Source organism: Solanum stenotomum, chromosome 6 (assembly GCF_019186545.1).
Source record: "Solanum stenotomum isolate F172 chromosome 6, ASM1918654v1, whole genome shotgun sequence".
NCBI classification, from domain to species: Eukaryota; Viridiplantae; Streptophyta; class Magnoliopsida; order Solanales; family Solanaceae; genus Solanum; species Solanum stenotomum.
This window is the reverse complement of record NC_064287.1, coordinates 60,550,360-60,621,787: the sequence shown is the minus strand read 5'-3', so window position 1 is coordinate 60,621,787 and position 71,428 is coordinate 60,550,360. Positions and strand designations below refer to the sequence as shown.

General features: G+C 33.4%; 6 protein-coding genes across 8 annotated transcripts in view; 2 read left to right on the top strand and 4 right to left on the bottom strand.

Moving 5' to 3' along the window:
* Nucleotides 1-8,456, top strand: part of LOC125866664 (glycine-rich RNA-binding protein 4, mitochondrial-like) — a 469,856-nt gene extending 461,400 nt beyond the window's left edge. For 2 of the 3 annotated variants that reach the window (XM_049546976.1, XM_049546975.1), the window contains exons 2-6: nucleotides 5,289-5,329; nucleotides 6,598-6,752; nucleotides 6,856-6,924; nucleotides 7,778-7,884; nucleotides 8,013-8,456. In XM_049546976.1, coding sequence (XP_049402933.1) covers nucleotides 6,620-6,752; nucleotides 6,856-6,924; nucleotides 7,778-7,884; nucleotides 8,013-8,147 — 444 coding nt within the window. In that variant the 5' untranslated portion in view covers nucleotides 5,289-5,329; nucleotides 6,598-6,619 and the 3' untranslated portion in view covers nucleotides 8,148-8,456. Of the gene's footprint in view, nucleotides 1-5,193; nucleotides 5,330-6,597; nucleotides 6,753-6,855; nucleotides 6,925-7,777; nucleotides 7,885-8,012 lie in introns of those variants that run through there. The other variant, XM_049546974.1, reaches the window with a different exon arrangement.
* Nucleotides 8,457-9,833: 1,377 nt separating this feature from the next.
* LOC125866638 (UDP-glucuronate 4-epimerase 6-like) lies at nucleotides 9,834-11,138 on the bottom strand. The gene has a single exon (XM_049546935.1). It carries the CDS (start codon nucleotides 11,136-11,138, stop codon nucleotides 9,834-9,836), a length of 1,305 nt encoding a protein of 434 aa, XP_049402892.1.
* Nucleotides 11,139-19,996: 8,858 nt separating this feature from the next.
* Nucleotides 19,997-47,725, top strand: LOC125866612 (DNA repair protein RAD50). Its single transcript, XM_049546894.1, has 27 exons — nucleotides 19,997-20,229; nucleotides 21,309-21,395; nucleotides 21,793-21,960; nucleotides 26,209-26,384; nucleotides 27,976-28,090; nucleotides 29,007-29,235; nucleotides 29,448-29,626; nucleotides 29,729-29,899; nucleotides 32,325-32,429; nucleotides 32,512-32,619; nucleotides 32,699-32,910; nucleotides 33,025-33,117; nucleotides 36,642-36,769; nucleotides 37,342-37,456; nucleotides 37,676-37,805; nucleotides 37,896-38,105; nucleotides 40,936-41,144; nucleotides 41,334-41,535; nucleotides 43,186-43,355; nucleotides 43,426-43,750; nucleotides 44,454-44,579; nucleotides 44,671-44,723; nucleotides 46,377-46,527; nucleotides 46,777-46,839; nucleotides 47,066-47,199; nucleotides 47,284-47,412; nucleotides 47,500-47,725. The coding sequence occupies exons 1-27, from the start codon at nucleotides 20,107-20,109 to the stop codon at nucleotides 47,537-47,539; spliced, it is 3,951 nt and encodes a 1,316-aa protein (XP_049402851.1). The 5' UTR covers nucleotides 19,997-20,106; the 3' UTR covers nucleotides 47,540-47,725.
* Nucleotides 47,726-48,507: 782 nt separating this feature from the next.
* On the bottom strand, nucleotides 48,508-52,136 carry LOC125866631 (serine hydroxymethyltransferase 4). Its single transcript, XM_049546927.1, has 4 exons — nucleotides 51,353-52,136; nucleotides 49,478-49,868; nucleotides 49,285-49,386; nucleotides 48,508-49,019 (listed from the first exon to the last, which is right to left on the bottom strand). Exons 1-4 carry the CDS (start codon nucleotides 52,028-52,030, stop codon nucleotides 48,775-48,777), a joined length of 1,416 nt encoding a protein of 471 aa, XP_049402884.1. The 5' UTR covers nucleotides 52,031-52,136; the 3' UTR covers nucleotides 48,508-48,774.
* A 5,029-nt stretch (nucleotides 52,137-57,165) lies between these two features.
* Nucleotides 57,166-59,261, bottom strand: LOC125866633 (phloretin 4'-O-glucosyltransferase-like). The gene is made up of 2 exons (XM_049546929.1): nucleotides 58,199-59,261; nucleotides 57,166-57,798 (listed from the first exon to the last, which is right to left on the bottom strand). Exons 1-2 carry the CDS (start codon nucleotides 59,216-59,218, stop codon nucleotides 57,439-57,441), a joined length of 1,380 nt encoding a protein of 459 aa, XP_049402886.1. The 5' UTR covers nucleotides 59,219-59,261; the 3' UTR covers nucleotides 57,166-57,438.
* A 1,230-nt stretch (nucleotides 59,262-60,491) lies between these two features.
* LOC125866618 (protein transport protein SEC23-like) lies at nucleotides 60,492-68,428 on the bottom strand. Its single transcript, XM_049546901.1, has 12 exons — nucleotides 67,443-68,428; nucleotides 67,175-67,348; nucleotides 65,804-65,965; nucleotides 65,279-65,421; nucleotides 63,545-63,620; nucleotides 63,213-63,385; nucleotides 62,943-63,024; nucleotides 62,353-62,430; nucleotides 61,943-62,104; nucleotides 61,579-61,842; nucleotides 61,262-61,366; nucleotides 60,492-61,141 (listed from the first exon to the last, which is right to left on the bottom strand). The coding sequence occupies exons 1-12, from the start codon at nucleotides 68,226-68,228 to the stop codon at nucleotides 60,992-60,994; spliced, it is 2,355 nt and encodes a 784-aa protein (XP_049402858.1). The 5' UTR covers nucleotides 68,229-68,428; the 3' UTR covers nucleotides 60,492-60,991.
* Nucleotides 68,429-71,428: the final 3,000 nt, after the last annotated feature.

Sequence of the window (71,428 nt, the reverse complement as noted above, 5' to 3'; positions counted from 1 at the left end):
AATTCTGATATATGTGGGCGCTCTTTGTACTTTGTAAGGTATGTATCTCAACTTCAATCTCTTTTTTGTTTGTGTACTATCAAAAGTTATATTTACAACGATGTTTCTGAATAGTCTCTGATTCTTAACTTATCACGTGAAGTAGATTATTGCTCTCCATAATAGGATGAGAATTTTCTTTGAGATTTATCGCTAATGCCTTGTTTTGATCCATTATATGCTTTGTTTAAATCCTTTATGTTGGAGTTTAATTTCTAATTGCGTGGATAATACGGGCATAGTGTCATCTCCATTTTCTTTCAGTATATTATTAGTTGTTTTTTATGAGTGTGGCACACATCTTTTTATTTGTTTCGAAGTTATTGTACTACTTAGATATCTCGTGTTTTCTTGAAAAAGTAATTCTATGATGGATTTTGGTATGATCTCGATGAGATTGATATTCCAATTCTTCTTCTTAGAACGTATTGATTTGACCCCATACGTAGGATCAAACATGTTGCTGTCAAAAGCAAAATTTCGAATAGAATCTCTTTGTTGTTTCGAAGCTATTAGAAATGAATTCTTTAATTAGAAAAAAATCAATTTTGATGGAAGATACATATCAAAAAGTTTTTGTAACTTAATAATTCATTTTTTACTTTTATGAATAGGATTTCAATTCTCCATTCTCCATTACTCACGCGCGTAGGCCACGATCGATGTCGCCTGAACTCAGCTGACAGAGCGCAGGCCACGGCCGATGTGCACAGGCCATGGTCGATGTCGCGTGGCTGATGCGCGCATTTAATGTGTTACCTTCCACTAGAATATGCATTTAATTTGAAAAGCCATTTTTTTGGTTTTTTTTTTTTAACCCCAGAATAACCCGTAGCTGCTACCTGCAAACCACACAGGGGATATAAGCCGCACTAGGCAAGTCCTATGCGACAGACTTGACTCAAAAGGCATTGAGGGGGAATCGATCTCGGGTCATCCGTGTGGATAACCATTCTCCAAACCAACTGAGCCATCCCGATTTGATTAGTTAATTGGATTGTACTTTTTGTTTTGATCGTAGTACTCTTTTTCATATTAGATTCTCATTTAATCTTAATAGCTCTCCTAGCAATGCATTATAACTTTTTGTTATCGGGTAAGCACCATTTGGAGTGAGTTGATATTGTTTATCTTTGACCAAATAGGCAACGGAAAATGATAAGACGATAATTAAAAGATTGACAATATAATTTAGGGATAAGGGTCTGAAAAATACTTCAACTTTGGTTGGATTTGTTGTTGCGATATTAAACTTTCATGAGAACCTATTACCTCCCTATACTATTTAATACCGTATTTTAAACATATATATTTGCCCATGTAGACATAAAAAATAATGCAAAATTATAAATAGTAATGTGTCCATGTGGGCACATATATACCTTTAAAATACACTATTAAATAGTTCAGAGAGTAAAAAATACGGTATTAAATAGTCTAGAGAGGTAATAGGTCCTTATGAAAGTTTAGTATCGCAACAGCAAATCCGACCAAAGTTGAGGTATTTTTCAGACCCTTATCCCTATAATTTATCGTGCTAACCAAAGATAATTCAGATTTTTTGTGTTTTAATTTATTGTAAGCTTGATTGAATTTAGCTTCTTTCAATGGCAACATAATCAATTAGGCGAAATATGATTCCAATATGTTTACTTTGATTTTTATATATACTTTACTTTGGGCTTGTTGGACACTACTGCTAAAAATTGCTTATTTTTAAAAGCATATTTTTAAAAGGGAAAATCATGTGTATAAGCAAACATATATTAATTAATTACTTAACATAGCTATAGTTTGTCTAAATTACAATTCGCAACCTATTTTTAGCTATAATTACGCGACTCAACTTTTTTGTTTTGTATAATTTGCATGTATGTATAATATAATTTGTATAACTTTTGTATAATTCAAAATTTGTACGATTGTTTACCCTTCTTATGTTCGTAATTGTATAAATTCGTTATTTCGAGTTTATGCAAAAATAATTGAATTATACAAATGTACCCGCGAATTACACAAACCTGAGAATTATACGAATTCATGAATTATACAAACGAGACAACTTAAACTGTAGTTACAACCGGTAAATATGCAAACTATAGTTATGGATCATAATTAAGTTTATTATAGTGGTTATTTGCGAAAGTTCCTCTTTTTAAAATAGTTTTTTTTTTATAAAAGTGTTTTTCAAAATAAACAATGTGTGTTTTGACTAATTTATTTGAAATGTGTTTTTATAAGCAAATTGTGTTTGACTAATCTTTTTTTTTAAATGCTTTTGAGAGTCAAATTACAATAAATGACAAGCATTAATGTACTTTTAATATTAAGATTGTTTTATAGAGAGAAGCTAGTTTAAATATCTATTGCAAAAAATAAATTAAAATATTCATATTTGAATTTTCAATCAATACTATAGATTTTTTTGGAGGGTTGAAATCTTTAAAAAAAAATATTTTTTCTAATCTTGCAAAAATATCGTTGTTACCTTTTTTTTTTCAATTATGAAAAATAATACGTAAAATAATACTCCCTCTGTCCCAATTTATGTGAATTACTTTCTTTTTTAGTCAGTCCCAAAAAGAATGACACATTTCTATATAAAGTAACAAAAAAAAGTAATAATTTAACTATAAAATGTCTATTTTACCCTTAATAAAATAATTTACAGTCACACGAATTTCTATCATTCATTTTGGACCACAAGTTTTAAAAATCTTCATTTCTTTCTTAAACTCTATGCCCAATCAAACTACCTCATATAAAATGGGACGGAGGGAGTGATACATAAATGCAAAATAAAATATAAATTTATTATATAAAAATAAAAATAAAATTATTAAATGAAACTTACCCAAACATATGAGATATGTTATATAATAAATAAGAGATATATTGATATATTTATATATGTGTGTGTTACAAAAAATTTTAGCTTCTTCCCAACAACAGAAACAATGTTTCTGCTTCCATTTAAAAGCAGTTTTACAGTTTTGCCAAACACATTTTTTCTTTTAAAAGTGCTTCTGGTTCCCAACAGCAATGCCAAGCAGGCTCTTCTTACACTTATTAAGAGCTTGTTTGACATTGATACTAAAAACTACTTATTTTAGAAGCATTTTTTAAAAAAAAATTTGAAAAAAATGCTTTTGAAGAAATAATAATTTGTCTTTGACTAATTCATTTGAAAAGTGCTTTTGATAAGCAATTGTGTTTGACAAATATTTGTTAAAAGTGTTTTTGAGAGTCAAATTACAAAAAATGACAAGTATGAATGTACTTATTATTTTGTAGAGAAAAATTATTTTTAATATTTATTATAAAAAAATAATTAAATTTTTATTTTTATTAAACTAATATGTACACATTCAAATTTTCAATCAATATTATACCTTTTTCGGAGGGATGAAATCTTTAATTATTTTTTTTTCTTTTTTCTAATCTTGCAAAAATATTGTTATCTTTTTTCTAATTATGCAAAACAATACGTAATATAATAAATAAAATAATAATGCATAAATATAAAATAAAATATAAAATTCTGAAATGAAACTTAGCCAAACTTATGAAATATTTTAATTAATTAATAAAAAATATATTGGTAAATATGTATATATGGAAGAAAAAAAAATAGTCTTGAGAAAACTATTTTTTTGTTATTGTGAATAAGCTGAAAATTGTGCTTTCTTAAAAAAGCAGAAGCAGAAACAAAAAAAAATATTTTATATTATAAAGTAAAATTAAAATGTTGAATTACCATCTGCATACAAGGCAGCCTGCGCGATAAATTTGTGTTCTAAAGTGAAACTCAAATCAAGTGAAGGTTTGTGTAGGTAAATTCTTAGTTGTGTGGTGTACCCCTATTGGTCGTAGATTCTTTAACAATGTAAATACTTTAAAAATTCAAATTAATGAACTTTAAAAAAAGATTTAGTATAACTCTTTCAAAAATAGAAAAAAAAATTAATAAATTTTTTATCAAATCATATGTATATATATCACTTAAATAATGAGTGAAATAAGTTACAAAACTTCAAAATTTGAATGTGTAGTGCTCCACAAACGGTAATGATGTTCAATAAATGAAAGGAAAATATGAGAGAGATATTTGAGGGAATTTGAATTGTTGGACATGATTTATATAGAAGGTAGATATATGAGACTATTTTTGGCTATTTTGAAAGAGGGTGTATACATCTAGACGCCTCAATTCTATTCTAATCGACAACTAAACACTTTAATTTATTTTTATTGTGTATCGTTGACACTCAACACTGACGTAACACATAAATTTGATATATCTCTAGGTGGTCATTTTATAAGTTACATTATTCAACTGACACGTGAAAAACAAATAATATGTCTAGAAGTACATTTATATAATTGAAATATTTACTTGTTAGCTAAGACCCAATTTAAATAGAGAAAATTTCATAAATAGCAAAGATACAAGACATAATGAGGCTATATAGTTATAGTTTCGATAATTGCACTTCATAACAATAGTTTTATTTGCTATGGAGGATGCAATTTATAATTCGCTTGCCCATTTGTATATTTCGCTTACGTATATACAAATGGTGGTTGCGGTTTGCATATTTTGCTTGCGAAAATACAAATAAGGTAAGCATGCATACACAAAAATTGTATTTATACATTTATGATTCTTTTTCAGAACTCCGTTTGTCAATATACAAACAATGTACTTTATTGGCAATATACAAACAAGGTACTTTATCATGTTTCATAAACCGTATACAAATAACTAGGGTAAATATATATAAATTCTGGATTTATATACAATCAGGAATTGAATTTGTACAAATTCTGGATTTATATAATCACAAACCAAATTATACAAATAGAAAACCAAATCACAACATTTTGCGAAACTATAGCCACAAATTAAAAATAATTGAAACTATATTTATATTACATAATGTACTCTAGATGTTTGTCATTTCACATAATTTTTCCATTTAAATACTTATTTGTATATATTAATCCTAATAATTTAGATATCAAAATAAATGAATCAACACTAATTTAGAGTCCTAATAGCTCTATCGTTAATAATTTGATCCAAAAATTACCTTAGCTCTCTCGATTCTAAAAGTACAACACCTCGAAGCAGCCATATTTGGCTATAAATAAGCCAAGGATATTTTTTCCTCATAAGCACCGCTTTTATAAACTCCCTTCTCCATATCTGAGTAGTGGCTTAAACCCTAGCCGCTCCTCATTTTGTTTCTTTCTCTCTCCTTAAACCCTGAAACTTCCTCTCTCTCAGGTAACCTTTTTGCTGTAAAAATGGTGGATCAAAGCTTTGTTTTCAGTTTCATGATTCAATTTTTTGTTGTTTTTGTTTTTTGATCTAGTATTTTGGTTGTGTTTTTTATCTGCGTAGCCTAGTGTAATAGTATTAGTTTGTATATGCTTTGATTACATGTGTTTTGAGCCGAGTTTCTATTGGAAACTGTCTATTTGGTGAAGTTTGTGTACAATCTAACCTACACAGAGTCGACTTGTGTGATTACACTTGTTATGTCGTTGTTTAATCTGTGTTTGTTGATGTAGTTTATTTGATAACTTGTGATGATTTGATTACATTTGTTTTGAGCTGAGTTTCTATTGGAAACAGCCCCGGTTAAACGTGTAGTGGTAAGGTCTGCGTATATTCTAACCTTCCTAGACTCCACTTGTGTGATTACCTTGTTGGATCTATGTTCCTTGATGTGGTTTGTTTGATAACCTGTGAGGCTTGCTGTGTCTCATGGAGTATTTGTTGAATTTGTTACTCTTACTAATCATTTATGTTTCTTTGTTGTGATCAAACTTTTATTTGAAGGTTTGACAACATGTTATGATTTGCTTATGACTGGTGTATTTACTTTTAAATATTGATGTTTAACCTTCACAAGGTTGTGGGGGCCTAGATCCACTTGTTGAGTTACACTGAGTATGTTGCTGCCGTTGTAATATTGATGTCTGTTTGGTGTGATTTCTATTGTAATATTTGTCCAGAAGACTTTTGGATGCTAGGGTGCCAGATATTTTGTAAATACTCTTTATGTTTAATTTAAACTTTTCATTTTAACCGAGAAGCTTTTATAGTCACTCAGATGTTTTGACATGTTTATAGTTGCAAATTTCAGATGTTAGTTCTTTCGTAAATTCCACGGTTCATATAAATTGAAATTGAAAGAGTAGAATAAAAATTAGATATTCAAGGTTTGTAGATTCACATGCTTTGAGTTTCAGTGACTTTGAATTAATACTTTGGGACAGATATGTAGAGGTTTGGTTTTCTAATGGTTCCCTATTGCTGTCATTGCATATGAGTTCATTTACCAAATTTCTGAATTATTGTTCATGGTTCTATTTTTCGTATGGTTGATGATCTTGTGCTCTTTAAGTCAAGTGGATTGATTATCTCTTAAATCTGTAAACATGATTTCTAGATATCTTATTTGGCATTTCTAAAATGACTTTTATCTTTCAATTAGTTTTACCTTGACAGCTGGATATGCATGCCTTGACTTGAAACTCTGTGTGCAGATTTGTGAATTTGTCTGCACAAATGGCTTTCTGCAACAAACTCGGTGGTCTGTTGAGGCAGAGCATTTCCACAGGAAATGCAGTAAGTGCAAATTCACCAACTCCAGCAATGCTTAATGCCATCCGGTGCATGTCGTCAAAGCTTTTTGTTGGTGGTACGCTTTGAGTCATCTGTGTATCCTTATTGGTTATATCTACTGATGGGTAAAGTTTTGCAATTTCATAAATATTTGATTTTTTTATTCATATATTTTATAGGTCTTTCATGGGGAACAGATGATCAGTCACTGAAAGAGGCCTTTACTAGCTTTGGTGATGTTGTTGATGGTAAGGTCCAGGAGGCAGATGCCTGCTGCTTTATTCTCAATATTTTTTTGTCCTAATCTCTGGTGACAGTTTGAATAAACATGGCGAAAAGCAAGTTCACATGAATAATGTGGTCTTTTCACAAAGGATGTCAGATCATACTTTGTGCATCTGTTTGTACAGATCATATAATTTATTATGTAAATAGGGTGTTGGTAGCTTATGTATCTAAGAATTGCTGAATGGTTGACTTCCAATGTCTCAATGTCTGTCCAGGTTATGCACTGATTTTCTCCTCAGACGTATTAACGTTCTGTTACTATCATTCTCTGGCCTGCTGCCTGCTTGTTATGGTGCGGTTTTTCTGTATACCTTAAATAGGTTTTGAGTGCTCAATATTGATGTAAATTTGATGGGTTCTCAGCAGCTCTTGAACAGGTGTTTTATATACATATATTAATGTGTGTATATATATGTCTATATATATATTGCACACTGAGCAGGTCACATTTGTGAATCATTAGCTTTAATTTATCGCATACCTAGTGATTGGGTGGGGAACACTGCATTAATGTGGTTTATTTTGTATTTTTTCAGTCTGGTCAGTTGTTACATCTTTTTCTTGATTGATATGGGGTAGATTGCTAAAGGTGGAATTACTCTTTGTAGTTTTGGTCCTCTGAACTGTTTTTCTTAGTTTGCTACGAAGGCTGTTAAGTGCTTCCGTCTCTCATTGTTTGTTACTCAGGCTGTGAATGTGCTTCCGCTTTTTCTTTGTTTGTTGCCCAGGCTGTGAATATGCTTCTGCTTTTTCTTTGTTTGTTGCCCAGGTTGTGAATGTGTTCATGCTGAACTTTGTCTTTTTTTTGTACAGCAAAGGTAATCATTGACAGAGATTCTGGCAGATCAAGGGGATTTGGATTTGTGAACTTCTCAGATGAAGGTTGTGCAAAAGAGGCTATGAACGCAATGGACGGTCAGGTAGAAACATCATATCATAAGACTCTCCTGAGCACAAGTCTAGTGTCCACATTTAAATATTCCAGTTTGCATTACAACTGCTTTACTTGATCTGTCATGGCTGATGATACGTTATTATGTCCTTGCAGCAACTCCATGGAAGGAATATCCGTGTTAATTTAGCCCAGGAGCGTGCCCCTCGAAGTGGTGGATATGGTGGTGGTGGTGGCGACGGATATGGTGGGGGCTATGGTGGTCAAGCTAGAGATAACGATGGATTCTAAGCCACTTTTATCTTTTGCTATTAGCTGTCATGTGTGCATGACAATATTTATCAAAGTAGAGAGGACCTGGTGTGATAGCTTTGTTGAATTTATCTTTTAAAACTTCTTTTTCTGCAAGGTTTTTAGTATCAATAATTTTTCCAGATTTCATCACCAAGTCATCTGTGTCCTAGATGCTGTTTATTGTAATCAATATTCAACTATGCGGCACGGTGCAATTTTTGTTCTTTTATTTTATTTATAGTGAAGACGATAATATGAAATGAGTTTAAATGGAGATGGTGAGATTCATATAATTTACCTCAACTTAGTTTGATAGTGAGACGTACACTTTGTTTGGATAACTGTTACGTATTGTTTTAAGATATATTATATTTTTTTGTTTGATGAATGTAATGTAATTGTTATATGATGTTGCACATTGAAAATAAATTTGTAAGAAAAGAAAGGCTGGGTTTTGTAAGTATAGTAAAAAGATAGGGTAAATAATAAAATATAATTATTAGATAATGGAGGAAATATAAGTAAAATGAGAAAGAAAAGGTAATGCAATGATAATACTTATTTTGAAGTCTAATATTCTTGTTGATCAATGAAGTGAGTTGAAAATTGTGGTATTTCAAGTTTAGATACTAGTGAAGGTGAAAATATAAGGTGAGTTCTGTCAATTTGTCCAAATTTGTGTTGATCAATGAAGTGAGTTGAAAATCGTGATATTTCAAGTTTAGTGACCAGTGAAGGTGAAAATATAAGGTGATTTTTGTCAATTTGTTCAAATTTGTGTTGGTAAGAAGTAACAGATTTCTCATAAAATTAACCGAGATGTGTATAAGTTGATCCGAATGAAATAACTTAATACATGAGTCGGCAAAAAATAACATATATCTCATAAAATTAATCAAGATGCGATAAGGGGTAATAAAGTACACTTTGCTTGATGAAAAACACAATCTTATTTATTTACTTGTAGAGAAAACAAGTGTTCAGCAAAGAAAAGATACAGGTAAACATTTAATAGCTTTATAAGACAAAAATAGTCGTTTATCATTATTTGACGTATTCTTAAAGTTGCATCTTCATTTTAATCATGATAATCACTTTATTTTTTCTATAAGCTTATAATAAACATAGTATGAATTAAAAATTAATATTTGAATATATAACTACGTTATGATGGTGTTGAGTGTATATATAAATAAATCTATTCCTAGCTTGTATGATTGTATCCATAAATTAAATGTAATAATACTTACTCATTTGTTAATATTTTGTGGGACCCAATTTTGATTTCGAGAGTTAAATATTTTAATTTGATTGTGAATTTCAAAATAGATCATTAACTTTTTAAAATAAAATTTACATATTTTGAAACTATGTAAAGTACCATTATAACTTATACTTAATAAATAACAATTCAAAATATTTTAAAAATTATGACAAAAGAAATTGTTCAAAACTCAAAATTCAGAAAATGTCAAATAAATTAAGATATGGGAGCAATATAATTCCAAACAAGACTTACCCTTGACGTTCCCCTATATAATTCTATTCCTATGCTAAATAAAAACAAAAATAACATGATATAATTAAAATGCATTAAAACAAAAATAAAAATATAAAGTGTAAATAAATTTTAAAAAATGTGGGACCGACACTATTTGATTGGGAGTATGTGTAACTTAATTCCTATTTTGTCCTTGCTTGCATCCCATAATAACTTAAATACCACTTAACAAATTTCCTTAATCCACTTGATAAATTTGTAGTCGGCTTATATCCAAAATCCCTATACGCCAGGCTCACGTTAGCATGAGTAAACGGAACGTCGCCGTTTCGGGGCATCTTAATCATATTCTTTTTAGCCTTAATGTTGAGTAAATTTTCCAATATTGCCACTAGCTTCTTCACCGATACCGGCGAAGTGTTCCCCAAATTATACACTCTCAACTGCGCCGGACCTCTCTTCTTTCCTCCGCTACCGGTACTCTTCTCCGCCGTATCAATCGCACCTAAACAACCTTTCACCACATCATCGATATACGTGAAGTCACGCGCCACCTCTTTATCCGATACGTAAACCTTGATCGGCTTTCCTTGAATCATATCCTTTGTGAAGAAGAAATACGCCATGTCTGGTCTTCCCCAAGGTCCATAAACAGTGAAGAAACGTAACCCAGTTAATGACAATCCGTAAATATGGTTATACGTGTGAGCAATTTCTTCACCGGCTTTTTTCGTTGCAGCGTAGAGACTAGCTGGTTGATCAGTCCGGTCATTTTCAGAAAAAGGTACCTTCGTGTTTAACCCATAAACAGAGCTCGAAGAAGCCCAAACAATGGCGGGTTGTGGATTAGCAGATTTAGCAATTTCTAACAAATTAACAAATCCATTCACATTTGAATGAATGTACGAAAGAGGATTCTCCATTGCGTAACGAACGCCGGCCTGGGCAGCTAAATGAAGAACATGAGTAAATGGAACAATATCGAACAATTTATTAACCAAATCAATATCATTGATATCACCTTCCACGATAAAAATCTCATGCTTCGCCAGTAATTCCTGTCGAGCACGTTTCAACGACGGATCATAATACGAATTGAAATTATCAATACCAATAACTCCATCTCCGCGTTTCTTCAACGCTAATGCACAATGAGAACCAACAAATCCAGCTGCACCGGTCACCAGCACCACCTTCCCGTTGGTTTTCTTAGGTATAGAAGAATGCCGGACTTTTTTCTCCCAACCCGCGCCGCCACCAAAGGAGAAGAGGCGGCGGCCGTGTTGATTTGAGTTGTTAGAGATGAACAAAAAGTGATTTACGATGAATGAACAGATCAATAACGCGAAAATTAAAATGGTCATACGATAAAGAAGCTTAGAAGAAGCTACGATAAACTTAGTGCCACTGTTAACTTTGCGGATATAAGTATTGTAACGATCTAATTTTGTTGATTTATTCGTATCGACGGAAAAAAGAGATGCCATTAATGAAAATTGTTACTATATGAAATTGAACTAACTTTATGATTAGTAAGTAGAAGAGAAGAATTGAGTGTGTATTTATAGAGGAGAAAGAAGAAAGTAGTAAAATATAGTTTAACTAGGAGTGAGAAAAATAAAATAAGTTAATACTAATCCTCTTATGTAATGGAAATAATAATAATAATTTATTTCCTAATAACAATCAATTTAACTAAAAAATTTAAAGTGAAATTAGATATTTCATTTCTCTAATTTTAACTTAAATATGGATTCTTAATTATTAGTATTGTTGTTTCTAATTTTTACTTTATATAGGGAACAAAATAATACAGTAGTAAAATTATTCTTAAATTTTAAACAAATCATTTTATAGCTTACTACTCTTCTTACTTATTTTATAGTCGCTATATTAGCTTTAAAATAGACATGCATAATAATTTCAGTCATTTTATTTTAATTTAGTGTTGTTTTTGTTTGTTGTCATCGTATCTTTTTCATTGTTTCTTAATTTAGGATTTTTTCGAATTAATTTTTCTACATTGTCGAGATAGAGGAAACTTTGCGTTTATTTTGCATTTTTCAAATTTTCCGTGTGAAATTACGCTAAATTTATTATTTTTATTATTAAAAAAAAGTCAATTTCTAATGACTAACAACACAAATAATTTGAATAATTAAATTCCTGAGAGCTAATTCAAAACCATTAGTAGAATTGCAAAAAATGTGATTATTCACCAATATCAACGGAATCCAATATACGAATTTTAAGAAATTGAACGTTAATATACTTAGTCAACTATTATAAAAATTAAAATTAAAACTTATCAATAATTTATTTTCTATGGAGGGAGGGGTCACCGGCAAAGTATTTTGAAGCTCTTTTAAAATAATTATGTCACTTCTAATTGGGGGCCATTATTATATTTTAGATCTTAATTTAGTTAAAACAGATTTGGTAGATGCAAAAAGATGACCATTATGTGGAATTTCTATGTTCTTAGCTAAAAAATTCATATTCGAGTCTTATATATGAAAAATAATTTTATTGAAAATATCATCTCAAAAATTAGACTATATAATACGTGAATTCAAACATATTTGAGCATGATGAATCATTTTGTGCCTACCTAGCTATTCCACTCTTGACCTCATATAAGAATGAAAATCTAAAGCATTTTATTCATTGGTGGATAACAATTATGAAAATAGTAATTTCTGATTGATCGTGTTCTCAAAAAAAGAAGAAGATACCTTCGAAAGAGAACAATCTCAACTAAATTAGTCAGATTCCAATATAGATATCATATATTGAAAAGGAAATTAACAAAAAAACACAACTAATATAGTCTAATGATAACCTTCATTTTCAATTATAAATCTCAAATTTTGAACTCCAAATATAATATTGTCTTTGATAAAAAAAAGTCACCCCAAAAATTAAAATTTTCTAATATTCTGATCTAGTCAGACCGTAAAATAAATTTCAAACACATTGGATGGAAAACGAAAAAAATTCTCAATAATAATAACCGCCAGCCATGCTGTGAAACATGCTTATTAGTAGTAATTGGGATGCTTCTTGGCTATTCTGTCTGCGAACGGCACACAAACATCAATAATTATAACATGTATAATTATTATAATAATTGACTAATTATAATATTATATAGTATAGTAATTAACTAATTATAATGATCCATGAATAATTGTGTCTTGTAAAATTTTTAGGCACATGATCTTTGTACGAACTACGACGTAGATATTTTTGCATTACAAAGAATTAATGGAATTAATTCCTCTGTTGTTTAATTATATATCTTCTTCCTTTTCTGTTCTTTTTTTTTAAAAAAATGTACTCCATATTTGTTTTTTATATTAGAGCTCAGATTAATTCTAAATTACGCACTGCAAAATTCATTTGCAGTGAAACTCTTGATAATTTTCCTCCATTCTGAAACTCAACCTCTGATTATTAGTTTTGTTTTTAAACTATTAACAATCTTAAAAATACCAATCTACTTGACTAATTAAACTTAAATACATCTCTAATCTGCCACATGACATAGCAAGTGGTCTCAAACTTTTGTAGGAGCATGAGACTCTTAATAAAGAGCAAGATCAGATTAATTTTGAATTGCACATTGCAAGACTCATTTGGGGTTGTCACTCCCGATAAAATTTTCTCCATACCTGAAACTCGACTTTTCATTAAGGGTAAGCAATCCTTCTGAAATATTTTTGAACTTGACGCAAATTATTAGTTTCATTCTTGAACTGTTGACAACATTAAAAACATTCTTCCTTACTAAGATACCCCCCCCCCCCCTCAATTTGTCATATGACATATTAAGTGGTCTCAAACTCTTGAGGAGCTAGCATGAGATTCTTAATAAAAAGTTGAGAGAATTGTTGAAAACACTCCTAAACTTAGTGAGAATTTAGTGATGTATTATTACTCATGTTATAAGATCGAGGGTCTATTTAAGTTCAATTAATCAAATAAAAAAATATTTTTAAGACTGTTAATAATTTAGAATTCATTCTTTTCTATCGGTCAACATTAACTCAAGCTGCAAAACTCATCATGTTTAAATTTAATGCACTTTACAGTGACAATCACATTGCCTTTCTTCAACTATATACTGTCCAAGTGATGGGGGATTTCAATCTTCACATCCTGTCTGAGCATTTCTTTCCTACATATATTTTATTTTACGTGATACTTTTCGCTTTAAAAAATTAATTTGATCAATTTTTAACATTAAAATTGAGTTAAATCAACTTATGAATATTTTAAAATTAGAGTTTAGGTAGTAAAAAAAACTCTACAAAAATATTATAGTTAATTTGTCATTCTTTTAACGTCAATATGCTAAAAATACATTTTAAATATTGATCAAAATCTATAAAAAAAAATGTCACGTTAGTGTGTGTGTGTGTTCGTTCTTGGTTTTGTTTGTGGTTATAGTTTCTTCTCCCTGTCTGCATGAATGCGGAGATCTTGAGGAGTTTTTTCATACTTACTCCGTTTTAAAAAGAGTGACCTAGTTTGATTTGACATGAAGTTTAAGAAAATAACGAAGATCTTTGAATCTTGTAATCCTAAATTAAAACAATTATGTCAAATGTACAAAATTGTCCTTTAATCTTGTGTTCTTAAACATGTCGTGAAAAACTGAAAATAAAATATTACCAAAAAAGGAAAGAGAACATTCTTTTTGAAACAAACTAAAAAGAAAAGAAGGTTATTCTTTTTGAAACGGAGAGAGTAATTACTTTGACTCTAATTGTTATTGGCTTATTGCACAACTCTAATTTTAAAAAAATCGTATTGTATATCAACCGTGGCGGAGTTATAATTTTTAATTAGGGGGTTCAAAATCTAAAGAAATAGACACACGAAATAGCCTAAGGGGGTTTGACGTCTATTATATATACCTAAAAAATTATTTTAAGCATGTAAAAATAATATAATTTTCCACCAAAGGGGGTTTGAATGAACCCCCTAAAGATATGGTGGCTCCGCCACTGTATATCAACCTGAGTTGTGGTGTAGTGGTGGGACTATTTCACCCTAATCAGAGTTCTCAGATTTGAGCCCTAAATATAAAGAAAATCAGCATGCGATCTGAATTTAATCGGAACTCTAATATGGACTATATTGCATAGGACATGTTAATTAGAAAATGTTTCATACCAAAAAAAAAATCAATTTAAAATTTTGAATTCAACATTTTTAATCAAAAAATAAATACACTCATTTTCATTTTTAAATGTCCTTTAATTGTTTCCCCATCTTCCAACATGTGGACATGTTTTCTCTGTTAGGGTGATTGAATTCTTGATGCCGGTCTAAGGTGGTGGTCCATGTATGGGACCAAGTCAATTAACTACCTCGATCATCAATCGATAAATTAAGAGTTCGAGTTATATGAAAGGGTAAATGGAAATACATTTATTGATCATATTGGGTTGAGATTAAAAAAAAATAATAAATGTAGGACGTCAAATATTACTAGGACACAAATGTTTCTTTGTTTAATTTTACAAAAGTTTAAGTGTTTACTTGTGCACATTTAAAATAGAAAGAAATAAATGTATGTTGATGCCAAGTTAATGATCACATTTATGTATTATGCTTAAAAAAGACTCAACATCTATTATATATTTATAAAAATAATTTTAACCATATATATACCGTATAATTTTCTGCCAGATGAAGGTCGGATGAATCACATAAGTGAAGTTTTCAATTTTGATATTCTACTTTGATTAGTTAAAAAAGTTATATTTACGGCATATTTGTGTAACAGTCGAGTTTGATGCGGAGTAGATTATTTCGATTATTTATTTGAGGATGTTTAGACATTTTCTACGAAATTATGACTTGTTTCAAGCTATTATTACCCCCATTTTGAATACAGTTGAATATTTAGATTTTATTTTGACGATGTTTGAAATTTTAGACTTGATTACACTAAATTTCTAGATTTTATTTTGATGAAATTTTAGATTTGATTACCCTAAGGGCCTGTTTGGATGGACACCCTGGTAATTGGATTTTGTGTAATTACATAGTCTTGTCATGTTTGGAAGGACAGGTAATTACTTGGTCAGTAGGTAATTGATGTAATTGGTAGGGGGTAATTACACTCTACAATTCACTGGCAAAGACTGTGAATTGATGGTAATTACATGGTGTAATTACCACCTGATTACTTTTTAATTTTTTTTTATTTCTATTTTAATTTTTTTTACTTCTATTATTTTAAGTTATTTTTTTAATTTTATTATTCTAAAAATTTGTAAAAGTTTATTTTATATTTTATATTATTATATTTCATTTTCTGCTTATTCTCAACCTTACTTTACGTGATTCTATATAATTTTTTTGTATTATCTATTTCTTTATGCCATGCTTATTTTCTCATTAGCATAATTTTATTATATTCTAATTTTTAAATTAAAATAGAATTTATTGTTAAGTAAGTTATAGACTTACGTTTTCTTTATTAAGAAAAACTTAAACTAAATCATATTTATTGCTATGCTGAAATTTGTTATAAGAGTATTATGTTAAAAATTTTGTTTTGAATTTATAACTTATGTTATATTTTCAGTTTTATTTGTTTTAGTAATATTGAATCTACATTGCACGTCATTTTTTAATTAGAGTTGATAAATTATATTTTTGTCACACATTTAATAATATGACATTTTATTTATATATTATTCTTTTTATCAAACATGCATTTCACGATGTTTGTAGAAACTTCATACTTTTAGTTGTTACGATCAATTCAATTGAAATATATTAATTTGAAAAAAATATAAATCAATTATTTTTTCATAATATTAGTTACATAAAATATGTTTATTAATTAGTATATTTTCAAAAAAGAATATATATCTTAAATATTTAATTTAATGTCATTTATAAAGTTTCTTATTTGTCTAGTTTAAATTTTAAATAATTAATTTTTATTTTTAAAATTTATTATAATTTTATGATTGCAATTGTGCATCCAAACAGAACATTACACTGTGGCATCCAAACATAACATGTGTAATTACAGTGTAATTATGCTGTGACAACCAAACAGGTAAGTGTAATTACTAGACAGTGTAATTATTAGGCTGATAATTACTACCCTAGTAATTACACCAATTCTAATTACCAGGTGACTTTCCAAACAGACTCTAAATGAAATTTGAATATTCTAGAATGTATCGAAAACATACTGTAACTCTTGCGGAAAGTTAAAGATTTCTGACATAGTAATCAAAATAATAATAAAAAAATTATTTAGGTTGACTATTGTTAATTAATTATTTAATTTTTGATTATAATAATCGAAAATTATCTTCAGACATTCTATCTTTTGAAATTGGTGAAAAAAAATAAAAGACTATTTGTCGATTGCATTTCAAGCACTTTGATTATTGAAAAACAGCGAAATACTGATAGTAAATGATATACTAAATATGTTAATGATTGTACAAATTGTGATATTCACGATCGTAAATATGATATAATCTCTTCGTTTCATTTTATGTGACACTTTTCGGATTTCGAGATTCAAACAAGTCTATCTTTGACCGTAAATTTTTCATTGATCTTTTAAATATTTTGTATTATCAATTAATGTGACTTATAGTACTTTTTACGTAGTTTACAAATATATAAATTTCATTTCAAAAAATTGAAGATTTCATGCGCAAATTTCCGGTCAAACTTAAATTGTTTGACTCTCAAAAAATGAAAAATGTCACATAAATTTAGACAGAGGGATTAACATTTATGTGACATAAAAAACATCTTATTAAGAAAACATATAATGTATTGTGTTGTTATTTTTTGTTTTGTTTGTTGATTTGTCATTCTTTTGTTGAGCGTACTATTTTAAGAAAAAAATAAGGAACAATGTCAAAATGAAGGAATATCACATGATACTAAATAGAGCGCCTAGAAGTTTGAACCATTAAAATTAAAAGGGAAAAAAGTTTGATACCCTTCAATTTTGCCATTTAGAGTTGATATATTCTTCGTTATGAGAGTGACTCATATATGCATATTGTTATACAAATGACTCACATATACCCTTTTCCTCTAACGGAAGTGAAAACATTAATTTTAATTTAAAAAAATCGAAAAATATAATTCATATGGGATATATTTGATCCTCCTCATGTGGATTATGTCTTTCTTTTTACTTTTTTCTTTCAGCGACTAATTTAAATTTATTATTTGATGTTCAAATTTCTTTACGTTTCACTAATTTTCTTGTAAAATTTATTATAGATACCCCCCTTTTTTTTTTACAAATTCAAAAATTAAATTACAATAGTACCGAAAAGAATAGTTTTAAATTATAATATAGCCACAAAAAAATTAGTTTTAAATTATTTTCTTTACACTAAAAATGAAAGAAAAATAAAATAAGAATAACTCAACTAATGAGAATTACAGAAGCCAAAAAACATTTTATGTATAAAAAAGATTAAAATATACTGAACTTTGCTAGAAGGATCATATATATCCCTATATGTTTTTTTTTTTAAAAAAAAAAACTCAAAAATATAAATTTAAAACTATTTTTTCACTTCCATTAGATGAAAAGTATATGTGAGCTCCTTTTGAAACGGTAGAGGTATGTGAGTCATTTGTATAACTATAAGAGTATATATAAGTCACTTTCATAGTGAAAGATATATCAATTCTAAATGACAAAATTAAAAGGCATATCGACCCTTTTCCCAAATTAAAATAGTCAACCTCATTTTGTTTGAAATCGAGATACAATAGTCATTTGGTAACAAAAAGAAAGAATTATCTTTACACTCTCAGTCTTAGCCCTACAAATATCATTAAATTTTTTTAAAATTTTGATCCTTATAATATATGCTTACCATATTTTGACATGTAATTAATTGAAATGTGTAGTTTGGTCAAGACATAATAATCGTTGTTATAAAAAAAAATATAAAAAAAAGAAGGATACTTGCACTTTTAAGTTCCTCAAATATCATTTTTTCTTATTTTTTATGATACATGTTTAAACACATTCGATATCTAATTAATCGAATACATAATTTTGATCTATACTTGTAATTTTTTCTAAATTGAATGAATTATCAACCATTACATCATAGGACTAGTCATGTATTTATGTTCTATTAATATATATATATATAATAAAAATTTATCAATGTCACACAATTTATTTAATTAAAAGTCAAATTTGCCTTATCAAAATTCAAATCTCACAAAACTAAATCTAAAAAAATTATATTAATGATTGATGGATAAAAAAATACAATCATGCCACCACAAATCAGAATTCCCCTTTAATTTATTCATTTACAAAATTAGTCTTCTCTTTTATGAAAAGTTGTGACTTTTTGAAAAGTTAAGACTTTAATGAAGAGTTGTGACTTTTATGAAAAGTTGTGATTTTTATGAAAAATTGCGACTTTAATGAAGAGTTGCGACTTTTATGAAAGATTGTGACATTTCCGAAGGGTTGCAACTTTTCCAAATAGTTATAACATTTTTGATAATGCACAATAAATATTTGTTCACACTACTATTTGTTGTCTATAAATAGTGAGATTTTCTCTCATTTTACTCTTCTTCTTTTTTTTTCCAATTAAATTTTTGTATACTTTGCTCATGTTGAGTGACTCACTGACACTATTGCTTATGTTACAGATCCTGATATGTATTTTTACAATCATTAATTTATAATTTATGCTTATGTTATTAAAGCTAAATGATAAGATGTACTCCCTCCGTCTCTAATTACTTGTCCACTTTTGAATTGTCACACCTATTAAGAAAATAATTAATGACATAGTGAGTNAATTTATAATTTATGCTTATGTTATTAAGGCTAAATGATAAGATGTACTCCTTCCGTCTCTAATTACTTGTCCACTTTTGAATTGTCACACCTATTAAGAAAATAATTAATGACATAGTAAGTTTACTATCTTACCCCTATTAATTATGAAGTGGATGAAAAGTTTTACATTTTTCAAAATAATTAGTCATTTAATTGAGGGTATAATAAGTAAAAAGAATTTGTCCTTTCTTGATTTGTCAAAATGGACAAGTAATTTAGATACAACTATAAAAGGAAAAGTGAACTAGTAATTAGGGACGGGATTAATAATTTTCATTTTCCTTTACATTATTAATGTTTGTTACTACGTAATCTTATGTAAGATAATATAGTGTTTTAGTTTTAATGTCTTATAGATTTTAAGTATTATTTTATAAATTTGGTGATATTAAATTCCATTTTACTATTTTATTATATATATAAATAAAAAAAACAAACAAAAAAAGAAGACAAAAAGGAACACAGAGGGCCAAAGCCTGAGATTTTACTAAACCCCAAATGCGAATTTGCCGTCGACGGAGCTCCGGCAGAAGCTGAAAGGAGAAGAAGAAGACGATTAGCAAAAGATGAGCACTGTAGATAAGATGCTCATAAAGGGCATCCGGAGTTTTGACCCGGAGAACAAAAACGTTATCACCTTTTTCCGACCATTAACTCTCATCGTCGGACCTAACGGCGCCGGAAAAACTGTATTCGCTCATCTCTATAACACTATTTACGAACATGAATTGCTATGGAAGTTCAATTTCTGCATAAAATGTTTGTTCATAAGTTATTTTAGTTGTTGCATAAATTTGTTGCTCAACTTCATTCATATATTTACTTTTTCTTATTTTAGTTCTAATTTTATTTGAGTTTGACTTCTATTGTAAATCAGTATAAGATCCATGAACTGACTGTGTAAGTGTCGGAGCCAGGATTTTAGTAAGTGGTTCAAAATATGAAAAGTAAACACACGATGACACGAATAAGTCAAGAGGTTCAATATCTATTATATATACACAAATAGTGTCATATGAACCCCTAGGCCTTACCTAGCTTCCATAGACGGTGTAAAAAGAAATTTACACTAAAATGCAATTGTAGGTAATTCTCTAAGCTCAAGGTGGGCACTTTGTCCTGCTTATGGGCTTTCGTGCAAGGTATTAGTGGTTGCATAAATTTGTTGCTCGACTCCATTCATGTATTTACCTTTTTTTTTAATTTTTTTTTCTTGGCTCTAAACTTTTTTAAGTATAAGATCTATTTTAAAGGAGTATAAGCTCTGTGGACTGGCGGTATAAATCTTTTTAATACTGTCAGGTCACTTATAATGCAACTGCAGGTATTTCTCTAAGCTCAGATTGGTCACTTCGTCTTGCTTAGGTGTTTTAGTGCAAGCTATAGTTTTGACAAAGTGATTAGCTATAAGATATAAAATTTTAGTGTAAAAAACCTGATCATTACAAAATTTAGAAATGTTTCATACTTTATATATTTGGCTTGATTATAGCATTTCAACAAGTTAATCAATATTTTCCCCCAACTTTTTTTGTCCAAATAATTACTGTTTGCGTGTGAAATTATTTATTCTTGCATTGAACATAAAACTTAGTTGTGCTTTGCATCCATGATAATGTTTATTTATTCATGCATAGAACATAAAACTTAGTTGGAGATCTCTGGTTAGAGTCCAGTTAATTAAAAAGATGGCCTTCATGTGATAAAAAGATAGGCCTTTCATTGCCAGAGTATTTTGTATTTTCATTCTTCTTCTTGCTGTGGGCAGACTATAATTGAGTGCTTGAAGGTCGCCTGCACTGGTGAGATGCCGCCAAATTGTCGCTCTGGTCATTGCTTCATCCACGACCCTAAGGTGCTCATCTCTTTGGACTTACTTGTGAAGGAGTAAAGAATTTTTTGGCATCTTTACACAGATAGCTGGCTGGATTCATTGTTTACTTCTGTATCCGTATACATCGATTATGCACTGATTAAATACATATTATACATATATTATACATTCACAGGCTATGTTTAGTTTAATCAGTTGGGTGGGCGGCTATTTAGGTTATTCTTCTAAATTTTTTAGCAACCTCGTCCCAGTATCAGTCACCAAAAGTTTAACATCATGTTTTAAATAGCAGATTATCCAGATCCGATAAATCAGTCAATGATCCCATAACTGATATGAACTGTATAGTTTATTTTAGTTATCTTGTTTTTACACTATTTACAGTTTGTGGTTAAAACTGAACACTATTGTGGTGAAGGTGGCTGGAGAGACGGAGACAAAGGGGCAGATAAAGCTACGGTTCAAAACAGCAGCAGGGAAAGATGTGGTGTGCATTAGGTCTTTTCAGCTAACTCAGAAGGCAACAAAGATGGAATACAAGGCCATTGAGAGCGTTCTGCAGACTATAAATCCTCACACTGGAGAGGTATTACTATAAATCCTCAACAGATTGTGATGTTTTATCTGTTTTGGAGATTCTTTGATAGGATAGTAGAATTAGTATAGGTTATATGGTTGGTGAATAGGTATATTTGATCATCAAGGGTAATTATGTTATGTTTGTATTCATATGGATCACATAAGATTGTTGAGGGTCATATAAGTGTGGATTTACATGGAGGGGTGTGGGATCACATGAACCCATGCACCCCTCCCTAAATTGTGTATAGCAGTGCAACTATTTGGATAGAATGCTTAAATTTATAATGGGAACCAAGGCTCAAGAGTGCCTACTGGTGTTTGGTTAAATAACGATGCTGATCATTTTTGAAGTATGAAAATTTGTTGAGAATGACTGTAAGTTGAATAACATACTTTTGTGATAATTGCATTAATTACGGTTGTATCTACCTTCACAAGGTAGGGCTAAAGCAGCAGATACACCATGCTCCCCTGATACCACTTGTGGGATTATTTTGGATATGTTGTCAATTAAACGGTATTACAATGCAACCATTCTCTTGAAATCCTTGATACGTCTCTGGTCATATGTATACACGTGATAAAGATAAATAATAATTTTTTTTTTTGATGAAGTAAGTAGATTCATTTCAAGGCATCAAGAAGATGCAAGCTTTTCAAGGATAGATCAGTTAAGCTCACAAAAAAAAGGATTTGTAGTCTCTTTCTAAGCTATAGAGCTAACAAAATCCAAGAAGAGTTCTAAATTATTTACAGGGGTCAGTTTGGACCAACTAAAAAGGCTAACTAGACATCTGCCTCGCAAAAGATCTCTAGAAGTTGAAATTCCCTCACAACATCTTTTGTTCCTCTCTGTCCATAAACACCAAAAGATAGCACCAAGGATCATCATCGACATACTCTTGATGGCTTTGTCAACATCCCGTGAACTCCAACTTTCAAGAGCATCCCTAACAGAGAAAGGTATGACCCAGGAAAGACCAAAAAAGCAACAAAACATATTCCAGAGGTCTGAGGCAGTTGGGCAGTGCAGTAGCAAGTGGTTGACACTTTCTGTGTGCTTGTGGCAGAAATAGCATCGGTTAGCAAGCTGGAATTTCCTTTTGGAGAGATTATCCTGTGTGAGGCATGAGTTATGTAGTGCAGTCCAACTGAAACAGATCAATATGTTATAGAAGTAAATAACAATTGAATGCATGATTTGTTAGCGAATATGTTATAGAAGTAAATCATGAGTTAAATATTGATTAAATGGTTGGGTACGCCAATAACACTCCTTATAAATCATATCCGTCAGTTTAATTCGTTGAAGGAAGGACCAGTGTTATCAAAGGCGCGCTTTAAGCGCGCTTAAGCCCTGAAGCAAGGCTCAAAACGTGTTAAGCGCTTCGCCTCGCTTTATGTGCGCTTCAGTGTCGTCATCAAGGTTCTATGACAAACTTTTCCTTGCCAATGAGCCTCTTATGAAGAAGTGACACTAAACAATTGATATTTCACTTTATCATAAAAAAATCCAGTTTCTTTATATTTGTCATTCATGTTTATAATTATTAGTCTTGGACTAAACATATATATATTTGTATTTTTTTCTCCCTTTACACCTTTTTTCATTAAAGCCTGCGCGTTTTATTTGCTGCTTTGCGCTTAAAGCCCCCACGGACCTTAGAGCTTTTTTGCGCTTTTTGCCTTTGATAACACTGGGAAGGACTTGGGCCTGTCAATGTTTGGGTCACAAGGAGGGAAATGTGCTATTACACAGAGAGGAGTTGTAATGATTCACTGAATCTTTGAGTTTGGTTCCGCCGATTTGAACCTTATGTATTATAAATAGATACCAGGGTGGCTTCTTCTTGTCATACCTGGAAATTCAAGTGCAAGGTCAGTATTATGGAAATTTGGAATGAAGAAGTTTGGTTTTTCTTTTTGTGGGGGTTGGGGTTGGGGGAGGGTTGAGTGCACATTAGCCTATCAAGGTTCTGAAAAAGTGTTTATGTGGGGAATGACTAGAGCTAGTCGAGAACTTCTTGTGATTGATGGAGGATTAACTGTTGAGAATATAATAATTAAATAAAGTGTATTTTTTCTAACAACTTCAACTTCTAGATGTGATGATCACACACTTCATATGGTACCTGAGTCAGACCATCCTAATTCATTGTTTCCAATATCACCCCCCTCGTCTTATATTGCCCATGCTCTGGGCATGCAAGCTGTGGGTAAGGGGTGGGGTTGGAGTCCCATTGGTGGGATGGGAAATGGGGTCCTTTGGTCTCTTGTATGGTCTAGGTCAATCCTCCTCTCATGATCTAGCTTTTGGGATTGAGTTAGGCTAAGGGTCATTTCTTTAACATGGTAGCATAATAGGCAGAAGCCTTGGGATCGAATCTCACCGTCACCCATAATCAAAAAGAATTTCCACGTGCCCGTCTTATTGAAAAAATTCAGGCTCACACGTGAGGGAGCGTGTTGAGAATATAATTAAGCAAATAAAGTATGCTCAATCTAACAACTTGAGTTATTAGTTTGGATAGTCACACACTTCAATCATAACCAGAAAACCTCCGTCAATAGGAAATTGGTATGGCAGGATAGAGGTTAGACCTAATTTGTGGAAAACCTCATGTCCAATTTACAAGAAGTGGCTCATTATAGTGCTGCTGTGTATTGGTCAGACCCTCAGTAGATGAGCAAGAGCTGATTCACACCTAACTAAATGTTGCACGACTTGGAGCATTATAGTAAAAATGATAGAATTATAGTGACGTTTTAGATTGATTGGATTTGGTGGAGGACATGATAGCACAACAATAACTGGTTACTGGTGTATGAGGCAAAAAACTTTAGTGTGAAGGCTTGTTAGCTAATGATTAAAAAGAAAGAAAGAAGCCATGGAGTTATTTTCATTGCTAGTCGAACCCATTGCCCAATTCTACCATGCTCTCAAGTCTCAATCATTTTCTTTGCTTTCTCTCTAAATTCATTCTATAAGTGCTGCAGAAGAAAACATAGTTGAATGATGATAAACAGGTTATGCATATTGCGTGTGCACAATTAAAGAAAACATGTGGATGATATGATAACCTGAAGTTTTTCCTCCCATAGAATATTATTACCTCACCTGAACTCTAAAAGAGACAGGGATCAAAGATACCAAATGGAAACTAAAGAAGTTATTAGCACAGAAGGATGCTTTTAAGTTTCCCCTTTTTCGAGGCTCAGAAGTTTCAACTTGCAAGCATTCATACAACCTCTCCTTTCCTTCCTTTCCTAACCTAATTTGACCACTCAAGGAGATAAGGGAAGAATGTATACAACTTAGTTTTCAACCTTTATCTCCTGGAATTATATGTATTTTAGCTACCATTGATCAACTCAGTATGTGCTAAAAAAAGAGAAAATAAAGAAACAATACTACTCCAAGTACAAAATCATGTAACATTTTCATTGCATGTGGATTTGGACTTGGAAATACATTGGCCTTTATTCCTAAAAGTTGCTGCCATGTGACCAGGAGGTTATGGGTTCAAGTTGTGGAAGTAGTATCTTGCAAAATGTAGGGTAAGACTGCGTATAGTAGACCCTTTTGGTCTGTCCCATCCTTGGATTTGCACATAGCGGGAGCTTTAGTGCACCGAGCTGCCCTTAATCATATAACTTTTTAGCTGGCATTGGTACATTTCTGTTGGTTACTGTGTTGGTCTGGGTCAACTTGCGTGCACCACGAGTAATTCCACGGGGTATCTGCTACCTCCCACTAGCACTAATGCCTGGGTAACTCTATCCACCAAGGCATGGACATGTGAGTAGAAACCACCTAGTGTTTCTTGCCTCCACTGGGAATTGAACCTTAGATCTCATGATTCTCAACCCACTCCGTTGGCCACTTGGCCTTACCTTTGGGTGCTTCTTGGCATTAGTACATATTGTTTTTTATCCTTTCACATTCTCACAGGGGTAATTGTAACTTGTATTTTTGGAATGTATATGAGCTAGATAAGAAAAAGAATCTACCTGTGCCAAATTTACTGCTCTGTTTTCGTCTTTGTTAATACTTGTCCAGTTAATTTTAATATCTGTGCGGCTTGTGACATTGTCTATCATTTCCCATAAACGTACTGTATCATATCCCATTGTAGTTCTTAGGATTTTTCTAGGCTGATAGTAGAGGCTTAGACTTATACTTGAGCTGTGGGAACAAATGGTTGGACAGGGAAAAAGTTTCTTTCTGAATTCTTAGCTTATTCACTTGCAGAAAGTTTGCTTAAGTTATAGATGTGCCGATATGGACCGAGAAATCCCTGCTCTCATGGGTGTGTCAAAGGCCATTCTTGAAAATGTGATATTTGTTCACCAAGATGAGGCAAACTGGCCATTACAAGAACCGGGTACCCTGAAAAAGAAGTTTGATGATATCTTCTCCGCTACTAGGTATTCTTGTTATGAATAATGGAATTGTTAATTCATTATTATGGAGTTTGTGTTTGAAAGATGTATTCTTCTGTATTCACCCGAATAATTATATTCTTTCTTGAATATGCTTGAAATTCCAACCTGACTTCATTTTACTCAGTCAAGAACATTAAAAATAAGATTAGTTTCTGCCTCAGCCTTACCACATTCCTCATTTTTTAAAAAAATTTTGTGCATGTATTTCGTGATTGATCAGTAGTGTTTTATCAGGAAAAGGTACCAAAAGGGTGTTCATTTGCAGTGTCAAGAATCATATATGCACCAGTTAGTATGATCTTTTTATGCGAAAATTGCACAAACCTGGAATAGAATATTCAATCTTCCTCTGTTTAAAGCTCTTTAAATCTAATCCATGTGCATCTGTATGATTTTTTTCTGCAAATTGCTAGAGATACTGATGCTTACAATTCTGTGGCTAGGTCCTTTCGGATTTACCGGATTTGACACTATTTAAGCTACATTCTTGGTCCACTAGTTCTCAAGTTAGGGTATCTAAGGTTTAATGGGTTTACGTGGATTCGTGCATGACTTGGTGCTGTCAAACTTACTAGCTTAGTTCTCTAAGAAAGAAGGTTATTTGTTTACCAGTTATTGAGTCATCATCATCAGTGGGTATGAAATTAGTACAAGATATCAAGCTCAAGGTTTAATGGGTTTACGTGGATTTGTGCATGACTTGGTGCTGTCAAACTTTCTAGCTTAGTTCTCTAAGAAAGAAGGTTATTTGTTTACCACTTATTGAGTCATCATTATCAGTGGGTTTGAAATTAGTACGAGATATCAAGCTCAAATGCTCTATACCAAAGAATCATGGTTTGTGGGGGTAGCCTTTTCACCAGATTTGGTGCTTAATCAGCAGGTGTAAATATTATTCCGAGATAATTCAAGCTTTACAGAAATCTTGGAATGGTTGTGCTTTCATGGTTAATTTTTTTATAAATATCTAATTTGTCTTTCTCGCTGCTGAGAGTTTTTCTTTTGATTGTAAAATTAAGGAATATTATTGTAAAAGGGACCTACATTAGGAGAGCGCAGGGAGATATAACATCCGAAAGGAAGAGCTTACAGTATATGTCTAGCTGTTGATTCAGAGCTTAGTTCACCATCCTAGAGTGAAACAACCCATCTTGATCTTCAAACCCATATGTCATTGATCATCTTCCTCAAAGATGTCTTATTCAGTGTTCCCTGAGATGCTGACGTGTGTCAACAGATAGCTAGTTTGGTGCATCTCTCTGTGAGTAAGAGATCTTTCATGATTATGGTCTAAATAGGTAGGTGATATTCATGCAATAGCAGTTTCTGATGTTCAGTTGTTGAGCTGATAGGAACCAAAATGAAAGTGGTTTTCTGGTACACAGGACAAATTGTTTTTGCATTTTTTGCTGATATTTTTGCTTGGTGTATATTGTTTTTGGTTTCTCTCCGAGGGCCCAAAAATGGATAGCTCAAGTCAGTACAGTTTAGTCCAGGGGATATAGAGTTATTGGGCATGATGATTTATTTAATCCACTCTGTGCGTTAACTTCTGCTTTGTTCTACTGTTTAGATACACAAAGGCATTGGAGGTTATCAAAAAGCTTCACAAGGATCAATCTCAAGAAATAAAGACATATAAGTTGAAATTGGAGAATCTTCAGACATTGAAAGATGCTGCTTACAAGGTTTTGAAGTGACCTCTATCGTAACTTGCTTCAGACCCAGAACCATATTTTTCTTCCGTCTCTTCCCCTTTTTAATTACTCAGGCAGTTGTCCAATGTTCTAAAAGCATTTACTTTAATTAGTTCTTTCCTTGTTCCTAGTTCAGTGTAGTCGATCAAACTTATGCTTGTTGATATTTACTCATTAATTTATGATGTCAGATCCTTTTGCTTGAAATGGAGGAACTATGATTTGAATCCCTTGTTTTAGACTAGATTATATAGTAAAACAAAGAGAAGTTTCTATTCTGAACACCGAGGAATTTCAAGAGAAATTTCCTATTCTGAAAACAAAGAGGAACTAATTGTGCATTTTGTTTAGCATGGTGAATAAGTTATCAAGATCAGTCCCCCCCCTTCTGAAAAGATAATTTGACAGATATTTTGTTGAAAGCCCGTTAATGAGCACCACCGTTCAATATTGCCATCCACTCCATCAAAAGATTTCCAATGGACATAAACTCGTTGGCTATGTCAAAACTATTTGCTACCGTCTGTCTTTCAGCTGGTGGCAAGTGGGGCTGTTCCGTCTTCTTCCTTTGTATCTGAAGGGGTCGTCATTGTGTATGTTAATACTTGAAAATAGGGTAACAACGTTTGACTGAAGTATTTGTTAGTGCTCAATCTTGGTTTTGAGATTTCTTGTGATTTCCAAATGTACATACACATTATTTGTTTTACCGTGATCTTCCAGAAAGTAATACTGTGTTGTTTTTATCATGTTTATTTTTCTGACTGTTGAACGATGTGAATATGTAATTGTCAAACATTTTTTTCCCCCCACTTCAGTTGAGGGCTGCACAAGATAAATGAATGCTATATTTAAAACATGTGCTAGAGGCAAACTTGTAGTAATTTGATCTTGTGTTTTGATCTAGTTGAGGGAAAGCATTGCTCAAGACAAAGAGAAAACAGAGGCACTGAAAAGTCAGATGGAGGAGCTTGAAAAAGAGATTCAGACTATAGATAGTAAGATCCACCATGCTGAAGCAACTTTAAAGGACCTTCACCAATTGCAGCGAGACATAGCCACCAAAAATGCTGAAAGGAGCACATTGTTCAAGGAAAAGGAAAAGCAGTATGCAGCACTCGCAGAGGAGAATGAAGGTTTACTGAACTGAATACACTTATATATATTCTTCTTCTTTCAGCGCAGAAGTAATGGCCAAACCATATCTGAAATGCATCAAGCAAACTTAATTCACCTTGTTAATATCCTAAAGTTATATTCTTATTTTGTGTATGTTTGCGTGTTCATCCACTGAAATACTTTTTAGTAAAAATTGAAGAATTCAAATATTTTCATTTTTAATTGTCAGACACTGATGAAGAACTGAGGGAGTGGAAAACAAAGTTTGATGAAAGGATAGCACTTCTGGAATCAAAGATTAGCAAGTTGGAGAGGGAAATGAATGACTCAGAGGCAAAGAGTTCCTTCCTTAAGCAGTCCGTAACAAACTATATCATGGAGATCAGCAAACTTCAAGCTGATGCCGAAGTAATTCCATTCGTCCTATGTTCTATTTGATTTTGTGAAGTTCTCTCACATCTTGCTTCCCGTTCTTAAGATTCTTTTTTCTTTTACTTTTTTGTGCCTTAGGCTCATGTAGAGTTAAAAAATGAAAGAGACTTCACTCTCAGGAAGCTTTTTGACAGACACAACTTAGGGGCTGTTCCAACTGGGTCACTCAGTGATGATGTTGCTTCAAATTTAACAAATCGTATAAAACTACGATTAACACATTTTGATAAGGATTTACAAGATAAAAAGGTGATTCTTCCTTTGTTCTATACTATATATACATATATTTAGCTATGCTATGTTGTTTTAACTTGTCAGTTTATGATTTGTAATTACTTTGATTCAGCTGTATTATGAGCCTTGAATGCCCTTTTCTCTTTGTTCCATTTCTGTTGATTATTCTATCCAATGGCGTATACCTGGGTCTTAAGTGTACAGTCTTGCTGTTAACAATGATTCGAGTCTTCATCGAAATGAAGCTTAGCTTTGGCAACATTTTGTTAAAAATATCTTGTACTTCAACTTAAAGTAGTCTTATTTGGGTCTAAGTTTTAGATATTTGTTTTCACCATATGTTGTTTCATATAGTGCCTTGTCCAACTACAGAAGATATACAACATCATACCTGAAGTCTTAAGCTCTAAGATGCAGTCAATTGATCCTGTAAATGCTTGATGCTAGTGCTCCTACAAAAATTCTATGTTGTCATCTTGAGGGCTCCTCTATGTGGAGTTCAATAATTGGAACTTGGATATCATGTGGGCAAACCATGATATTTCTGGTAAATGGTTGTTTTATTTCGCTTGGGTACAACGGATTATGGTAGTGAACCTTTATAATAATAAAAAAGGATTCTAGTATTGAACCTTGCATTTGTTGATTAGAAGTGTAGGTTCAATCATTCAAGTAATATATGATTAGAAGATGCTTTGATGGAATATCAACTACCTACCAATCTTTAAAAGCTAACTGCCTCATGTTTTTGTACAGTTGGGTTTATTTATCCCCTCTAGATTCCCTTTATTCATTTTCTGAACTTCGTCAGCTCCCTGACTCTTAAGGAGAGCTGACCTTTTGCTACTAAGCTTTTGTTACCATGATGCATCTACTTGATGCCTACAATAGAACTAATTACTTCATCCAAAAAAAATATGATTATTTATATACTTTTTTAACAAATTGAACTTATGCATTACATATTAACCCTGTTTCACCTCTATTTCAAGATTAACAAAACTCATATATGTTTAAGCATTCATTCCATACTTCAACTATCAAATTGTACAAAAGCCATAGTTTGTTCAAAGGTGTGAGTTTTCAATAACAAAATAGGCATCTTCTAATTCTGAAGTTGTTACTGCGTACTGGTTCTGCATTAAGCTATATACTGATTTTTCAATAAAGTAATAATTCATTATGCGAATAAAACTTCCGGTATTAAGTTGTATATAAAAAGTAGAGCATCTGGCAACATATGGTTCTCTACGAAAGACAGCACAATTATCAATTTTCTATTTTGACAGGAACTTCGTTAGTGCACCAAACTTTAATTAGAAAACAAATGATTAGCTCTCAGCAGTATGCAGTGTTATCAAAAGCAAAAAACGCAAAAGAGCTCTGTGATCCTTGGGGCTTTAAGCGCAAAGCACAAATAAAGTGTGGGCTTTAATAAAAAGGCGCAAAGGGAGGAAAAATGGAAATATATGTGTTTAGTAGGGAGGAAAAATAGAAATATATGTGTTTAGTCCAAGTCTGATAATTATAAGCATGAACGATAGATATATGAACAAAAAAATTGAAAAAGAACTACAATTAAGTGAAATATCAATTGTTTGATATCGCCTCTTCAGAATAGGCTCATTTGCAAGGAAAAGTATGCCTTAGAACCTTGATGACAACACTGATGCGCACATTAAGCAAGGCAAAGTGCTCAACACATTTTGAGCCTCGCTTCAGGGATTAAATGCGCCTTTGACAACACTGACTGTATGTGCATGAACTGTGATCTCTTCTCTATTGAGTTTGACTATTAAAACAAACAGTTTCTTCTCTCCTCTCATCTCTCGTTTCTCATGGTATCAGAGTTAACATTTGGTATGCTTTGCAGTCACCTTTGTAAGTTCGCATTACAGTTGAAGTATGAACCTCCAGAAAAGAGTTGCGCGTGCGAGAGAGGGTAGAGTTACATAGTTGTCCCATACGGGTTGTGTAAGGGCTTTCAAAGAGGTGTATAAAGTTATGTAGTTGTCCGCATGTGTTGTGTAAGGGCACCCAAAGGGGTTTTATGTCTCTTGCTGCTCCACCTATTGCTTTAAGTGTTTGGGTTGGATGCTCAGATTCTTTCATATGGTATTAGATCCAAGAAGAGAACCCACTGTGATTTAGGTCAATAAAGTCGATAAGAGTTTATGCAAGTTTTAGTTTTGTTTTGAGTACACTCAACTGTATGTAGCTCCATGATGTAAATTTGGGATCCCAGCCTTTAGTGCTGAAGATTAATACACAAAATTGCTACCTTTGTAAAAAAAAAAGAAGAGTTTCTGCAAGTTTTGTGTAGCGTCTTGTCACTTCCTTGATCTGTCATTCTCAGCTTCTTGCATACTTTTGTTTTATCTAACATTTTACTGACATCATATGAAGATGCTGACTTTCGCTTGGAGTAATGTTGTTCTAGAAATCGAATGAGGCAGAAATTGCAGCTGCATGGCATCAATACGACATTGCAAACCGCGAATGGAGCGAAAAGGAGGCGCAAAAACAGGCTAAAGCAGATATTAAGGTTTATTCTTATGAGTAACATTATTTTGTATGTTAATGAATTGGCATTTTTACACTTGTTTTGGTTCCATAACTGGATGCAGAACGGCATTTTAAAGCGCATTAAAGAGAAAGAGGATGAACGTGATGTGCTTGAATGTCAGATTTCTGATGTTAATGTGGCTCATCTTGATGAGAGGGAAAAGAAAATGGTTTGATGTCTCTGCTTAATGTTTCAACTCTTTTGGACGAACATTTTGCTAGTGTGGCTAACACATCTTTGCCTTTCAGCAAATTGAATCTGAGAGGAAGTCTAAGCAGCTTGCAGAAAGAGAATTTGATTTAAACATAAGGCAAAAACAGACTGAGATGTACACCGTAGACCAAAAACTAAAAGATCTTCGTGATGAAAAAGATCACATGGCAGCTGAGTCTGAGGACAGAATTAAGCTCTCTCTTAAGAAGGCAGAGTTGGGAATTCTCGAGAAGAATCATAAAAAGATGTAAGTCACATTTCATTTTCATAAATTTTACATCCACATTTTTGATTGTGTTTATTATGGTTATATGCTTTTTCTCCACAAAAGATGATCCTTTCTTTCCCATGAAATTAACAGAATGGATGATAATAAGGATAAGATAAAAGGAGTGTTGAAAGGAAGGCTTCCATCTGACAAGGACTTGAAGAATGAAATTACTCAGGCACAAAGGTTTGTTTTCCCCATCTCTTGAGTACTCTTAATGTGTATAATATTTTGGATTGTTTCTTGAAGTTTGGTTACCAGACCATTCTCAGTCTTTTTAAGACTCCGAGAAGTATTTTTCTTATTGATAAATGAAGACGTGCTATTGTTGTCATATGTGAAGCAAAACACAGGCATCAAAATATACTCCACATTGCTGGGGTAAAAAGTGCATTATTTGATTCTCTTTTGTCTGTTTAAAAATATGCACGAGTTAAATCACAGATGAAAGCTGAAGTGCATATACATGCAGATGTCAGTACTTGTCAATCAAAATGACATATGCATACTTTAGTGGTATAGATTTATATTCTGTTCTTTCCCCAGTTTGAATACATCTTTTTGAAAAGCTAATGTCCTAATCCCGTTTGTACCCTATATATTACTGGAAAAGTTGATGTTTAGGAGGCATAAGTGTCTGGTAGTCAAACAGCTGAAACGACTAGGACTAGGATCAAAGTGAACAAGTATGCTGCTTATGCTTAAGTCATCCTAGGAGGAGCAGCTTCGAGGTCACATGGAAGGCAAGCGTCTTGTAGCCAATTGGCACAGACAGTTTGGCGTCCGAGGACCAAAGTTTTTGCAGGTGTTTTTTGGTGCTGAATTGGAAAGTTTTTACCACCTTACCTGGGATTTCCTTTCTGATTCAATAGTTGAGGATATAGGAATTACCTTGCCACATGGAAAAGCAATATATATCCAATGGAGGTCGATTAGATGTCTTACAACATGACTGTGTGATCCCTACTTCTTATTTGAACAAAGAATGCCTATTTCTTTCCTCATTTCTCTTTAATATTAGTGGGAGATTGGATAAATTGAGGAAGTTCCCGCAAAATGTCACTAAGTGTGAAGAAATAGGTATTGCTACCAGAAACAAAAGGAGCATTGGGGTACTAGGGGCCTTAGGAAGCACAATGAAAGCCTTTTAGGCAAATCAGAATGGAGATTTCTAAGTGGAGATGAAGGATTTGGAGAACCTCAAAATATGATACTTGTAAAGATTGAGAGATCAGTAATAAAATTAAAGACCTATAAATAGAAACTGTCTATATACTCGAATGAAACTGTCTCTATAATTGATGTTTTAGATTCCATTTAGATTTAGAATAGTGGAGTTTTGGAGTTCATCTGTATATAAGGTTTAGTACTGCCCATGTACTATTGTGTTATAATACAAAGTTACCAAGTTTAAAAAAAAAAAGAAAAAGATATCACCCAAATCTCCATAATAGAACTATAGCTCCTCTTGGGTCTGCATTGTGGAGGCATGTCATGAGAGGGCGGATGATCACTTCGAATTTATTGGGCTGAGGTAGAAATGTTGGAAGCATAAGATTTGGGTTGGACACATATCAATTTGGAATTACAAGGCTGGTTTAACATCAATGTAAATCACAAACCACAATTATGAAAAACAATATATGTGTACAATCAGCAGCAGAAGCGGAAAAAGACTGATGGGGAATTGCAATAAATCATTCTTAAGAATAAAGGGTGACAGCAAAAAAGCAAGGGATTAAAGGAGAAGAAACATGGTAAATCACTGTTACTCAAATGAATGCTCATGAAAGGTTGAGTGTTTGATTCCGTAATCTGAACAGGAGACAGAAAGGGTACTTCCTAGTGAAATTTTACTCATCCATCTTAACAAACAAAAATAATGCACAGCAGCTTCCATGTAAGGTCATATTGGCTANCCTACTTCTTATTTGAACAAAGAATGCCTATTTCTTGCCTCATTTCTCTTTAATATTAGTGAAATTTTACTCATCCATCTTAACAAACAAAAATAATGCACAGCAGCTTCCATGTAAGGTCATATTGGCTACCTGCATGGCTGCACCCCTTAAAGATTCTTTTTAAGGTTGAGCTGCAGAATGGGAAGCATCTTTTTACTGGGGGTGCGAAGGTGCAAACAACAGTGTAAGAAATTCTTTGGTGAAGCTGGCTTATGTGCAATTACACATGTTCTTCTAGATATGGGAAGACAATCAGTTCATAAGAAGCTAAAGAAATTGTAGAATGCAATTCCTAGTTGCACCAGATGGACATTAATGGTGTGAGTAGAAGATGTTCCGAAAATGAAGTAAACTAATTCTAACAACCTTGAGAGAAATAAAATGTATTTTCTTTTGGTGCAAACGTGTAACTTGTAAAGATCTTCAAACTCTTTGGTACCCAAAGGGTGTGACATAGAGATCAATGAAGTGGGTTGAGAACCATGAGGTCTTAGGCAGGTTCAAATCCTAGCGGAGGAAAAAAGACACTAGGCAATCTTTTTCCATTTGTCCAAGCTTTAGTGGACAAACTTACCTGGTATGTGTGCTAATGGGAGGTAGCAAGTACCCCATGGAATCAATTACGATGCAAGTTGGTCTGAATACCACAGTTATTGAAAAATATCTTCAAACTCTTTTAGAATCCTTATGGAGGTAAGCATAAAGTTATTGTAGACATTGTAATACTAAGAGGCAATTCTATTATGTGAATAAAGTGATTACTTATTAAAATCAGGAGTTTCGTCATAAGTAGGTCAAATTGTTTTATATGCAACCACTTTATTTGGTATATGTTTCTACTTCTTGGTATACTTCTTGTTATACATGCATTTTATTGCCACCCATACATTAATAAACTCTATTGCTTTATCAAAAAATAAAAGATAAAATGAAACCACTTAAAAGAGGGACGGCGATCAGATCAAATACCAATTTTAGTTTTCTCCTGGGTGAAAGGTGGTTTGCATAGACACAATTACAATCATGGGTACACCTCTATGTTCGCTAATTCTTTATAAAACTGATAAAATGGGTGAGAACAAATCACAATCACAATCATCTGTGCACCATAAAGAAAAAGGAATAAGGGGCTATTCCCTAATTCTTTATTCTACTGATAAAATGGCCCTGCTTGGTTTACAATTGACTTGTGAATCCGTTTTTCCTGTGGATATGGCGATCCCCATCCCCTAACACTACTTCACTCCCTTGGTTGGAGGTAGAAGTCCTTTCACTATACAATGATCAGTGAATCTTTTTTTTTTTTTGAAACAGGTAACTTTGTATATTACTACAACAGTACATAGGCAGTACTGAGCCATATTTACAATAAGATCATCAAATCCAGCTATCTGATCCTAAATTGAGTCTAGTACATCAATTAGGGAGATAGTGTCATTGGAGTATAATTAATTACACCAAAAACACAGTAGTAACAAGCAATTAAGCTTGACTTTTTGCAATCTGTTTTCTATATTATCAAAACATCTGGAATTCCTCTCCTTCCAAATTGCCCACCAAATGCTAGCAGGGACAATTCTCCATCTCTCTCTGCTCTTAGACTGCATTCCAGCTTCTTCCCAACTCTGAATGGCTTCAGTGATCAGTGAATCTTACACTTCTATCTTTCAATCTCTGTTTTCTATGTATCTCTGTGCATCTTTATGTTTTTCTTTTATATTCTTTTAATGCTGTACCTTCCTAGCACAGGGCTCTTCAGAGAGAGGTTGATGACTTGAGTGTCAAATCCCGCGAAGCTGAGAAAGTGGTCAATATGTTGCAGATGAAAATAGAAGAAGTTAATCATAACTTGACCAAATATCACAAAGACATGGACTGTAAGATTCATATCTGTGCTTCTCTAATCTGATTCATGAAAAAATGTCTTTTTAGTGATTGTTCAGAAGCTTCTATGGAAAATTCCCCTATTGCAATTTAATTAAGTTTTAATAGTGTCCTCTATCAGATTCTATCTGAATTGTGTAATCTGGTTAATACCAATTTAAAACAGAGATTGAGAAAATCTTCCTGATGAACTACTTGAGCTTAACAGTCATTTCACTTGTGACTTGTCAAAACAATAGCAATCATGTCAGTCATTTATTCACAATCTGTATTTTGAGTCATGTTTAAAATCTATAACAGTGATACCAGAGTTGAAAATTTTATTGTAACTTTGGTAAGTGCCTCAAAGATAATTCTCTTAACCAGTATATAGCTGGACATAAAGGGTAGTTGACATAGCAAAATAGCAATATTGAGGTTTTTATTCTCCTCCTTTATTTCATGCAAGTTAATTAATCTCTTCAAGAAAGTATCTTATCTTGAGCTCCTTTGTTTCCATTAATCTTTGTGGTGGCGATCCTTTGTGTAGAGGCCTTACATAGATCTTTCCCTTACTGCACTGCAGCAAGAAAGAAATTTCTGGAATCGAAGCTCCAGTTGATGGACCAGGAATTTGCTGGTATAGAGTCCTATCCCAAAATTATGGACTCAGTCAAAGAGAAAAAGGATGTCCAGAAAAGGTTGGTCGAAATGGGGCTATTTCCTATTACGTCTTCTGATATTCAATAGTCCAAATTTCATTTTTTGCTAATATAACCACATATAGAGATTATGTTTTATTTTTTCTTCAGAGTTATCAGTTCCACGAAAAACTCTTTTTGATTCCTCTGTTTTCAAAATATAGTATTATGCTTGGTTGAATGTGGTTGTCTTTTCAAATTTCATGTGATAATATGCAGCAAGTTCAACATCGCCGATGGTATGCGGCAAATGTTCGATCCGTTTGAAAGAGTTGCTCGTGCTCATCATATTTGCCCTTGTTGTGAGCGTCCTTTCTCTGCTGAAGAGGAGGATGAATTTGTTAAGAAGGTTGTTTCTTTTATGTCTATTTGCTATTCTATCTGTTGGAGGGCCATCTTCTGACTACTACTTTCCTGGCTCTTTTTCTTTTCACTGCAGCAACGTGTAAAAGCTGCAAGCTCTGCTGAGCATATTAAAGTATTGGCTATGGAGTCTTCAAATGCTGATTCTCGTTTTCAACAAATAGACAAACTTCGTTTGGTTTATGAAGAGTATGTCAAAGTTGGAAAGGAGTCAATACCTCAAGCAGAGAAGAATTTAAATGAGCTGAATGAAGAATTGGACCAAAAAAATCAGGCTCTTGATGATGTAATTGCAGATCCTGTTATATATTATATTCTAGTATTGGGACTTTATTAGTATAGTCAAACTGTTACTATGTTTGCTTTAGTAATGACTTGAGTGACCCACCCTCCACCATTTTGGCCCTATTCCCCACCATCTTCTACATAATTTCCTCCGCCTTTTGTTTTTCTGATCCCCCCTTCTCCTCCTCTCAGTAGAGATGCTAAGTTAGGACTCATATCTGCTCCTAAGGAGGTATCTCCTGTGACCAATTCCGAATAACATACATCAGTGCATCAATAATAGGTCAGGGAGGATGTCCATCATCCTTTAGTATTTTATTTGAATTACATGCATCAATAATAGGTGTACACTAAAATTGGCCAGCATATTGTCTATGTTCTTGATTGGAGGACAAATATGCTTATATATATTAGCTGTAGAACTTACTGAGTTTCAAACATGTGCGACTGGCTCTCATGGATTCCTCGGTTATCAAGAATATATTCACTGTAGATCTTGTCTTGGAGTTAATTCACAATAGATAAGATGATCTCTTGACATCCTTTGATGTTAATTTCACTGATTCATGTTATGATGGTTTGCATGCTTTTTACATGATATTATATATTTCTCATCCTCATGATTTTTCATTATCAATTTAAGTTATTTTATTGCATGATTGTAGTTGATGTAGATATCTGATCTGTGTCATTCTTGGAAAACCTTTGCCTTAGGTATAGAAGTTAAGATAGTCATCAAACTCTGAAAATATGGACCCCCCCTATCAAATCCATTAGAGATTAAGGACAGCCCAAACAAGTTGACCAAGGTCATCCCACAAGTGGTTGCCCACTTTGCTGGAACATCCTCTGCTTTCCTGTGCTTTGTCCCTCTCCAACTTCTCTTTATGCTTCCCTTTTTCTTTCGCATTGTTTCTCTTTCTGCCGTTGTCGAATATACACCCTTTTGTGGTGTGTAAGTTAAACCGTGTATCAGGATCTACTTGATTAAGTTGTGTTTCATGCTGGTTTGAATAACTTTCTATACGTTGGTTTCTTGTTTTCGGCTATTTACAAATTCCAAAGAACTCGGCATTTGATTAGGTGGGTGCTTCGTTATAATGGCCTGACAGAGTTTTGAAAACGCGGATTTGGCTGAGTTATATCCAAGTTTTCAATGTTGCTGCATTGTTGTTTCGAGCTTCCCTGAGCTTGCTCAAGGCTTTGCTTTATAGCTTCCACCTGATGTTACACCAAAAATCATTAGGAGAAGCGGATCCCAGCCTAAGTTCACACCTAGATATAAAGTAGTCAGGCGTTTGCTTTCCTTGGCTGGTTTCAGCCACGTTCTGTGGTTGTTTTGGAATTCCATGCAATAGAACTTTAAAATAGTGCCTGCCAAGCTTGAGGTTGAGGTTTTTGTGATAATGATTATTGTTATTAGATAAACAATGTGTCACGTCTTGTTTTCATCCACTGCTTATCATGTGCAGTTCTAGTCACATCATTTTCTTTGGGACGCGGCGAATGGGGAAAGGAACTTTCAATTGGTGCAGTGTGAGACTGTCACATCACCTAAGAAATAGGGAGGGGTTGGTAGTAGACTTGAAGGTGTTTAACAGAGCATTGTTGGGTAAATGGTTGTGTAGATATGTGGTGGAGGTAAATGCTTTTTGGAGAGAGGTAATAGTTGATAAATATGGGGCTTTGGAAGGGGAGTGGAGATCTAGAATGTCTCTATGCATTTTGGTGTGGTTTGTGGAGGCGCATCACGAAGGGATGAGATGATATCGGAGTAAATATCTCATTCAAGGTTGGAAATTGGAAGAAATTTAATTTTTGGGATCATAGGTGGTGTGGGGATAATATATTGTAAGATGATTTTCCCAGCCTACACAATATATCTTGCCATAGAGACTTGACAGTACAACAACTTAGGGGGGACACAAGGTGGAGAGACTTTTTGGGACTTGAGATCTAGGAGAGACTAAAAAAACTAGTTGAGGACCGAGTTACAAAGATGGTTGACTCTATTCCATAAGCAAGTTACAATGGTAGATTATCCCGAGGCTTTGTGGAGGAATGGCATGTTCTCCGTCAAGTTCTTTTATGAGAAACTTTTTGCTAGGGAAGAGGAAGGTTTCCCTTGTATCGCAGTGTGTATAGCAAAGGTGCCGAGAAGGTGTGTTTTTCACTTGGCTAGGTACTAGAGGGGTGATCTTGCTGGCAAAAAATCTTAGAAAGTGGAAGGTTTTCTGCTTTAGCTGGTGTTATATATGCAAAGAGGCGGGTGAGGATGTGGATCATCTTCTTCTCCATTGTAGTCTTACCATGAGGCTATGATGAGATATTTTTAGGTGGTTTGGTACTCCTTTGGCTATGCCAAGAACTGTGTAAGAGTTGATGTTCAATTGGAAGAGCCAGAAAAGGAGGAAAGATGCAGGACTTGGAATGTGGTTCCACTTGTGTTGATGTGGGTGGCATGGAGAGAGAGAAATAAGAGAGCTTTTGAGGAGGTAGAGACGAGCTTTCTCAATTGAGGAGTAGTCTCCGATCCCTTATTTTCTTTTGGTGGACCTATAGTGTTCCCAATTGTATAGATGATTGGGTGGAGTTTGTAAGAACACGTCTTTTTGTAGATTCTTTACCTTTTGGAATACCCCTTGCATACGACCAGAGTTTTGGCCATGTTTATGAATGAAAATGCGTTGATAAAAAAAACGTTCAAATAATGTTACTTGTGATATTGGACACACATTTCTCAGAGCTTACAAGAGAAAGGGACCTAATATTCATACATGTGTTTTATTGACTTTTTCTAGTTTTACATGATAATCCTTTTTTGCTGGCAGGTGTTAGGTGTCTTGGCTCAGATAAAGGCTGAGAAGGATGCAGTTGATGCGCTAATACAACCTGTAGAAACATCTGACAGGCTTTTCCAAGAAATTCAAGCTCGGCAGAAGCAGGTTGATGATTTGGAATATGGTCTTGATATCCGTGGGCAAGGCGTAAGATCCATGGAGGAAATTCAATCAGAATTGGATGAACTGCAGAGCAAAAAGTATATAGTTATTTCTGTCCACTAAACTGCATCTTCTTTCTTCTTTTCTGTATGTCATACCAAATTTGTGTCCTTCTTAAACTCTATTTATGAATTTTCAATACGTAGGCATATCAGTACTAAATTGTTGTATACTTCCTTACATTTTTAGACTGTAACTATTATCATGTCCTATAACTTGACAACCAGAGACACTTTGTATTCGGAGGTGGAGAAGCTGAGAAATGACCAGAGATACATGGAAAATGAATATGCAAGTTTCCAACTAAGATGGGCTAATGTAAGGGAAGAGAAGTCACGAGTAGCAAACAGATTGGAGCAAATTAAAAGGATAGAAGAGGAATTGGACCGCTTCGCGGAGGAGAAAAATCAAATTGAGCTTGAAGAGAAGGTAATTGTTTCATTATCAATATTTTATTACGTGCATGATTATCATAGTTGCATTTAGCTAGCCAATAGCATATAGTTTCATTGTTTATGGCATGTACTCTTCTTCTTTAGTCTTTGGGTAAGCTGTTTTGCTCCTAGCATATATAGTCTTCAAGGAGTCTCGTAAAGGAGCAGTATATTGATAGTTATATGTAAATAGCACCTGCAATCTGTCACCTCTATACTTGCTCCGCTTTGCCCTTGTGTATCAGACCTTGCAAGGACTACTCATTTATTGTAATAAAAATAACTGAGAGAAGATATGACATGCACCTTTAGTCATTTACCTAACTTCACAGAGAAACTGATACATTTGCAACCTTTCTCGAATTAGGTGATGGGGTATTATTGAAATAGGGGTCAAATTCTTGAAAAGTGTCGTTTACACTGACAAAAGATCTTGTGGAGGAGGTTGATAATATTTTTGATCTTCCCACATCAGAGAATACCCAATGAAAACAAACTTAAGGGCTCTAGGATCAAGTTTCCCAGCATTCCTTGTGTGGATGATGCAGCCACAACCAATATATTCATTCTTACCCTTTTAAGCTTCAGAACTCTGAAAAAATCGAGGGTCTAAAGTGACATTATATTAGATAGGCACCTACTAGAATGACACCCCCACAGTAAGGGTTTGGTATAATCATGGTAAACATAAGATATCTTTCCACTTCTAACAAATGCCTATTCTTTCGTTCAACAGTCCCATTTTGTGCACTAGTGCAAGGACAACTAATTTGATGAACTATCACATTGGACTTCAAATAAGTACCAAATCTTTTATCCATGTATTCTGTGCCATTGTCAATTCTCAGCCTTCTTTATCTTAGCCTCAGATTAAGTAGAGATCATCTTATGAAATGACTGAAAGCAAGAGAAAACTTCATTTTTAGCGTTTAGCAAATACACCCAAGTCATCCTCGTCTGATAATCAATAAAAGCGACAAACCATAGTCTACTAGGCAAACACTGTTTGAGTAGCACCCCATACATAAGAGTGAATCGTAAAAGGAGTAGTACTTTTATTATCGCTCAAAGGGTAAGAGTTTCTAGTATGATTGGCATAATCACAAGCATTACAAAATAAATGAAATTGAGTTCTTGAAAACAAACTAGGGTATAATTTCTTTAAAACAAAAAACGATGGTGGCCCTAACGTCATCCTTAATAATTAATAAGAGGCTTGACAAAAGTTGAGTTCCATCAAACATGTATAAGCCATTATGCAATCTATCACCACCAATCCTCTTCCCCGTTTGAAGATTTTGAAAGACACAATGATCAGGGAAGAATTTGATTTTACAATTTAGGGCTTCGATGCTGGAACTAACAAATAACAAGTTAACAAGAAATTCAGATACATAGGACGAAAGTTTAATATTGGGTGTACAAACAACAAAACTTGATTCAGGGGCAGGTTTTAAAGAGCCACTGGTTATTCTGACATCTGTTTTGAGACATGCAGACTTGTCTTCGAGATTTTACATGGACTACTCTTCTTTTTCATGAAGAAAGTTTTACATGAACTACTTTACCTGTACTTTAATGTCTCCCATATAAAGCTAGAAATATGGATATCCCAAGTTCACAGTGCATGCGTTGTAAATTTCAGCATCTTGCAGAGGCTTTTGGTTCCTTGTTGAAGGAAAAGGACAAACACTTTAGAGACCACAATGATCTGAAAATAAAACTTGGTGAACAGTTGGAAGAGCAGGCTGAAATTAGAAGAAATTATCAACAGGAAGTAGATACACTTTTGAAGATTACCTCCAAAATTAAAGAGTATGTTTATATAATTAGATGGAGCAAACTATCATTCTCTAGTTCATATTGATAATTAATTCTCTTGCAGGTATTATGATTTGAAGAAAGAACAAAGATTGAATGAACTGCAGGACAAGCGAAGCCTGTCAGAATCTCAACTTCAAAGTTGCGAGTCCAGAAAGGATGCGATTTTGGCTGAAGTGAAGAAAAGTAAGGATTTAATGGGGAACCAGGATAGCTTGAGACGTAACATTGAGGATAACTTGAACTATCGGAAAACTAAGGCTGAAGTTGATGAGCTCACTCATGAGATTGAATTACTGGAAGATAAAGTGCTGACGTTGGGTGGGTTCTCCACTGTTGAAGCCGAGCTTAAAAAGCTTTCACACGAAAGAGAGAGGCTACTTTCTGAGGTATGAATTGATCTGTATGTGAATATGTTGGGCAATTACTTTTGGTATAAATATCCAACCTATAGACATCATATGCTAGCTTTCGACTCTTGATGAACGTGATTAAGATTGTAGAACTTTTCTCTTCTGGCTTCCATATGATTTCAGTAAGATTGGCATATGTACAAGCTTAACCATGATGGAAAGTTCAATTTAGAAGGCCAATAATCTGGTCTGGTTTACTTTTCCAGCTAGAACAGCAGTGTCTCTGAAAGTATATTGTTTCTTGGACAGAATTGAGTTTCAGCCATGAGGACAAGAAACATGATTTCTTGGAAACAAATTTGAGTATTTCATCCTTCATAATTACCAATTATCGCATCAGCTATATAGTGAGTCTTGCAGTTGTTATTTGACGTTTCACTTGTATACTATTCCTAGTGAGGCTTGTAGTTGTTATTCAATATTTTACTTTGATACTGATCCATTATTCCTTGGGGCTTGGTGGTTGTCATACCTCTTGAACAATTGGCTGACACCTTCTTTGCTTTGATATACCTTTCTTTCAGTAAAAGGACTGTACATGTTTTAGATTCAACTTAAACCTCTGTATCCGGAAAATTGTTGTCCTTCGAATTTACGTGGTTGCTCTTATTGCTGTTAAACAAGTGCCACAACTCTGCTACTATTGTCCTCCGAGTTTACATGGTTACTCTTATTGCAGTTAAACAAGTGTCATGGCACCTTATCTGTTTATCAAAGCAATATCTCCAAGAACAAAGTTGATCTTAAGCAGGCACAATACAAGGATATTGACAAACGCTATTTTGATCAGCTTATCCAGCTTAAGGTAATATCTTAGTCCAAGTATATGAAGCTAATTGCTTAGTCATTTATGGCATTGAAGTATCTAATAGTGTCGTTATTGTACCCTTGGACAGACTACGGAGATGGCAAACAAGGATCTGGACAGATATTACAATGCTCTTGACAAGTGAGCTTCTCGTACTTCAGTCATTAACTTCTTTCTGCATTTTATGTTGGTTTACGTGCATTTAAAAAAAACACATGATTCTAGCACTCAAACATTTTCTTCTAACTTGTTAAAAATATTGAAGATATATCAATTGGAGAAGTTCAAATATATTGTTGTTTTCATGAATGGAGTACAAAAGGTTTTAGTATCCCTTAGGGTAGTGGCACCTGGTCCGAAATGCGGTCAGTAATTAGCCCGCCTTTTGATATTGCTAATCTCAATGTTTGCCTTTTTGGGTCCTAATTACAAAACAAAAAGAAAGCTATCGGTTTCAAAAAATAAATAAAAAATTACAAAACAACAAAGATTCTACATCTTTTTTATTTTTGCAAAGTACCGCATCTTGTCATACTTCCATGTCCTAATATTGACATCCTTAATACTCTCCCTCTAGTTGGAGTGTACATATTGTATGAAAAGTTACGTATGATATGCTCCTACTTTGTCACAAAGTTACTTAATTTTTGTTCAACAGAATGACTTTGTGAAATATCTGCTGATTGATCATGTAAGAGCCTGTTTGGATTGACTTATTTTAGATGCTTTTAAGCCGAAATAGCTTTTAAGCACTTTTCTAGTGTTTGGGTATGATAAAAAAGTGCTTTTCAGCACTTGTTTTAAGCCAAAATTAACTTATGGCTTATGCTTATAAGCCCATCCAAACAGTGCCAAAATAGCTTTTAAGCACTTTTCTAGTGTTTGGGTATTATAAAAAAGTGCTTTTCAGCACTTGTTTAAGCCAAAATTAACTTATGGCTATGCTTATAAGCACCATAAATTCCTAGATTTGCAATCTAGAGGCTATTTGAAATCCTTTTCTTTTTAATTTTTCATGTGCGAGGCTCTTCTAGTCACGAACCATGTGAAACATTTAATCTTTGATGGGATGTTGAATTTCCAGATCTGCCCCCATGGCCCTGGTATGCTGCGAGGTTGCTCCATTATATCCCTCCTATATAGTCTGTTGACAGAGAACTTTCCATCCTTGCATGTTTCCAAATCATTTTGTCTGAAGCTATAGTTGTACCTCTAAAACCATTCAACATCATTCTACTGAGTTTATTAATCCTCCAAAACCTGCTACTGTTTAGATAACTAATGAGATTCTACTTCCTCATGTGTTGCTTTTGTTATACTTTTTTTCTTAGGTGTTCATAAAGGGAATTAAAATCAATAATGAGGTCCTCTTTTGGTGAACCAAATTTGATTAAAGAAACATAATTTCCCATTGTCTTCATTTGACCAAAGTGTAAATCAAGAAGAAAAAGGAAATTTGCTGGTAGGTTTAAACAATTCATTATTTCTTTTATGACATGGTGTAAGGAACTGCTGTATTGATTTTCAAATTTTGTTTGACTGGTGTTTACTAAGTTGATTCTACTCTATGCATTTCCCTTATGGTCATATAATGTTTGTTTCCTAGTCAAGATTTTGAATTTTAATTCTGTGTCCAACTTTTTGGAGTTCCCCTGCTTAAATTTTCATGGTCTTGTACAGACTACGACCGGTACAACCATTTCTGTATGTTGCATTCTTCTCAGGTGTCTCCTGTACTTTCTGAGTGTAGATTCTGAATACGTTCACGTTCTATTTGGTTTCTCTTTGTTTCAGAGCACTGATGCGATTCCACTCAATGAAAATGGAAGAAATAAATAAGATTATCAGGGAACTGTGGCAACAAACATACAGGGGCCAGGACATAGACTACATAAGCATTCATTCAGATTCTGAAGGATCTGGCACTCGATCATACAGCTATAAGGTAATATAAACTATCTTTAAAACCTGCTGGGTAGTGATTTATCTACTGAAAAAAAGAGCATGTTGGATGGGATTAATATTATCTCTGTTGTATATTGGATGTTGCTTATCTTGATTGTATAATTACTAAATTCCCATGTATAGTAATTTTTTTAAAAAAAATCTTTGTGAAATGTGGTCTTTGCACTTAAATCCCCTGAACATTTGTTAATATATTTTGCACTTTTATAATAATGCCTGTGATTCACAGGTTGTAATGCTAACTGGTGATACTGAACTAGAAATGCGAGGGAGGTGTAGTGCTGGCCAAAAGGTGATCAGTCATCTCAATTTTGATTTTTTCTTTATCGTGTTCACTAAATTTATATGCCAATAAATCTTTGATTTGAATCCTCCTTTTGCTTAGCTTCCTTTCAGCCCCACCCTCTCTTCAAATAAAAAGGAGGAAAAAGAAAAAATCCGAACCCCAACAGAACTTTTGTTTTTTTTCTTCTTTTCTTTTGAACTGGTTTTTTTACCGGAGTTTTGTTATTAATCAGGTCCTTGCATCACTCATCATACGATTGGCGTTGGCTGAAACTTTTTGTCTCAACTGCGGAATTCTAGCACTGGATGAACCTACCACAAACCTAGACGGCCCCAACAGTGAGAGTCTTGCTGGAGCTCTGTTAAGGTATGTGTTGTTCATTTACTAATTATGAGCTCCTTCTGGATGTGAATTCTTAAGGATGCCTCTTTATTCCGTCAACATCACCAGAATTATGGAAGACAGAAAAGGCCAAGAAAACTTTCAACTAATTGTCATTACACACGATGAGCGATTTGCTCAATATATTGGCCAACGCCAGCATGCAGAAAAGTATTATCGCATCACAAAAGACGACCAGTAAGGACTCTGTGGTCACCATTCCCTTGATATGTTTGTTTATTATCAATATGCTGCATTATTTAACTCTCCGCTTTCTTTTTCCAGTCAGCACAGCATAATTGAAGCTCAGGAAATATTTGACTGATATCGCATGGTTTCGGCCTCCGAAGTATTACATGTTAGACGCTTCACAGCTTGACTTATGTACGTATTGAAAAACTAGTAATTCACCATATGATGGAAACTGGATAGGAGAATCTCGTTCTTCTATCTTTCTTGTGTAATGTATTCTGTAAATTAGTGTTTATCTAATCTTAAATTATCTATGCTGAACCACTCTTCTTTTTAAAAATCTTCAACTCTGCATTTCCCTTGGCATTCTAGGGAAAGGTTTGCAAGACACAACTGAAATGCATCTGATAGATCCCCTTGGCTGGGAAGTTAGAGAGTGTTTCCGAATTTCGATAGACCCTCGACTGCTTGAGCTAATGTTTACAAAGTATTTACGTATTGTCAATCACCACTAAATGTTGGGACTATAATTAAGTACACATACAACGCAAAGCATATTAGGTATATTGATTATTAACAATGGTAGACATTAAAGTGTTGTCAAAAAAGAAAAAGGGTTATTCTTTTTAAAATAAATTAAAAAGAAAAATAGGTCATTCTTTTCAAAACGGAGAGTAAATAATTAAACATATACTTCTACAAATATGAACATACACACGTAAACCAAAATTTGCAATATATATAATGAACTCCATTATCTTTTATAAACATATATGACGAATTTTCTAGTCATAAATATTAGATAAGACTTTGAACTTGTGCCTTTGTACTTGAGCGACATTGCTTATTATGCTTTATTTTACAGAACTTGTTACAATTTAAAGCATTATTATAATACGAAAATATAAGTTTAAGCTGGGCAATTTTTATTTTTTCTTGAATTCTCGATATCAAAGGTTAGTCACCTTTTTATTGCTTAAAAGTGCTGAATGATTATTTACTACTCAGCTGAAGAAATAATTATGGAGAAGAAAATACCATTTCTTTTTTTCTTATGTGTAGAAGTGATGGTCATACATAAGAAATGAACATTGCTTACATTATAAGAAATGAAACAACATATTCTCTTGGTATTATTTCTTTTGGACACTACAAATATTTGGTAATTTTAGAAGCCAGAAAGGCCACTTAAGAACTCCCTTACAAGACAAGATCCAATGATCTACAATACCAAGTGCAGAGTTAAGTAAAACCATCATTTTTTGGGTCTAAATTGAATTAAACTCGTCGAGAAAAAAAAAATTCCTTCCATCCAAACAAAAGAAACAAACCGGGAAACGTAGAGCAGTTGTCATGCATACTGCAAGTTTAGTCCTGGTACTTCATCTCGGACATCTTGAACCCAGGCATGTCAAAAGAGGCTGAGAATTTCTCGACATCAACCTTAAGTTCTTCAATTTCCTTGTTGTTAACAAGACCCTTGTTGAAGTCCTTCAAAAGCTTTCCGAACTCCTTCTGGATGTTCAAGGTGATTGTAACAGCCCTGTGGAGGAACTCGGCGATCTGCTCAAAGTCCTTCTCAACCAATCCCCTTGATGTCATGGCAGGAGTACCTACCGAATAGGAACTTCAGTTAGTTAATTCATGGAAATAAACATTTAGGAAATAATGATAGCTGAAGAACGCCCTTTTCACGGTGTATGAGTGCATGACTCAATTGTAAAATTGGCACAAAAGATTGGACAAGTAGAAACACAATATTGCCAAAGTAAGGTGGGAGTTCATTTCGTCTCTTTCCATGTTGTTTAACCAATCGGATCTAAAAGAAGTTCAAAGAAATAGTGCATAAAAAAATATCCAAAGTTTCTCAGCTCTTACCAATACGAACACCTCCTGGGGCCAAAGCACTGCTGTCACCAAAAACAGCATTCTTGTTAACAGTGATGTTGCAAAGGTCACAAAGCTTCTCAACCTTGTTACCTGCAGAGAGACAAAATGGTTAATTTGTATCAATCACTATTAAATACTTAGAAGACCTTTCCAGATAGTCGAGAATAGAAAGAACTTTTACCAGTCAAACCAAGAGGTCTAAGATCCCAAAGGACAAGGTGGTTCTCAGTCCCACCAGTTACAAGTTTGTATCCTTTGCTCATCAGGTAGTCACCAAGAGCAACTGCATTGGCCTTTACTTGCTTAGCATACACCTTGAATCCAGGAGTCGCAGCCTGTTTCAGGGCAACAGCAAGAGCGCCGATTTGGTGGTTGTGGGGACCACCCTGGAGAGACGGGAAAACAGCAAAGTTGATCTTGTCTTCAAACTCATAAACTGCATTTTCAGGCTGGCCCTTCTTTGGTGGCTTAGGGCCCTTGCGGTAGAAAATCATACCAGCCCTTGGACCCCTCAAACTCTTGTGTGTGGTGGTAGTGACCAAGTCACAATATTCAAAGGGATTCGCTGCTTCCTGTGTCCAGAAATAATGAAATTCAGCCCATTAGAATACAACACATCATTTCCAAGAGTAACATAAATAAGTGTTCACATGGTCACCAAGACTAGTATCAATTCACCACAGAGTTATGACATCCAATGACAAGGACATCTTGATAGAATTGAATTCTTGAAAACATGGATAGGGACAGGCACAGGCACATGCACTTTTCCCTCCTATATCACATTCAGCTTGTATAACTACAAGTTGAAGCGTAATTTGAGAAATCTGACCTCATTCCACTTCGATCTGATTAGTTATAACATATAACAAGACCAAGATTGCAGCATTTACAGAAAATGAAATGACAAATAAAAAATTTGACTGTAGACTAATGGTGACATATTTCCTCAACTTGAAGACAAAGGATCCAATTTTTGTTCAAATTTCTTAGATCCGCAAAATATCAGTAATACACTAACAAAAAAGAACATATATCAATATTTCCGTAAATGAAAGCAGAGGCTTGAAGCCAACAAGAAGACAAGTAAAGTTGCCCCAATTAGGAATACACATACCTGACATCACAGAGAGTGATCTCGGATTGCATCAACTAAAATGGATGCCAAGGATTCACAACTGATTTATTTAAGTCGCTTGTTCTTAGATCTTTAGTACTATCTGATTGTTTCTTTCGCTTCGTTTATCTTATTATTTTGTCGTCGTTACAGTCTGTTATTACTGCTCTTTTTTCAGCTCTCATTGAACCGAGGTGTCTATTGGAAACAACTTCCCTATCCTCACAAGGTAGGGTAAGATCTGCATACACACTACCCTCCCCTAATCCCACCTGTGGGTTTTTACTGTGTTTGTTACTATTCTTGTTGCTAATGATTCACATCAAATTCAAGTGGTATCAGAATTATTATATCAAGTCTAAATCAATGCCTCACTGATCCACATTAATCCTCACAATGCTCATGTAAAGAGAACAATGAAGCACTATCTCAACCAATTCTAATTCCCACATCATAATCTTTTCCTCACTCAGATCCTACATATTAAAGAAAAGATCTTTAAAACTTTCACATGAAACTACCCCAAAGAATGTAATTAATCAAAAACGAAAATATCGATCCCGAAGCACTCAATCAATTCTCAGCTCCCACATTATAATCTCAAATCCACCTTTTGCCAGCTTATGGGCACCTTAACTAATTGCACGGAATACCTATCACCTCCCACCAGCAATAGGTATCAGACGACTGAGATTTGAACTCTCAGATCCACTTGTTGAAGAAAAGATCTTCAAAATTTTCACATGCAATTATCCCAATGGGTAATTAATCAAACAGAACACATGAATCACAGAGCAAGGCATTCAGATCTATAATACATTAAGGCAATTCACACAAGCTCTAAATCAAATGCAGATCTACAAATCAAAGAGATTCAAAATACTCATGCAGATCCAAAAAAAATGTAAAATCATAAGTACAGAGCAGAATTTTTTTCACCTGAGCAGCAACAAGACCACTAATGTGAGCCATATCACAAAGCAAAAGAGCCCCACATTTGTCAGCAACTTCTCTGAACCTCTTGTAATCCCAATCTCTTGGGTAAGCACTTCCTCCACAGATAATCAATTTTGGCCTAAAATCCAAAGCCTTCTCTTCCAACTTATCGTAATCAATATACCCATTTGTCGAATTCACCTTATAAGGCAAACTCTCGAAGTAAATCGAAGTAGCAGAGATCTTCTTCCCACCAGATGTATAATACCCATGTGTCAAATGACCACCAGAAGGCAAATCCAATCCCATAATCCTATCATGTGGGTTCAAAACAGCAGTATATGCAGCAAAATTAGCAGGGCTACCAGAATAAGGCTGAACATTAACACCCCATTTGGTTGGATCAAGATGAAAAGCTTCAAGAGCTCGACTTCTTGTCAGATTCTCAATTTGATCAATGTATTCATTACCACCGTAGTAACGGTTTCCGGGTATACCCTCTGAGTATTTGTTGGTTAAAGCACTGCCAAGAGCTTCAATTACAGCAAAAGAAGTGAAATTTTCTGAAGCAATAAGCTCAATGCCGCGACATTGACGGCGTTTTTCCTTCTCAATGAGATCATGGATCTCAGGATCGACAGTTGAAAGGGGTTCATTACCCCAAACTGCAACTGGATCCATTGAAGAAAATTGAAGGAAAATTGAGAGAAAATGGAGAAGAAAGAGAGAAATGTAGAGAGTTTTAAGGGTCGAGGACAAAGAGGAAGGGAAGTGAAAGGGGAATATATAAAGAGGTGAGAGGATGAACTAATGGCCAATAATGCCCCTCACTCACCTCCAACCTTTCCTATCCGTGTTGGGTCCGACTAAATTTGAATCTACGTAGTGAACCGTTCGTTTTTTCGGGATGACACTTTAAATATTCGTATTTCGTATTTACGTCAAATTTATATTTACACACATAATATATGCATATTAATTTATTTGGGATTGAGTTTGACTAAATTTGAATTTTCGTGTTGAAAGTTACGTTTTTGGGACGACACTTTTAATATGAGTATTTCGTGTTTACATCAAATTTATATTTATATACATAATATATGCGTATTAATTTATTGAGGATTGAGTTTGACGAAATTTGAATTTACATATTGATCATTTCTGGAATGACACTTTCAATATGAGTATCTCGTATTTATGTCATAATTTTTTATTATATAAATTTTTTATATTTATATATATATATACATAATATACATGTATTAATTTATTCGAACTGGATCCGACTAAATTTTAATATTTATTGAAAGGTTCATTTTTGGAATGACACTTTCTATATGAGTATTTTGTATTTTTAATATAATGTATTTATTCGTATTAGCTTTGATTAAATTTGAATTTAAATATTAAAGGGTTTATTTTTTAGATGACATTTCCAATATGAATATCTCGTATCTATGTTGAATTATGTAATTTATTATAATATAAAAAGGTTTATATTCATACACGTGATATACGCGTATTAATTTGATATAAATATTTGATGCGGATAATTATATCAGTATCTCGTATTTATGCCGAATTATGTAATTTATTATAATGTAAAAGTTTTATATTCATACACGTGATATACGCGTATTAATTTAATGTAAATATTTGATCCGGATAATTATTTACTCTTTTCTTTTTTCTAATTTTCTTCTTCTTTTTATGATTTTCTTTTTTTGTTGCATTTGTTGGTGAAATTGATGTTGGGGTTGGTGAGTTAAAAGACAACAAGGAAAGTGAGTAGTGTTAGGTAGTTGAATGCTTTTTGTCAATGGAGGGATGTACTACTACTTATATTGGAATTTTTTTATTATTATTTGTGATAAAAGATTAATTGCATATATTAACATAACAAAAATTACTTATGTTGGAAATTATATCATGACAATGAGGAAAAATAGATTTACATGATGGTTATTTTTTTAGAATTTATTTACTTTTGAAGAGTAGCTTTTTGTAAATAAATAATTAGTCAATCTAAAAAGTAACTTGACTAAACATGCTAATTGAAGTTTTTTTTTTTGGTACGTTGAACATTTTTAAGTATATATTTTAAAATTTTAAAAATTAATTATATCGTACAAGTTTGATTTAATATCACATATTTTGAACTAACTATTTTTTTTCTTTTGCATGTTTATGCCACTTAATCAAGGTATGCATCCAAACATCACAATTATAAAAGGAAAAAATGTTCAAATATGTCATCAAACTTTGAGAAAAGATTCATCTATGTCATTTTCGTTTGAAAAAAGGCTCATTCATGTTATTTGTAAACTAAAAATATTTTTAGTTTTGTAAAATTATTTTTTACACGTGGTCAATTATGATTCAGCCACGTCATTAATTAAATAATTTTTTAAAAGAATAAAGGCTCAAATATGTCATCAAACTTTGAAAAAAACTCATCTATGTCATCCGTTAAAAATTTGACTTATCTATAGATAAACCTTTTTCTAAACGAAATGACATAGATATAGATAAGCCCATAAATAAAATTTTTCTCAAAGTTCGATAGATATTTAAATCTTTTCCAAAATAAAATAAAACTAAGTCCATTGTTTTTTATGAAATGGGAGTAACTTGCCCACGTTTGTGCATTTAAATCCAATTATCGACATTTTGAAAGTACATTCTTCTACTTTTTGTGACTTCAGCAGCACCGACACCCTGTCGACAGTCCAATTGCGGTGGTCTACAATTAATCAAGATCCAACTCTATAGATCTACTTAAAAAAAAAGACATAATTGCCCTTACAAAATCGTCGTATTTTGACTTATCTATGTCATTTTCGTTTGAGAAAAGGTTCATTTATATCAATATTTGTTAACTGAAATAGCATAAATGAGCTAAACTTTTAAATGAATGACTTAAATGAACATTTTTTTCAAAGTTTGATGACATATTTGAGATTTTTTCCCTTTTAAAAAAATATTTAATTAATAACGTGGTTGAATCATAATTGACCACTTGTAAAAAATGGTTTTGCAAAATCGAAACTTTTTTCAGTTAACAAATAATGGCATGGATGATCCTTTTTTTCAAATGAAAACGGCGTAGATGAGTCAATTTTTTAACGGATGACGTAGATGAATATTTTCTCAAAGTTTGATGACATATTGGAGCCCTTTCCCTTTTAGAAATTATGTGATGGATATTATTTTTAATACATCAAATTAAATGATGTATATGAAATAATCACATCATAATTAATACAAGTATAACTAATAACCAGTATTACTAACAATACATCATATTCAACGATGTTCTTATACCCGACTAAACGACTTTTTAAATCCTTAAAACCATGAGAGAGATATGTTTCCACTACTCTCTCCATTCCGTTTTAATTGTCTACAATATTAAAAATAATTATCTTAAATTACTTATGATAAATTAATTACTACATTTTTTTTTCATTTTTACTTCCACTTAATTCGTTTTTAAAAGTGCAAACAAATTTATAAAGTTATAAAAAGATTTTGATATTCCTCTCTAATCAAAATTATCTTGCATGATATTCACCCAATATAAATAATGCATAAAATAGTATGTGACTAATTTCATTTTCTTATTCCATTTTTGGATTTCCCATTTGGTAGGTGATGAACCAACAACAATTTTTTTAATTTTTTTTAAATTTTGTTAAGGTAAGACATTAATATGTATTTGTTAAAACGTTAAAATCTCATACACCAACCGTATTTTACCACCATCCTTTTGAAAAATATTATAAAAATAGTATTTAAATTGAAGTCTTCACACACCATAAGAAAACGAAATAATTTTTATTATTATTTTTCAAGAAAGTTGGTTGATTTAAAAAATTCAATGCTTTATTCACAACCACTACTACCTACTTTTTCAACTTCTTTTTGGTTACCATTCGATATCTATATTAGACTTCGATTGAATTTAAATTAGCGTTTGACAAATTCCATATTGAGAAAGGGAGGGTAAAACGCTCTCTAACAAAATTAACTTTGTATCTAGGAGCACTCATACTCGAGACATTTGATTAAGGATATATGAAAAAGTACTTAGCACTACTTTTTCTAACTTTTTTAATCATGGAGAAACTAGCAACTCTTTACTAAACCAGTTATGTTAATTAATTTGGTTCAAACATGTATTCTCATATATAGGGAATTAAGTTGGTGAGAGAAGAAAATAATATAAAATTAAGATATATATATATATACTAACTTTTAAGATAGAGTTAAAGCTCAAGTTTCATTTTTTAAAATATGCATTACAAATTTGTGAAAAAAGAATTTGGATGGTTGTTACACATTCTATTGTACTGTTAGTTTAAATATAATATTTGTTTTGATTGTTTTTTAAGATTTTATTGTATTATATAGTGTAATCGCATCGTTACCTTAATATTTTTTTCTCATTTTAACTTTACTTATTATTCAATAATTTTAATTTATCATTTACTCTACCTTTTCCATAGTAGTTGTACACTATACTCTACTTCAAATTATGAATGTGTGACATTACTAACACGAAGTACAATACAATCTATCAAACTATTATATTCGTTAAAATGATAGAGTACAATACATAACAACCATCCAAACAAAGTGTTAAGTATACAATCTATGATGGAAATTAATGAACCAAAAAAAGTAGATCTTCAAAATCATTGAGGATTTATTGTAGTAATGAGAGAGGAAGGGAACTTCCGACTGGATTTCGCCGGAGACGGAAATCGGAGAAGAGACGATTTCCAAATTCAACCTTTTTTTAAAAATCAATTTATGTAAATTTTGGAGAAGGTTGAAATTTATAGCTTCAAATATGCAATTTGTTTTTCTAGCCACTTTTATAATTTGGCTTATTTCCATAAAGAATTGCAAATATAGCCTCGCATTTTAAATTTATGAAAACTCAGCAACATAACCCAAGGGGTGGAAGTGAAGATTGATGCACAAGTTATATTCAAGAGAAGAAGTTTCAAATATTTTGAGTCTATAATTCAAGGAGATGAAAAGATTGATGAGAATGTTGCATATTGTAATGGACAAAGTGGGTGAAATGGAACCTTGTGTCTGAATTACTATGCAATAACAATGTGTTATTAAGACTTAAAGGTATTTTTTTTTTTGCAGAGAAGTGATTAGATCAACACTGTTGTATGGTAATGTTGGTCAGACAAGAGACTTCACGCTCAGAAGATGAATGGAGCGGAGATAAGGATGTTTAGATGGAACGTGGGTATACTAAGAGAGCTATGATTAAGAATGAAGTTATACGAGTTAAAGTGGGAATGACCTCAGTGGCCGACAAGATGAGGAAAATGAGATTGAGATTGTTCGTGCATGTGAAGAGAAGGTGCACAAATACATGATACATCAGTAAGGAGGTGTGAAAGGTTGATTGTAGTGAGAGTTAAAAGAGGCAAAGTTAAGCTAAAAAGGAACTAAATAGGTGATTGCTGATTAGGCAGGACATCATGATTTCAGCTTACTAAGTATATGACCCTAAATAAAAGGTATGGAAATAGAAGGTCAGTAAGATAATCAAATGTTACAACACTTTACATGGGAAAGGCAAGGAGCTAGCGCCGTATCCTTATTAGTAGTATCAGTTAGTTTCTTATTTTTCAATATGGATTAATATATGTTGTTCTATTTATTTTGTATCTTGTTATACACTAAATTTATTATTAATATTATTTAGATTTTTTATGCATATTTTTAATAGTTATTTGTACATACAGCTCTTAAGATATTAGTACTATTTGGAAAAAGTTAAAATCTAATTTAATATTTATTCATAAACTATCATTTAACATTTAAAATAACTTAACAAAATTACATAAATAGCTTAATAAGTTCAACAAATTACCCAATTCTTTATGCACCAAAATTCAGAAATCAATTCAGTCCAAGAACTAGAAATGCCTTACAACCCAAGAAACTCTTCATTCGCGTTGTGGGTCTTGGCCAATTCTTCATTGTCTCCGTCTTTTGGAAATTTTTAACAACATATCCAGTATAATTCTACAAGTCGAGTCCGAGGTCGAAATGCCTCACAAACTCTCTAAAAACTCGTTCAAATTATTATGTGAAGAACCTCCCACTTTCACAGATTCCATAGCCAAATCTCTATATTTCTTCACATTCCTTCTTATTTCATTTCCTTTCTCTCCATCTCCCATTAAAATTTCCAAACACCTCTTTAACTCTTCTCTTTTCACAATTCCTCCTTCTTCTTCTTCTACTATTGCTCTCACTCCTGTTCCCCAAACCTCCTCCACCATCTTGATGTTCATCGTTTGATCGGCTAACTGTGGGACTCCAATCAGCGGTACGCCAGCTACTGTGCTTTCTAGAGTTGAATTCCATCCACAATGGCTCACGAAACACCCAATTGACTTATGAAAAAGTACCTATAAGAATTACACGATTTTCTTATTAGTCCTTTCTAAACAAATGGTCCACTATTTTAAACATCAAATAGATTTGAGTTGAACTTCTCATCCTATAAAGGACAACTCGATGCACAAAGTATTAAACGTTCACGTAGGGTCTGGAGAGAGAAGGGTGTACTCAAAGGTTGTACGATAGACAATCTACCCTAACGCATTAAGGACCACTTCTATAGATCGAACATGTAACCTATAAATCACACGGAAATAACTTTATTGTTGCATCAGAACTCCCCTAACTTCTCGTTTGACATTATAACATATTTTTGAAAAAACTAAATTTTGATTCATTTTTAAACTTCGTATCAGATCAAACTATTACCATATGAATTCAAAGAGATAGGAAGAATTTAAACATTACCTCCATTTGTGAACACCAAGGAACAATCATCCCTTTTCCATTCAATCCATAAATTTCATCATTCTTTTTCTTGTCATCTTCTTTGCTAGATCTAATTACCCATAAAAATGGCATTTCACTTTCCATTAAACTCTGCAAAACCTCTTCCTTCTGCTCCTCTTTCACCATTGCTACGCTTCCAAATGCTACATAAACAACCGAACCTTCGGGTTTTGAATCCAGCCACTGGCAATAAGTTTCAGATTTCTCAAACAAATCGCATCCGAAAGACTTGTCTTCGAGTTCATTTCCATCGAGAAAAGCAGAAGGAATCAAAGGTCCAATTGAGCAGATCCCAATTTTATCGAGAATTTTCAAGGATTTCTCTTCTAATTTGTCAAAAGTGTTGATGAGAACACGAGGATTAGGGTCGTGTTCGAGGTTTTGTATGTGTTCTCTTATTACAGGGATCATGAAAGAAGAGTAAGGATCATTCTGCAGTAGAAAGGAAGGAATATCATCGCGCGAAAACAGGGGCAATTCTGGTAATTTGATTGGGAACGAGAGCTCAATTTCGCTAGTAGAGCTGTAAACCCCATTGTTATTGATGCTAAACAAATGGTGATAAATCGCAAAAGCAGTAGCAGATTGAATAACTAGAAAAGCAGACGGCAAGTTAATCCCACGCGCCACCTCTGCAACCCACGCCCAGAGAAATGTGTAGACTAAGCAAGTAACTGGATGACCGTCGCCGGCAAGTTCATCGATAAGTTTTTTGAGATTTTCTGATCCCACGCGCTTTAACTGTTTCAAGTAATCACCGAAGTCCATTTTAGCTGCGCCGTCGTCGTTTCCATCGGAGATAGACGCGTAGAATAAACCGTCGATGGACGGAAGGTTGTTCAATTTGCGGGATCCATTGACGGTGGTGACGAAGGTGCAGCGAGCACCGGCGCGTGAGAGGTTTTTAGCGAGCTGGAGAGTGGGATTTATATGGCCTTGGGCGGTAAGAGAAATGATAACGAAATGATGCTGCTTCATTTGACTAATGTTAGAGAAAACAAACACGGCACTAATGGATATTTATGGGAAAGAATGGATTTATATAAAGGTGAGTTTTCATTGACTAGCTCGTTTACATTGTCGGCCTCAAGCCTGAACGAAGAAGAATAATTGTCGAAACTCAATCGCAAAACAACTTTTCTAGTAATAAAAATATGATCTTTGTATATCTTATGATCTTCACAGAATTGTTATTGTTGTTGTATATACATAACACTTATATTTACTACGTAATAAATTTCATTTAGATAAATTGACGTATAGTCCGTGTCAATTAAGCACATCATCATATAAATAATAAAGTATTCATATTAGCAGTCTCTTATGCAAAGGGCTAGACACTTTCCACTCAATTTTTAAAAATGTTTTTGTGAATGTTTTTAAACATTTATTACATAGATAAGTTATTCTCACTTTTTTTTTTAACTATACATGTTAGTGTCAATAAGCCTATAAAATCTTGAGCATGTTCCAATTGAGATTGAGGTTAGTGATATACTATATAATTAAAAGTAAATGACATATCTTATATAGTTAATGTATCTACATAATGAACACTTAAAAACAGGTAAAACTTCTCTAAAATTTGAATAGAATAAATCTAATACAAAATTCATCATGTATTTAGATATACAATTGAATCATATCGTAATTTGAGTATCTAAATAAAATTAATTAACAAATTTAAGAAATTATCATTCAATATATTCAACGTAAGTTATTGGGTTCCACCTAATAGTTTTGTAAGTAAAATTGTTTGTTTAGAGATTAGTGATGATAATAAGACACTAGTTTGAATTTAGATATTAGAAGAAACAAAAAAAAGGGTTAAGATTATTTTTTTCCATCTATTTAGATCTTTAGTAATAAACAATCGAGATTAGTACTGATAAAAGATAAATAATTCGGGGCAAAATAAACATGATTGGGAAAATAATAAATAGCTTGATAGACTTTAATCACAAGTATCTTAGGTGTGTTAAACCATAAAATCAAAACATTTTTCCCTTCAAATAAGTTCATCTTAAATTTTTACCCTTAGCCTAGTGGGGCATAAGTTCTTTAGAAACTGAAGTCATGCAAAGGCATAACTTGTGAGATTTTACGTTACGAAAATATAAACTTATGCCTCACATTTGTTTATTATGAAGGGCATATATTCAAGACCAACAAAGAATAGGGGCAAAAGTGCAACACAAGCTTCAAGATACTTAAAATGACACAAAGGAAGCAAAATTGTGGTCTACAGATGTATATGAGATATACCTTAAATTATGAATGAAATCCAAAATAAGCAAATGGTTTCAAAAACTTCCTATCCTACAAGCCATAATCCAATAAACTACAACTATGATTCAATACAAAAGCAGACACAAACTCTTTGCCTGGTAATAACTAACAAAAAAAGGAAGTCGCCGACATAAACTATCTTCTCGTTCAACAGCCCGAGGGAGCAAACACGCCATTTGACTTAAAACATACCCCCCCTTCTAATATAACTATAGAGAACAATGAGTCGAGCTATCGTTTATTTTCATAGGAAGCAAAAGTACCTCCACATACCTGAAAGAATGTCATATGTAGTCTTAGTTTTCCATATAATATCTGGGTCTGACCTCTCATCTTACGGAGGATAGGAAGAAAATTATGAACTTCTGACAAGAGGCTGGCAGGATAGATGAGGCAAACTCAATGAGATTTTCACATAATTGAGACAAGCATTAACAGTAAAGCTCCATCTTTCTTCTTGGGTCAAGAAGATTGCACAGCTAGCCGCTGAAGATGCTCAAAGAACACTTGAAGGCTCACATCATCTGTAAAGATCACGTCTGATCCAGCTGCCATTTCATTTGCATTATTGTACGTGGCAGATGGATTCAATTTTACCAAAAGGAATCTTGCCTGTCCAGCATGAGCAAAATGATGTTATCCCCTAATGACGAACTTACAATTGATCCTACTTCTCAATAGGCATGTGAGCGCTCACAAGGCAACAATATTTAAATAGAAATAACCATTTACCTGGGAGCCATGCTGATCACACACTACCAGTCTTGGAACAGGAAACCTCTCACGGATGATTGCTTGGGCCTCATCATGGGGAACTTGCAACAGTTGTGCAAATGCCTGAAAAGAGGAGAAAGGGAAAAAAGAATACATATTTTTGTTTCACAGGCACCTTATGAAAATACATCATGCTAGTACAGCACAAACTTTGCATGCTTGAGGATGAAGAGATTTCCGAGTCTTCCTCTTTCATCATGAAGCAACAGCAGACTGAAGCTACCACAAAAAATTAAAAAGAATATCGCTAGATAAGAGAAAAACGTGAGACATACCTGGTGCTCAGGCTGGTCCTGGTATCCCATGTTTCTCCATTGAGCTATTGTCATTCCATGGAAAACAACTACACTAAAATAAGCATCCAACAAGAGAATGCGATCAGCTGCAATGGATGCCACATCCAACAAAGCAGGGAAAGGCAGTGAATTGAATGAAAATGCTGTTAGCGTTGGCTGAATCATGACAGCAGCATTGCTTATGCCCTCCCGATTGAGCAACATGCGGAAATATGCTGTCTCATCTGGACTATTATTGAACACCTGTGACACACATACTTAAGTGAGAAACATGTACATCCATGACATCAATTTGTTATGTTATTGACACTGAGATAAGAAAGAACATCCTGAGCTATATTACTTGTAAGAACTGGGATCGCCGTAAATGAAACATGAATTGAGGAAACAATGAAAAAGAGGGATTCAAAGTGAATGAGCTGGGTTCATCCTTCCGATAATCACCAAACTTGGAGCACAGACGAATGAGATTACGATCTAGCCACCTTGTGGCATCAAAATCTTCCTGAAATCAGTTAGCCAGGATTTATCAAAAAAAACAAAAATGAGAAGTGGGAAATTATAAAGTTCAAGCACAAGATGATCAGCGAATGTAATATTTTACCACGATTCATGTTTTAAGGACTAATTCTTCCCTACTTCAAGCATTCTCAACTGACCTTGTTACTTCACTATTTACTAAAGCATGACAAGCTTGCCCCCTGAGTACTGTAAAAATTTATGCAGAAATAAATAACAGTCTTGAAAAGGTACCTCCATCTCCATTTTGTAAGAAGCTAATCTAGCCACTACAACTGCAGCAGTCTCTTGATCAAATCCTTGCACCAATTCCTGGAAAAAAACAGATTTCTTGCAGTGTCAGGATCAACAAACACTCGTATGCTCCCCAAAAGGTTCAAACAATGAGATACAATTCCTCAACTACTTGAAACAAGAGCAAAATCCAAACGGGACATTCTTGTTCGACGAGGTACCCTTCGCAGGAAACCCTCCTCAGAGGACTTCAAATAAATATAAAAAGATTCTTTCAGCATAACAATTTCATATTGAAATGGGCTGAATAATGTAGTCTCTCTCTATCTCTTAAGTTTCCTTTCTCTGTTTTCTTGTTTGTGGGGCCAGAGGAATTAACCGAATTCTTCTTTTGTCCTTTAGGAAAAAACTGCCTCACAAAGCACAACTCAAAAAATTACCAGAAATCAGCAATAAAATTAAAAGACAAGTAACATTACTCTATGCTTGGGGAAAGATACATTTGAGTTTGGAGCTATACAGAAGAGAACAGTAATGGAGTTAATTATGTAACAAATGATACTTCTAACACAAAACTCTTAGTGCCGCACCTCATTACTAACAGCAGCATCAACCCATCTTCTAGTAACGGTGGTGACTCGTAGTTTTGTTTGGCCATCAGGACTCTGGTAACTGCATTTACATCAAAGCCGGCAAATTTTAGATGTACAGTAACTCTTCTTTTCCTCTATCTAGAGTTGTTCAAGAAGAAAAACAGTGTAACCAATCCATTAACAAAATTTCAGCTTAAAATATTTATTAGAAAAAACAGTAAAGGATAAGAAAGAAATAGAGGTGAATGTTCCTAGGGTTCCAAGTACCTCGTGAGAAACTGTATGTACAATTGCGGATTTATATTGCCTGAAGGGTCTGATTTCTCACTAGATGAAACATCAAAGAAAACAGTTAAGCAAGTGTTTTTGTCGAGACCACACAGCTTCCAAGCTGTAGTATTCCCCTCACCGGTGACCGTGCTGGAAACAGCAGGTCCTTTCTGCATAGCACCAAATGATCAATATCAACTGTCAAAACTGTAACTGAAAGAGTTAACTTTTCTTTTGCAGGGGAATAAGTTCCCAAACTTGAACTTAACTGGGCAACTTTAGGTAAAAATACCCACTACTGATAATATGTAAAAGTTTAGTGAACCAACCTTATCTAAAGATGTGCATGGTCCAATTATCCCTTGAATTTTAATATCCTTGGAGCAGTTGATCTCTAATGTACCACTGAAACAATTTAATGTATCAAAATCATTGAATTAAAAATAAAATAAAATGCAACTGTAGCAGTAGCAGTAGCAGTAGAGAGTCAGAATTCTTCGCTACATCATTATGCAAGCAATACATATGCTGCAAAAAGTACAACTAATATGAATTCAAATACATACTTCTGTAACGCTGCAATTCATGAGAATCACTTGCCTAACAAATGTTTCCAAATTACCATGGTATATCCTTTTTATGTTGAGGATGACTGTGGGGAGAGAGAGTCCTTCAGGGTTTTGTACTTTATCATTGTGGAGAATGCAATGAGAACTTTTATGAATTAAAGTAGAAAGATAAGTCAAGTATACATAGAAAACACCACAAAACGTGTACCAAAACTTTATCTCTAAGGCATAACCACTATGTCAAGTCCCTTGAGTGTTAACCCAACTAAATCGATCAACTAGAGTGTGAGGACTTCAACTGGTTGTTTCCACGCTGCGCTTCTATGAAACTAAAAGATAACAAATAGGGTATGCAATTTTCGAAATTTCAATCCATCAATCAACTACTATCAATCAAAAAATAGTTGGGATATATGAGTATCTTCTGCTCTATTGGGGCATATTTCATTCTAACACTAGCATGTAATTTGTCTTTGAATTCAAGAATTCTCTAAATCTTAAGGTTCTCCAAATCTCACAGGTGTCTCTGCCTGGACCCACTATAAGTGCAACAATAACTAAACCTTAATCTCAACTAGTTGGTATTAACTATATGGATCCTTGATTCAATTGCACTCAACTTTTAGCTAAGTCTACATCAAGTCCTGTATTTTGAGATATTACGCTATCTAGCCAAAGGATGAGCAGTCTAGTTACCAGTATAATGGAAAATGTGTAACACCCACAATCAATCTAAATTGTAGTGTCAAACCATATCTATTGAGCCTCCCTCCACCCAGTTTCAGTGATTTCTTCTTGTTCCTGATTGTAGCTAGGGATCCATTCCGATAATGACCTCCATGTTTCAGGGGAACAACCTTTTTATAGGTAAGAAAGCTGGACATAAAGCTTTCATTCAGCTAACATCAAGCCTTAACTTTATAATTAGGTACCAACACGTTATTTTTTCAATTTTTCCACTAAAATCATTAATAGTTATGAACTGCATTTATTACAGAACTGATTATCCTTTTTAAGATTAAGAAATGATGTGTGAGCTGAATTTGATTATGACGACTTCCATCAAGATCACCAATTTTACTCATAAGAAAGTTGGACATATAGTTTTAGTTTGATAATCAGGTCCCATCTTATCAGTTCCTTTCAATCTTTTCATTGAATTCAACTGTACTAGATATGCACAGCCTCTATAATAAGGCTCATCCTTTTTATTCACAATTACATCTATGTTGAGTACTTTAACCCATTCTCTACAGTTATCAACATAAATGTCCCCTCACTGGTATACAACTTGGACCCCAAAAAATAAAAACAACCTCCAGACAAGTATATCTTATATCATAGATGCTTTTAACTTTAGTGCCTCTTGCTAGAAAAAGTCCCGGACATAAAGTTAAACTTGGTTCCACATTCAAAACAACCATACTTAAAACATAGCAAAATTAGTGTCCTTTGCAAATAAGACAGAGCAGAATATTATCTCAAGAAGCTTACTTGAAGGACAGTCCAAGAGACTGTTCACCATATTCAAAAATTTGCTTGAAAGAATCTTTGAAAACAGAATGACCAAAGCTTTCAGCTAGAACAACTAATCCTCCTGTTTTTTCAATAGCTACTTTCATCTCAGCAACCCCAACCTGAAACACAAAATTATTAGTACAAAACCAAACATGACATCATCTGCTGCCAATTCACCGGCAGCATTAATCAGTCTAAACTAACATTTAACCTGACATGAATAACACATCAATATGCAAATAAACTAAATGTACACATGATGGAACTCAACACACTAAGAGTCCAAATATAACACACCAAGCATATGATGCTCATATGTTGTAACATTTGTACAGTCAAAATACACGCATGTCATAGCTTTTAAGAATCCAGCATAATTGTAAAAAGATGTCAGGATCAAATGCATGATTAGTAACTAGTGAAACACCATCACCTTCATTTAAATAATTCAATGGCACATAACACACATTTGACCATGCCCAAGCTACTACACAGACAAACCTGATCAAGTGCTGAAGCAAACACATCCAAGACGTGACCTTGGCTAACAAGCTGTTTTGCGAGTTCCTCATAGAAATGGACAGCCTTTTTGAAAAAGGGTGCTGCATCCTTGTGCAGATCCTTATGAGAACGAACTGGTTCTGATAGATCTTTCGACACAATCTGCAAAAAAACAAGGAGATTTGTCAAAGAAAAGGAAAAGGCATTGAGATTCATCAGTAGTAAGGATTTTATTTACACGGGCAATTAATGGTGGTAGAGACAAAAAAAGGAAACAACTGGTTTTTCTTCATTAAGGATCTAATTAAGTGTCAGTCTCGTGAAGATGCGGGCAACTGTATTCCTGACTCAAATATGTTTCAACAATATGGTTTTTAGCCTCAAAATTTAGGCCAGCATCAGAGTGACTGAGTCTTTCATGAACCTTGGGAGAAGGTAAAAAGAGCAGCGAGCGACCATTTTTTTTAATAACTACGGTGTTGGAGCCATCTTGAGCACCTCGACTAATTCCACAGGGTAGTTGCTACCTCCCATCAGCACAAGTACCAAATAACTCTATCCACCAAGGTTAGGATAGATGGGAAGAAACCACCTACTGTTTTTTTTTTTTTACTCTGCTAAGAATTGAACCTTAGACCTCATGGTTGTCAATCCACTTCATTGACTACATTAATGATAAGACAAAATAAGCTACAAGGTTATTTAAGGGAAGTGAATTCCGAGAGTTATCAATACTTTCTGAGAATCTCCAAGTGTATCACGACATTTATATGCAATGGAAAAACAAAAAAGCTTGCCTAGTGTATTTACCTTGATTAAAACTATGAATGGTTTTGGTGGGGAGGAAAAAATTTCATTAAAAATGCTTTCCAAATTTCACCATGAGAAAAAACATTTCCGATATCTTGCAGTGTTTGGTAAGGCAAAAATGTGGGTACATTAATTGTGCAAAGTAACTGCTGAGAGTGATGATAGTGTTCTAGTGATATTTTGAGTATTTCAGGTCGATAATAATGCTAAATGTTAATTGAAGCAAGTAAGAAGGAGTAGCAGTTAGGATATTTGTGAAGGAAAGTGGCTTTCTCCAAAAGCAAGAGAAGTCCATTTTTCCATTTTGATTAAAAGTATTGTTCTTCCAGAAATTATTCCCCACAATTCAAAGTAGCTAACACTTGTTGTAGTACCCCATACACACCATAAATAGACATTCAAACCATAGTTAGACGTATGCAGCCATGAAAATCTCAACCTTATCATAAGCCTCACCTCAAACAAACAGAACCTTTTCTCCCTTGGGTTGGGGAGACAGGTAATTTTTGGGAGTGTGATGTGACAAGCAAAAAATAAGTGCAAACAGATAGTAAGGCTCACCGTCCCAGGTCCCTCTGTGCATGGACCGCCCACTAAGGCCATGATCCGAGCACCAGTACCAGCCACACAAGCTCCAAGCAATCCAGCTGCTACACTCAAAGCAACGCCAGTGCAACGTAACGCTCTATTACCCTGTGGGACTGGCCATTGATCCGTGCTCAATTCATCTAACAACTACAAAAACATGCACGAAAAACAAGTCAACACAAATTACTATGCTACATTGCTACATCAATCAAAAAGATAATTATTATCAACTGAAACCGACAGAATTCAAGGTATATTCACACTCCGAAGCAGGCAATAAGAATCTGGTAACACCAAGATTAGGAACCCCAATCTGTCCACCACCCTTCTGCATCCCGGGGCCACCACCAGTCCGTCTTCCACCCGCACTACCAAGCCCCAATTGATCCAAAACTTGATCTTTCGACAACTCCTTCGATCCCCGAAAAACATACACCTTAGACATATCTGAAAACCCCAACTCATGCACCTGAACCTGCGTTCCATACGATATAAACCCCACCATAGCATTATCCGGCAACATATCAATCGCCCTTTTCAACGCCGATTTCGCAAACTCCAACTCCTCTTCCAACATACAAGTATCCAAAACAAACAAATAAATCGGTGAAACAGAAGATTCCGGTAAAGGGTTTTGTGGGTTAGGATTAAAACTCTGTGGGTTTTGAGAAGGGAGAGTATATTGAATCGTAGTGAATTGAGGGTAAAGCTCTCCAGGTACATTAGTTTCAGAAATACCGGAATAATGTTGAGGGAAATGGTTACGCTGGAAACAAAAAGGGCAGATCCAGATTAAGGCTTGGAAATCTACACGAGCAAAAGGGTTGAGAACAGCGGTACAGGTTTTACATCGGAGAGGTACATAAGGAAGTGTAGGAAGATCAGTATGAGGACGGATCAGATGGATCGATGAAGCAATTGGGATAACGCACTTGCTAGCTTCAACTTTCGTCCTAGGCCAAGCATTCCATGTCATACGAACTCCATCGATCCCTTCAGCATCAGGTTGTGCCATCTCTGTCGCCATTGATCCAACAAAAACCGAAAAAGCTCTTCCCTTTAACGATTTCCGGTTGAAATTCTGGATACCCAGATACAGAAAGTGAAATTGGCGCGACCCCAAAAGGGAGGAAGGAAGAGTGGGTGGGTGGGGTGGGGGGCTAGAGGGGTCACACCGAGGAAACAAGGAGGAAATCAGTCAACACTGGGGAAGATGGAAGAAGGACAAAACAGGGCTGAGGTGAGTTGGTTATGTTAATCTTGAATGAATTGGGGGATTTTTCAACAATAGTATACTATGTTATTGTATTAATGAAAATATTTATTTTATAATTTCAACTTCAATTTGTAAAAATAAGTGAAATTATTTTTTAAATAAAGGTAACGTTTGTATACACTCTATTCTTTTCCAATTTCATATGTGGATTATTCTGGATTAATTGTTGTTTGAATCATTTGATAATTGTTTTGGAGGTGAGTTATGCAGGTAATATCACGTTTTGTAACTAGTTAGGAAATAAGTTATTTCATTTGTAATATTAGTGTGATGTTTGATTTACGAGTTATAAATTTGGACTAATACATGTATAGTTATGAGGAAATTTATGTAATGTTTTATGTATGATAAAGGTGGAACAACTAATATATGAATATCTAAATGCTACATAACTAATATATGCATTATATAATACGTAAATTTCATCGTAATTAATCTCTTTATTACTAATATATGCACAAATTTAATCAATTTTTTAAGTTGAATAGTGATTTGCTCACAAACTTTACTATTTGTGTGGTTATGAATGTTGTTCATTACGGATAAAATGAAAAGTGTAAGAGCATTAATTTTTTTGTATATTTAGAAGTGTGTCATTCGTCTTTGCGGATAAACAAATAAACAATATACATATATACCACATGAGAAAGATTTATAAGAAGGCATGGTGTTTACGTTTGACATTTCTATCTCTTTATCTATACATGTCGTCGTATTTTATGCATGTTTGTCTAATTGAGCATGGAGTTTAAGAAGAAAAAAAAATAATAGTCAAAATAGAGAAACAAACTAAAATAGTCTCTTATTTTTGAATTAAGACTCGGAGATTTTTAAGTTTTCACGTGGAACACTAATAGTCCCTCATATTTGCACTTTTGGTCCTCCCCAAATTTTTCTCATTTTTTAACATTGATTTTATCCACAATTTATGTATGGGATGTTTAACCTCCTTTTTATATATTTATTACAAATAATAATAACTTCATGTGGGAGAATGTAAGAAGAGAAATACTTTATTTTGTTTAGTATAAATATTATTGCAGCTAAACTCAAGAAGTTAATCAAGTCAATTTCACAGACAATGGTATAATTTTTTCTTTCTTGCAATGTCTATGTTAAAGAGTTCTAAGTTTAGCTGCAATAATATTTCTACCGATCAAGTTAAAGTATTCTTCTTATCACCTTCTCTACATGGAATTATTATTTCTGCTAAATATATAAAAAGACGATTAAACATTTCATCCACAAAATTGTGGACAAAATTAATGTTAAAAATAGGTAGAAATTTGGAGAAGGAGCAAAAGTACACCAATATTGCAAACATGAGGAAATATTAGTGCTCCATGTGAAAATTTAAGAATGACTTTGAGTCTTAACCCAAAGATAAGAGACTATTTTGAATTTTTTTCTTGTCAAAAATATATTTGAATTATTATTTATTCACGAGTTTCACACTCCAGTTTTAATTTGTTCCATTTTCCCATGTGAACTTTCAACACACATTAACTACCATTTGTTCTTTTTTTTACATATATGATGATAGTTCAAAGAGGATAAGAGAATAGCTAGTAGTTAATGTATGCTTTAATGCATACAATCAAATCTCTCATTATATATTGTATAAGAGAAAAATTTATGATAGATATATAGTGAAGTGTTATTATATATGTACAGTGCGGTGTAAAGAGAATGATCGTATATGGTGATAGTTTAGGTGCGAAAAAATGACAATTCAAATAGGAACAAACTATACAAATGGGTAAATGTGCCATGCTATATGTAAACCTTGGTTGAAACTTTATATATTTATAAGAGTGCAATCCGCTATCGCGTGAGACATACATAACACATGATGTAAGACCTTTTCTATTTTCTTGGATATATTCATGCATTTCATTCAAATGAGTTGAACAATTCATGTGATTGCTTATCGTTGGTATCACGATTTGAAATTATGATATTAAATCAAATTAGTATGAAGTTGAAGATTTATTTGAACATGCAATTTGGATTTTGAAATTGTATCCTTTTCATAAACATGAAAAAACCTTTATTTTTGAAAATCATCAAAACTTCTTCAATTACACAATCTTGCCAAATAAACAAACTATAGCCCATAAACAAAGTATCATAATATCCTAAAATGATGTATTGATAAATTGCCTATCTCCATGTTTTTCTTACAAATATAAATAACTATTTACAATTACAAGATTTGAACTACACATAATTTTATAAAGATCCATCAATCAACAATAGTAGTAACTAGTTATTCGTTAACATAATACTTTCACATGGTACAAATTCACGCCGAACATGATTTTTTTTTTTTACAAAATCTAAAATGATAAATCATTTTTTTTTTAAATAATATAAACCTATGCTCCAAATCACATTTTAAAATTTTTTGAATCGTGTTTTGGAATATCAAAGATTCAAATCATATACATTTTTTAAAAAACGGAGGCCTTTCGGAAACAACCTCTATACCTTATCGAGGTAGTGATAATAATAAAGTAATCAAACCGACCAATACCAAACAAACCACACGTGTTAAACCATAGCACAAGGGTAATACAATCATTTCACACAAACACCAATAGATTCTGAAATTGTATTATTTTCATAAACATGAAAAAATCTTTATTTTTGAAAATCATCAAAACTTCTTCAATTACACAATCTTACCAAATAAACAAACTATAGCTCATAAACAAAGTATCATAATATCCTAAAATGCCACATTGATAAATTGCATATCTCCGTGTTTCATTTATAAATCAATATTTACAATTACAAGATTTGAACTACACATAATTTTATAAAGATCTATCAATCAACAATAGTAATAACTAGTTATTCGTTAACATAAAACTTTCACATGGTACGAACAAACTCTTCACGCCAAACATGATTATTATTTTTTTACAAAATCTAAAATGATAAACTTT

What these genes read in the sequence shown, in the direction of transcription:
- LOC125866633 (XM_049546929.1), bottom strand. Translation starts at nt 59,218, where the DNA reads ATGAAGCAGCATCATTTCGTTATCATTTCTCTTACCGCCCAAGGCCAT. An exon ending in CTTGGTGTTCACAAATGGAG is followed by an intron (nt 57,799 to 58,198) that starts GTAATGTTTAAA and finishes TAATTCTTATAG; the next exon opens with GTACTTTTTCATAAGTCAAT.
- LOC125866612 (XM_049546894.1), top strand. Translation starts at nt 20,107, where the DNA reads ATGAGCACTGTAGATAAGATGCTCATAAAGGGCATCCGGAGTTTTGAC. An exon ending in AGGATTTACAAGATAAAAAG is followed by an intron (nt 29,900 to 32,324) that starts GTGATTCTTCCT and finishes ATGTTGTTCTAG; the next exon opens with AAATCGAATGAGGCAGAAAT. An exon ending in ATATCACAAAGACATGGACT is followed by an intron (nt 36,770 to 37,341) that starts GTAAGATTCATA and finishes ACTGCACTGCAG; the next exon opens with CAAGAAAGAAATTTCTGGAA.
- LOC125866638 (XM_049546935.1), bottom strand. Translation starts at nt 11,138, where the DNA reads ATGGCATCTCTTTTTTCCGTCGATACGAATAAATCAACAAAATTAGAT.
- LOC125866631 (XM_049546927.1), bottom strand. Translation starts at nt 52,030, where the DNA reads ATGGATCCAGTTGCAGTTTGGGGTAATGAACCCCTTTCAACTGTCGAT. An exon ending in GTGGTCTTGTTGCTGCTCAG is followed by an intron (nt 49,869 to 51,352) that starts GTGAAAAAAATT and finishes TTCTGGACACAG; the next exon opens with GAAGCAGCGAATCCCTTTGA. An exon ending in CCCAGGAGGTGTTCGTATTG is followed by an intron (nt 49,020 to 49,284) that starts GTAAGAGCTGAG and finishes CCTATTCGGTAG; the next exon opens with GTACTCCTGCCATGACATCA.
- LOC125866618 (XM_049546901.1), bottom strand. Translation starts at nt 68,228, where the DNA reads ATGGCGACAGAGATGGCACAACCTGATGCTGAAGGGATCGATGGAGTT. An exon ending in GTGAATATACCTTGAATTCT is followed by an intron (nt 67,349 to 67,442) that starts GTCGGTTTCAGT and finishes ATGTTTTTGTAG; the next exon opens with TTGTTAGATGAATTGAGCAC. An exon ending in GCACAGAGGGACCTGGGACG is followed by an intron (nt 65,966 to 67,174) that starts GTGAGCCTTACT and finishes GTTTTTTTGCAG; the next exon opens with ATTGTGTCGAAAGATCTATC.